The 72,089-nt window shown below is 44.1% G+C and overlaps 2 protein-coding genes across 2 annotated transcripts; both read right to left on the minus strand.

Moving 5' to 3' along the window:
* Positions 1-12,897: 12,897 nt before the first annotated feature.
* PIWIL4 (piwi like RNA-mediated gene silencing 4) lies at positions 12,898-51,141 on the minus strand. The gene is made up of 18 exons (XM_040977300.1): positions 50,853-51,141; positions 45,123-45,337; positions 40,635-40,756; positions 38,782-38,862; positions 37,230-37,427; positions 35,844-35,955; positions 31,167-31,290; positions 30,096-30,213; positions 28,680-28,791; positions 25,675-25,859; positions 23,353-23,425; positions 20,074-20,274; positions 18,854-18,957; positions 17,383-17,453; positions 15,924-16,077; positions 14,261-14,389; positions 14,007-14,154; positions 12,898-13,338 (listed from the first exon to the last, which is right to left on the minus strand). The coding sequence occupies exons 1-18, from the start codon at positions 51,010-51,012 to the stop codon at positions 13,222-13,224; spliced, it is 2,424 nt and encodes an 807-aa protein (XP_040833234.1). The 5' UTR covers positions 51,013-51,141; the 3' UTR covers positions 12,898-13,221.
* A 14,177-nt stretch (positions 51,142-65,318) lies between these two features.
* Positions 65,319-69,039, minus strand: FUT4 (fucosyltransferase 4; the record flags this gene model as incomplete). The annotated part of the gene is given in 1 exon segment (XM_040976747.1): positions 65,319-69,039. A coding segment is annotated over 1 exon segment (1,464 nt), but the record flags the coding sequence as incomplete, so codon positions are not given.
* Between the last annotated feature and the right edge of the window lie 3,050 nt (positions 69,040-72,089).

Below are 72,089 nucleotides of genomic sequence, written 5' to 3' on the forward strand. Positions count from 1 at the left end.
AAGTTACCTTTGTTCAATGCCACATTCCATATCCCCTCATCAGTTCCACAAGTTGGGGGGATGACCTCCATGTCTGTTTTTTTTTAATTGTTACTTACATATCAATATATACTGATGAACGTTTATTTTGGTTTCTTACAATTTTTATGCTCTTCATGTGATTCATTTGACGACATGTTTTGGACATAAATAAATGTTATTCTAGTCTTGGTAGATCTCATTCCTTTTAACTGATGAATAACACTCTGTTCTGTTCAGCCATTCTCCTGTTGATGGCATTTATGTTTCTGATAATCACTATTCAAACTGGGCTGTCACGAATGACATTTTCTCCTGGACTGTGGGGTTTGAACATTCATTGCACAACACATGATCTAATCACCCTCCATACTGGCTGAACTGGCTTACAACCTCACCAGCACCATACGACCATTCATGTTTCCCCACATTCTCATCAGCTCTTGGTGTTCCGTATGTTGATTTTTATAACAAGACAGGTGTGAAATGGTACCTTGCTGGTGGTATAATTTGCATTACCTGATCACTCGTGAAAGTGAACATCTTTTTCAGATATTTAGTGCCCACTTGGGTTATTGCTCTGGGAATTGCCTGGCTGTATCCTTAGCAGATGTTTTTGTTGAATCACTTATGTATTCCTTTCCGATTTGTTAGCCCTATCCATTCTTTGTGTGGAATGTGCTTTGTCATCTAAGACTCTGGGAGTTACCTCAGGGTGAGGCTTGATTGGCATCTGTATTGGGAATATGTATCAGGTTCAAACATCTGGAATGGAAGGGAAATGACTTACCAAAGACAAGGTGACATTTGTTCACATTTTTAAAGGAATGTCCCCCTATAATCCTGCAGATTAACAGATAAATCTATAAAATTCAAAGGGAATTGTTCTATTATTAAATCAGGGCATGCTATCTCTTTTCTGTGAAGCTGCTGTCCCCTGGCCCCAAATGAACGGCATCTTGTGGAATCACTGTCACTCTGTTTTCAGCATCAACTATTCCACCCTGCGTGATGGATGGCTGCTGTCAGGGAAGCAGATGTGTGCAGTATTCCAAGCCACTGCAGCATGTGAAGTAAACCTTTCAGTTCATCTCTCAGGAACAGCTGTGCAAAGACAGGCTCTTTCCATAAAAACATAAGTTCTGGCGACAAGTTTCAGTCTTTAGATTGCTACACCTCAGTTTAGAAAATATTTCTATAGGTGCTAGCATTGTGGTATAGCAGACAAAGCCAACACCAGTGACACTGATGTTCCGTATGGGTGCCAGCTCAAAGCTTGGCTGTTCTGTTTCTGATCCAACTCTGTGATAATATGCCCAGAAGGGTTAGAGAGGACTGCCCAAGTCAAGCGCTTAGGCCCCTGCACCCAATTGGGATCCCCAGAAGAAACTCCTGGCTTGGTCTGGCCTAGCTCTTGCCATTGCAGCTATTTGGACAGCAAAGCAGCAGATGGAAAAATCTCTTTTGTTTTCTCTCTTTCATCATCTTTCTCCTTCTATAACTCTGCCACTGGGAAGAGACTTTATAGAAGAGCTTGGAAAATTCTTTTCTCAGGATGCAGTCCTGCAGAGAAGCATAATAACTAAGGCTGGGAGTAGCCCAGATCAGGACAGGTTACAGTACCTGCCAGCATCCATGTGTGTTAGGTCTGGAGGTGGTGGGTCAGGCTGAGCCAGTTCATAATACCCACTGGCAGGTCTGAGAACCAGGACAGGGTGCAGAATGGGCTGGATCAAGCCACAGCATCAGCCAGTTCACACTAAGGTCAAGACAGGGGCTGGTTGAACCAGACTGGGCAGCAACACCTGGCAGCCCAAGCTGAACTAGGGGCAGACCAGGCTAGGCCAGGCTGTAGTTCCTGCTGGCAAGTGCTGAGGTGAGATGAGCCATGCCAGACTGGGCTGCAGGACCTGGTAGTGGGGCTGGTAGTGGGGCTACAGGGACTCCCTGGCTGGGCCACTGCTCCTGCTAGTGAGTGTGAGAGCTAAAACTGGGGTTAGACCCGGTTCGGCAGGACTACATCTGTTGGCTTACATGTCAACTGGGTTAGGGAAAAGCCAGGCTGGGCTAACCAACTATATTCACTGGTGCAGGCATAAGCCAGAGTAAGGGCAAGCTAGTTGGGCTTTGCCACAGGATCAACTGGCAAGTGCTAGGACTGTGGGCAAGTCCTATCCAGCTTGACTGCAGAAGCACCTAGACAGGGCAAGATCCTGGGCAAGAAGTGGGTCAAGTAGGGAAACTGGACAGCACCTCTCTGATAAGTTACAACTCCCACTGGCAAACATAAGAACCAGGGCTGGGGGCAGACCTGGTTATACAAGAGGTGGCACACATTGGAACATGAGTGTGGGCTGTAGGGTGGAGTCAGTTGGGTTGAGCTAGGCTTCAATGCCCATTAATGTGTATGAGAGCTGAATGTGATATGGGACAGACCAGACCAGTCCACTGCACATGCTGGCCAGCACAGAAACCAGGGCTGGAGACTGGCCCAGTGTAGGTTATTGAGAATTGCTCTGACTGGGCTACATCTCTCACTGGTGTATGTGAGGGCCAAATGTGTGGTGGGCAGTGTTGGACTGGGTCGCAGCATCCATTGGTTTACGTAAGAGATGGAGCTGCAGATAGATGTGACCTAGCAATTGCAAGTAAGAATGTGTATGTAGGCTGATGGTCACAGAACAAGCCAGACCCCATACAGGTAGGAGCACACAATAGTCAGATCTGAGATCACCTTATATGAGATTTCTCTGAGGATGTCCCCAACTAAACTGCTGGACTCAAGACTCCAACCATGGGAAGAGTGGCAGGACCTATGGTCTGACAGTGGAGTATATGTGTCAGACCTGGGCTTCCTCTGTGGCTTAGACGGAGTAGTGGACAATATACCCAGAAGCACATGGAGGATATGGCAGACCATGGGAGGCTGCAGAGGACATCTGGTACCGTAGCAGAGGAAGGACATTAGTCAACTATCCCAGTGAAACCTGACAGCAAATTTCTGGCCAGTGGACACTCTGAGGTGGACTGTGTCAGCCAATGGGCCTTGGATGGATATCCTCATCCCTGTATCCATAGCATTTCAGAGCTATCGATCCCACTTGAGCAGAACTCTCAGAGCATGCTCCACATTAGGGACCCTGGGATGGTATCAGGTGGGCATTCCCCATCCCCAGGCGCTGAGGTGGTTGGGAGGCTGGGTGTGGCTTTTTCCCCTTATCTTACCCCTTCCCCCAGACACAGGAAGAGGGAAAAGAAAACATGGAAACAATGGTTTCACCCATTTTCTCCTAATCCTCGACCCATCCCACCCTAAACAACTATGTAAACATTATCAAAAATAAAATAAGACAAAAAATTTTTTTAAAAGATTTATTTTTATTATTTTTTCATTGGAAAGGCGGATATACAGAGAGGAGAGACAGAGAGGAAGATCTTCCGTCCGATGATTCACTCCCCAAGTGAGCGCAACGGGCCGATACTATGCTGATCCGAAGCCAGGAGCCTCTTCCGGGTCTCCCACGCGGGTGCAGGGTCCCAAGGCTTTGGGCCGTCCTGGACTGCTTTCCCAGGCCACAGGCAGGGAGCTGGAAGGGAAGCGGGGCTGCTGGGATTAGAACCGGCACCCATATGGGATCCCGGGCGTGCAAGGCAAGGACCTTTAACCACTTGCGCCACTGCGCCGGGCCTGACAAAAAATTTTAAAAATAAAAATAAATACATGGAAGTGCCAACTAAGGTACTGTGAAGACTGGTGCACGGGGTGCTGTTGGATCAGAACAGGAGCAATGATCCGGCCAGCTTCTTCCACGTTACGTTGTGTGCTTCCCCTCTGTCTTCACTTTCCACATTAGGCTCCCTGTGCCTCACAAATTTAAAGCCAGGATTTCTCAACTTCAGCATGGGTGAAGTTTTGGACCTTATCAAAGATAATTTGATGGCAAAGAAGGGGAGCTCTGATGGCAAAGAAGGGGTGCTGCCTGTGAATCATAAATGTTTAGTAGCACCTCTGTCTTCTAGCTACCACCCCCACTCCTACCACCACACACATCCCAGTTACAACATCCCCTGACAACAACCAAACATACCTGCAGATTACAAAGGTTCCTGGGACAGCAAAATTATTCCGATTGAGGATCCGTGCTTTAAGTTTTGCAGAGCATAATCTACTTCATCTCTGAATTCCTGGTGTTCAGGACAAGCCTGGCCCTAAAAACTAAATACAACTTTGTCTAGAAGACTGAGGGAAGATCTTCCCTCTCTAAGAGAGACTATCTTGCTGGAGATTTAAGAAGAAAGAAGCTTAATTGATGTTCACACTTCTGCAAAGCTCTTTGTGATGGTAGAAATATTGTGTCTGAACTTTGCAATATAGAAGCCACTACCACTGCAGAAATGTGTGACCCTGAAACAAGATTTTTCATTTCATTTAACATCAATCATTTTAAGTTGAATCTGCCAAGGTTAAGTGTGACTACAGCCCACTGTTTGATTGCACAGCTTTAAGCACTGAACAGCCTGCAAACACCACTCATGAAACTGAGTCTGGATGGTTTCCAGAATATTCAAAAGTGTTTGCACATTTCTGGTTCTTTGACTGCAATTCAAGTCTAGACAACACACTTTGGAGTAATTGAGGATCTCCATAGTAAGGAGCTGATGAAGGGGTTGACTCCATTCTGTTCTATCCTAAGGGAATCAGGAATGCCATTATTGAGGACTTCTAAGTTAGACGTTGATTAAATTATTGAAATCACTCAATTGGTCTGTAATGCCAGCTTTGTTCAATGACAAGTGTACAATTACTTATTTCTGGCATTTCTAATCTGTTCAACTGATCTTCTGTTTATGGGGTAACCTAATCCCCAGTTTTACTTAGTGATTTTAATATCTAATAGAATAAGAAATCATTTCTTATGATTTCTTTTTCATACTTGTATCTCGGATTTTTGCACTTTCATTCTGCCACATGAGTTTTAGAATATATTCATACAGTTTTTGGAAGGCTGTTTGAGAAACTGAGCTGGACTTATTCCAGATGTGAGAGGAGAGGATTATCATCTTCACTCGCTGCGTTACTCTCCTAGTCACAAGCACAGCTGGTCTAGTTATTAAAGTCTCCTTATTTTATATTCCTCAATAAAGTTTTGAAGTTTTATAATTGAAAACAGTTTACAGACCTTTCATTTACTCATAAGCATATGGCTCTCTTTATTACTAAATGAGATCATTTCCATTTCTTTGTGTAAATGCTGGTTTGTAAGAATACTATTGGTTTCTAATGATAGTTTTATGTGGCTTATTTATTGAGTACTTTCATTGGTTCTGTAGGATCTGGTGGGTTTTATGAATAAGCAACTATGTTAAACTAATGGTAAGGTTGCCTCTACTTTCCTGATTCAGTGTATCTCCATTGTTTTATTGGTTAGAACTTACAGTACTAATAGTAATAATAGCTGCAACAGTTGATGTATACGTCCTGTTCCTGACTTTAATGGGAAAGTTTCTAACCACTTATTTAACGGTTTATGATGAAGTTTATCATATGATACAGATTTTTGTTGGATGTTTTTCTTTAAGCCAAAGAGATTCAAGTTTCCTTTCATGTATGCTTTGCTGGACAATGCATTTTACAAGTAAATACTAAACTTCCTTGATTTCTTAGTCTGTACTTATTTCAGTGGGCATAGGAATTATCTCTCACTATGCTATGAAGTCAATTAGATGGATACATTTCCTATCGTTAAACCTCTACACATTTCTATAACACACTATGTCGGGTCTCATTTTTAAAATGTATTCTTCTAGTGCTCACTTCGTCGGCACATATACGAAAATGTACTCTTCTATATTGCTAAATTGCATTTGTTAATGTCTTAGTTCATTTTTTATATTCATGTTTATAAATGAGATTGGTATGCAGTTTTCTTTTTTTATACCATTTTTGGCTGATTTTGGAATTACAGTGTCTCATAAACTAAGTTAAATGAGACTCTCTTTGTCTATTATCTGGTACTGTTGGTATAAAATGGGAATTATCTGTTCTTAGACTATAGTAAAACTTAGCTGCAAATCTTTCTTGCTCTATTTCCTTTGCAGGGAGGACATTTTTGGTTATTAATACAACTTGTTATTATTTTTTATGAATGTATTGGCAGTAGGAACACACTGTACCAGGCTCTTTCTAATCTAAGCGTTTTGTCAACATAGCAGTGTTAAGAGCTAAGTAAGATTGTTACTGTGGTTGTACAAAGAAAATGAGGTGAAGAGGGACTAGATAGGTTATCCAATCCCACAGGATGTAGCAGAGCCAAAACTGAACTTTGGGTGTCTGGATGCTGATTGCAGAGTCTGTGTTCAAGTCATAATAAATTTCTCTATTGTTTACTTGTATGAACTGTAAGTTACACACTGCTGGAAAATCCTAACTTTGTTTCGAATGTTCAAAATTACTGGCCTAAAGATATTATACTTGTCATATGATACATCCTTTAAAACCCTTAATGTTTTTATCCATGAGTATTTTTATCCAAGAGTAATTTACTCATGAGTATTGCTAAGACTCTGTTTATTAATTTTTACCCACCAAATATCAGGTTTTAGCCTTAAGGTGCCATCTTTAATTTTATAATTTTCATTCATTATCATGAAATGATGACTACATGAGTGACTGGGACAAGCTCGGATATAGTGTGATGACTGTGGAAGCAGAGAAGACATGGTCCGTTAGGACATGCTCTACATTTACTCACACTGGTAATTTACAAAATATAAACAAACAAAAGCAAATGAAAGAGAATGACTTGGACAAGCAGCAGGGCGAGAGAACAAAGCATGCTGCACCCAGCTCTCATTGCAACTCCTGGCCAGTGGGAGACACCATCTTGCTGGGAAAAGGTGAACAGAAAGATGCGAGATCCCTGCTATCTCCACAGACTGGCAGCCCCGACCACAGGGCAGCACCACAGTACTCACTTTCTACATATTCAGCCTAGAGAATTAACTGGGGTCTGAGCAGCCACTTTCTTCTATAAAACAAACCCATGATGGTTCCCTCCATCCTCAAAACCCCAGGGCCAAGATGCTGTGGTACAACCATTGCTCAACTCCATGTTGTCTTAGGGAACAGCCTTATTTCTACCAGCGTAAGACAGATGTGCACATCTGCCAATATACCACCCCAGCATAATCTGTATGCACCTCCACAGGACTGGAAAAAGGTCCCTTTCCTATCTCCTATTACTGAGACTAGCGCTTTGGGGATTATAATCCCAAAACTGGCCATATCCAATCATTATGACCTGGACAAGGTCACAGCCATAACATGCAGTTGCTGAGTGGTGGCTATTGGAATGGCAAGCTCTAGCTCACTCAGGCTTACCTAGCAGGACAAAGGGACAGTCCCATTTGTGCTACACAGTACCAGAAATATGGCTATAGTCAAGAAAATGTGAATGACACCCAGCACCTTGGGAAATAATACACACATTTTGGAAAGCCCAGTCTATTTCAAAGCCATACTATGATCTCCATGAACTATTGCAGACTTGTAACCATGACATTCACAGACCTGGTTGACATGGATTTTTGCCGAAGAAATCACCCACAGATTATATCTAGGGCTCATCTAGAATCAAAGTCAAACTACCCAACAGACACTCTACATTCCATCTAAACTAAAAATTCTTTTGCAATTAATCATTATGTACAGAAGATGTGTAGACATCAACTCAGGGGCACAGAAAACATGAAGAAGGAAGAAAGAAGGGCATCTCCAAAAGAATAGAACATTTCTCCCGGCAGCCCCGCTTCCCTTCCAGCTCCCTGCCTGTGGCCTGGGAGTTAAAATGCGCTTCGCATAGAACAGTATGTAGAAGCCTGGTAATATCCACAAAAATGTTAGAGCCAAACATTTATTTCATTGCAGAAGCTGGCATCCTACCGAAGGGATATGCCAGTTCAAGCCATGATTGCTCTGCTTCTAATGCAGCTTCCTGCTAATGCACCTGGGAAGGGAGAATGGCCTAAGTGCTCGAGTCCCTGCCGCTGATGCTGGAAACCAAGATGAAGTTCTTGGCTCGTGGCTTTGGCCTTGCCTTGCCTTGGCTGTTGTGGCCATTTAGGGAGCAAATCAATAGATGAAAGATCTCCCTTCTTCCTCTCCTCTCTCCTCCTCTATTCTGCCTTTCAAATAAATAAATGCTTAAAACACATATGAAACTTCTTATCTAGAAATGTAGAATTCAGAATCTAGCAGAGTATCTTGCAAATACTGCGTACCCATGAATATCTATTGACTAAATTGTCATTCTTTTTAAGATTTGTTTTATTTAAAAGTCAGAATTTTTAAAAAGAGAGAGAGAAAAATCATCCATCTGTCTCACTCCTCCAAATGAATGCAGTGGCCAGAGCTGACCTAGGCCAATGCTGGGAGCCAGGAGCTTCATCCTGGTCTCCTACACAGGTGGCCCACGCACTTGGCTATCATCCATTGCTTTTCCAATGCCTGTAGCAGAGAGAAGGATTGGAGGCACAGCAAATAGAACCTGAACCAAGGCACAAACTTGGTACCCATATAGGATGCCCAGGTCGCAGGCAGTGGCTGTGCCTGTTACCCCATAAGAAACAACCCAGTCACTCTTCCTTAAAGCCAGATACTTTAGATTTGACATTTGAAACCATTAACAACAGTTTGACAGTGTTGCCATTGTTAGTCTCCTTTCAAGATCCAAGATCACTCAGCATTGAGGCAGAGCTTGTGGGAGTCAAATCCAGTGCTGCCCAGAAAGCTGCCATGTTCTCCTTCTCCATTCTGTCCTTGGGAGTAAAAAACTAAATAACATAGGCAACAATTGTCAATCACATTAGGTGAGACCTGGAAGGAATCCTGATACTATGTAGACCAGTGGTCCTCCACCCTGGCTGAACATCAGAACTGCCTGGAAAGTGTTGAAAATATTCATTTGACTAAGCCATGGTGATAGAGTTACTCCATGTGGAAGTGGGCTCTGGGGAGTGTGTGTGTGTATGTGTGTGTGCACATGTGTCTGTACAGACATTTCCATGTGGCAGTTCCAATGTTTCTAAGCCTGAATCATTGCTCTCGTCTAACTCCTTACTTCAGGTAACTAGTTCCAGAGAGATGAAATTGCCACGTCCATCATCTAAACATGTTAGAATCAGAGTTTAAATGAAGACTTCTCATTTGACATTGCTTTCTGAGTTTGCTTGATGTTGATAATTTTTCTACTGTTGCACATGGCAGTGGGTTATTCGGCTTATGTGGCAGTCCTTGTGTGCCCCCTGGTGGTGTACAGTGGTAAGGAATCATTTCCTTGGGAAATACCAGGTAAGTCAAGTGGTAGAGGGCTCTATAGGCTTTTGCATTGACTAACCAAATGCTGCATGTAGGTTTGTACATTCCAGCTGGCTAGGTAACCAAAAAGTTAACATCAGCCCTGAACTCTGCAGAAAAAAGCAGCAAAATCATCAGCACAAAACAACCACTCCTTCTTCCAAAGACTTGCTGTATGAAGGGGTCTTCAAACAGTTTAAGTTAATGCATCTCAGCATCATATATATAATACATATCATATCATATCATATATCACATATGTATGTGTGTATAAACATGGATTCCAAAACTGTTTGCTGCACAATAAACTTACCTTTTAATCCAAATCATAGGAACATCCTCTCAGGGAAGAACTCTGGGGGAACTGTCACACTCAGAGCACCTTGCATTCAGGCAGTAGCAGTAGCATCTTGTAGTCACTTCCCAACTTTGCAAAAAATCTGAATATAGATTCTAGCTCCAACAGTTTATTAACCTCATAGACTTTGGTAAGCAAGCCATGTGGCATCTTTTTAAATTTAAATTTGTATTTTTTTAAACAGATACACAAATCTGCACATTTACGGGGTGGCAGGTGATGTTTCTCAATACATGTATGTACTGCGTAGTATTCAAGTCAATGTAATCCTATCTTTTTTCGTTTCTTGATATTGAAAACATTCAACTCTGTTTCTGGGGCCTTAAGACAAATGCACCATGTGTCACCACCTGCAGTCACCCTTAAGGCACTGAAACACCAGGACTGGCTTCTCTATACATGGTTTAGAGGCAACTCTCCTCAGCCTGTGGTGGCCCACTCTTCTCTCAACTTCCACTACCTTTTTTATATTCCACATGAGCGAGATTGTACGACACTCGACTTAATTCACTTGAAAATGACTTGCGGTTCCACCCATATTATTGCAAACGGCAGCTGTTACCCTTTGTATGACTGAATAGCATTCACTGTATTAGTATGCCCATCCTACCTGCTTCATGCTTGCACAGTCTTCATTTCTTGGTGTTTGTGAGTAGTGCTGCAGTAAACACAGGAGTGCAGATATCTGTGACGGACTGATTTCATTTCTCCTGGCCAGGCAGCCCGTGCTGGGCTGCTCACCCATAGGGTAGTTCTGTTTGTAATATTTTTAATATCTTGAGGAGCCTCCATAGATTATTATTGTGAAAGTTAGGGTTACAGAGAGAGGGAGACACAGATACACACACACACACACACACAAACAGAACACAGACAGTCGTCCATCTGCTAGGGTTATTCCCCAGATAACTCCAACTGCCAGGGCTGGAGTCAGCCAAAGCCAAGAGCAAAGAGCTTCACATAGGTCTCCCACATGGGTGGCAGGGGCCCAAATATGTGGCCCATCTTCTGCTGCTTTTCCCAGGCCATCAGACGCAGCTCACAGAGTAGCTGGGACACAAACTAGCACCCATCTGGGTATGTCAAAGGTATGTAGGCAGTAACTTAACCAGCTACGCCACAGACACAGCCATGATCGCTCATTTATCATTGGATTATCATTTTTTTCTATTAATTGAGTTCTTGATATGTTCCATGTATCAACCCATTTTTGGATATGTAACTTGCAAGTATTTTTTCCCATCTATAGTTTGCGTTGTTATTTAAACATTTATTTCTTCCTTCGCTATGCAGGAGTTTGTTAGCTTGAAGAAATTCCATTTGTCTGTTTCTGCTTTTATTTTCTGTGGCATTAAACTGGATTAATTTTAATCAACTCCCCCTTTCCAGCACCCTGAAATCTCTCCTCAGTGTTTTCTTCTAGCAGTTCTGTTTATTATACTTACGACTTACTCCACCTTTGGTTCAATTTTGTGTATCATAGGATAGGAATCTAGTTTATACTTCTGCATACAGATATCCAACTCTCAGCACCATTTACTGAAAAGATGGTCCTTTCACCAAAGCGTATTCATAACACTTAAGTCAATGGTGTCTACTGCATTCTGGTAGTGTAGGTTTCCTTAAATGATCTATGTATTTGCTTTTATGCCAATACTATGTTGTTTCAATTACTAAAGCTTCATAGTATATTTTAAAGCTAGACAATGTAACTGACATGGCAGCTGTAATCCTGTTTTATCTGTAACATGCTCACCATGAAAATTAGATACACATGTAAAATGCTTAATGTTATGTATGTTAAGGGTTATCATGATTGCAGGAACAGACTCTGGCTGGGTGCATTTCCATCACATCTGGACAAAATTCTCAAATAGAAAACAAGTGTTTTCAGGGCACTCTTTGTGCATTCTTCCATCTGTTGGCTCACTTCCTAAATAGCTATAACAGCCTGAGCTGTGTTGATCCAAGGCCAGGAGTCAGGAGCTTCTTTTGGGCCTCCTACATTGGTAGAGAGGTCCAAGGGCTTGCGTCATCTTCCACTGTTTTCCCAGGTCACAAGCAGGGAGCTGGACGGGAAGTGAAGCAGTCAGCACATGAAACAGTGCCCATATGGTATCCTGGCATTAGCAGGTGGAAGATTAGCCTGTTGAGCCACAGCACCACCCCCACTTCAGTGCACTTTATTCTCACCTATTCCCTCTGCGTTAGGTCCCTCCTGCAGTCTGCTTCTCCTTGTCCCTCAGCACCTACCGCTCTCCCCAACACACTTCACTGTAGCCTTCCACAGGACCTTTCCCCTTCAAGTAGGATTTAGAACTCTGAATTCTCTGCATGATAACACTCTTTACATATCACTGTACTCTCCTTCCTGGGACAGTTCAATGTGGAAAAGGAGGCTGGGAATGAGTGACCAACACCGTAGGAGAGAAACTAGGAGAATGTGTTATCCCAGAGGTCAAATAAATAGCATCTGAGGTGGAGAAAAATGGCAAAATGGTCAAATGTTGTGTTTAGCATGAGAAGCAGGAGTTGACTACTGGAATCAGCACAGCCGAGGTGATTGGTGCTCCCGAGTGAAGCAGTTTCAATGTGGTGGTTGAGGTCAAACTCTACTCAGAAGACATTAAGCACAGGCTTGTCTTTGGAGATGTTTTTTCTGGAAGAACAAATACACGGTGCTGATTCCAGAGAGGAAATCTGCAGATGTAACAAGAACCTGTGCAAGTTCATTCCTGATGGCTTCTCTGTCTCAGCGAGAAGCAAGCAAGGTTATCACTGAGAGTCAAGGTCAACAGAACAAGGTGTTACGGACAGTTTCAGAAACTAGAACATACTTCCAACAGTTCTTGAAAATTAGAAGTAAAATATGTGTCTTTGTGCCAAGGAATGCTGAAATCCATGTGTAACTTTCTCATGGTTCATTTTTCACGCACCTTTTGATGATCTGACTCGTGTACCTCAAAGACTGAGGGTGATGTGTGACTTGGTGAGTCTATGTTGAAAACAACATTGTTCACACGTAATATAAATGCAAATGCAAATAACACAAATGTGGTGTTCTGGCTTTTTTTTTAATTTTCCAACAAATAAACTATTTTACAAAATGCGCTATCATACTCTTTAAGCAAATCTCTTCAACAGGGTGGGAATTAAATTCTGTTTATCTTCTATCTAAACAGTGGGCATTCATTTTCCTAAAAGATACTCAACATTATGCAATGCTTTACAGGTGGTGGTAAAGTTTAATCCCATCTACCAAAAACAAGAATTTACTTCAACCATGCAACTACTTAACGTATGTTTCTGCTCACTTTGGCAGCACATACACTAAAGTAACATCCATTTCTCATGCTCCGCTTCAAGTTAAGCTTTTTGGACAACTCACTGCCTCTGCCCACGTACAGCCCCAGGTTTACAGCAGATTCATACAAAGCACACAGATCCACCCCTCGGATTCTCCATCAAATGATGCCCATGGCTCACATCATCACAGGTAGAAGAGAGAACTGGCTAATTCCAAATTGGGCTCTTTATGAATGCTTTGTGCCACCAGGAAGGTAAGTTTGTGTGCATACTGGCAAGGAGCTGGGATGCTGATTACGCCCTGAGGAGGAAGAAGTAATAATTGGTAATAATTATTGATAATACTTAAGAGGAAAATTTGCTCTTCAAAGTGGTTTTATACTGAGTTTTTTTTTTTTTTTTGGACTGGTTACATGGGCAATAGAATGATTTTAAGTAAGTAAAAACTAAAGCCAATCAGCAAAGACACTCCTCATCTAATGGGAACTCACTGGGCAGGATGGAGTGATGGTTAATCTGGCTCCTGGTGCTGAAAACTGGGGAGCCATCACACTGGGGTTAATCTAGGTTATCTGTGACCTTGTCTTCATTCCAGAGGCTCACAGCAAACCTTGGCCTTGGATTTGAGAGCAGCTCCTGGACTAATGTGTGTGCGGCACAAGAGCAGACTCAGGTCAGTTAACACTTCGCCAACATCCATATTGGCTCCAATGTCCTCGTCTGTAACATGGAACTAGAGCTCTAATTTTCTCCCAAGGTTCCCTAAAAGAATGTATATAATGAAGTCCTGCAGGAACTACAAAAATTGCCTATTAAATTCATTATCATTACTCCGTTTCTGTGTCAGAGTTCCTCCCACTGTGGAATTAGGGAGTCAGGTATTGTGCTGTGCACAAATTGAATTAGGTGACAACTCCCAGGTAGCAATCTTGAATATCATACTTGCATAAGGAAACAGCTTTGACTCACCTGCCAATTGTAGTAGAGGTGGCACATTTTGAATGTCAGTCTCTGCATGTGGTCAGGTTTCAAGCCGTTGTCATCATAGATGACATTGTAGTAGGTGGGATTAACAGTTCCTCGCCAGGCAGTCTGGCTGATCAAGTAAAAGTCATACCTGAGGGGCAAGTGGAATGCATGTGGCAGGGGAAAACCAACACAGTTAAACCCAAACCTAAACAGAGCACAATGACGGCAGGCCAGAATGGATTTCTAGTACTTGCCATTCAGGATGTGTTGCTTCTGAGTCCACAACAGTGCCCAGCGGGGGGTTCTGCAGAGTCCGGTTCATTTCTGTGAAGAAGCGTGGCATGCACCTCTTCCTGACCACGATCACCGACAGCCTGCAGCATTGGGCCAGAGCAACACACAATAACGAGGGAACTACAGCCGACCCAGGCCACTCTGTGGTTCTTTACTGCTGATGATTTTTTTTTTAAGATTTATTTTTTATTATGTTTTATTGGAAAGGCGGATATACAGAGAGGAGAGACAGAGAGGAAGCTCTTCCGTCTGATGATTCACTCCCCAAGTGAGCACAACGGCCGATGCTATGCCGGTCCGAAGCGAGGAGCCTCTTCTGGGGCTCCCACGTGGGTGCAGGGTCCCAAGGCTTTGGGGCATCCTCGACTGCTTTCCCGGGCCACAGGCAGGGGGCTAGAAGGGAAGCAGGGCTGCCGGGATAGAATCGGCGCCCATATGGGATCCCAGGCATGCAAGGCAAGGACCTTAAACACTGCACCACCACGCCGGGCCCCATTGCTGATGATTTTTAAAAAGAAATATTAACAGCCCATATTTTTGTAATCGTGAAAGATTAAAAACCACTGACAATTTCACCTTTGCTATTTTTTTTTAAAGTCAGTGACTGTCTTCACATGTTGCAAAACTGTGTGAAGCCAAGTCCTCTGTTTAGCTTTTATCATGTAAAGGGAGCAGAAGGAAATGATTAATAGACAATTAACTTCATTTCACACTTCTGAGGGATGAGTTTCCAAAGTAACTCATAAAGACATGTATTTTTTTGTTTGTTTGGTTGGTTGATTTTTTACCATTAGGAAAAATCACACTATTTTTCAGCTTTATTCTTCCTCTGGAAATTATTTCTGTGTAGCAAAAGAAGAACCATAAGTTCCTCTGACCTCTCAAATGATTTAAATTGGGAGAATCTAATACCTGAGTGGGTGGGCTGGTGGATGGACAGAAGGATGAATGGACACACAGACAGGTGGCTGGATCTAACACATTCTGGCCAAAGGGTGAATGACCAAGTGGTAACACAATGGTTGACTAAGAGAATGACCATGTAACTCTACAGACAGAGCTCTGTACTCAGAAATAAGATGTTTCCAAATATTTCAGGAAGCTAATATAAGATTACTATCCTCTCCATTTTTTTTCATACGTGCTTCTTTGCACAATTACTGGAGAAAATTTTGTACCGAAATGCCAGAATCTAAAAATCTAGCAGTTTGCGTGGGACTTCCCATGATCTGATTTCCATAGCAGCTCGGCTTTCAGGGTGCTCAGTTGCCTTTCGGCATCTCCTGCGGTCCCTCACACATCATAGTGCCTCCAACTGACAGGTGACAGCACTGTGTGTCTGAGACCCCAGTTGGAAGCCAGAGCCGGCTTTCTCATGGACTGTTAATACGTATAAAGCATCTTCATTTGCCAGCACTCCTACAGACTTTCTGCTCTCCAGGTTACCTGACTTCATCTGTGTCCCCACCCAGGGTCCTCAGCACTGCCAGCTCCCAAGCTATTTATGCTAGGCATTCTAACTACCTTTCGGTACAAAACTTAACTGCATACAAAATAGGCATTACAATTACAGGTAAATGTATCGTTACTGGGTGAGCAGCACATAGAATTGTAATTTAATACCTGGCGTTTGAGTTGGATTCTGTGAGCGTACTCAGCAGCTGTGGAACTTCATAGCCACTAACGGCTTTGAGCTGGCCATCTCCTACCCCATCACGGTACACAATTACCCGTGCTGGCAAGCTGTGGTTGCACTTGTACCACTTGTTGAGAGCGCCTGCAAAATGTTGTGTTAGTAAGAAAAGAGCAACTTGCTCAATGCCAACAGAAAATGACATTCCCATAGATGCCAGCGCCTAGATAACACTGCGATTTCAGGCCGTGATAACACAGAGTGATTCCTCATTTGGGTCATATTTGTGATAACACAAATAGGGATTACTTCTGGAAGCATTCCTTCATCACTGCTATTTAAGAACTCAGAATGGTTCCTGTGACATAAAATATTCATTTACTTTACCTCTCCAAGTATAATTTAATATTCAAAAAAGAAATTAAAATTTAATTTCAGCAACAGACACAAAATGCCTGAAATCAGATTATACTAATTAATTTTCCTCAAGTCTTTAAAATCCTCTCTAAATATAGTTTAGATAAAATTATGTCACTTTCTTCTCTAATGAGAATAAATACAAAAGCAAGAAAACAAGTCGGCTGTTCTTCTGCAAACGTTCCTTGATCCTTATTCATCCATTCAGACTCTAACTCCCCCCCGGCAACGTCAAGTCTGAAAACATTTCCACCCACTCCAACCAAAAACTGTCTAGGAGCAGAGACCACACAGCAACGCCCACCCGGCAGAGCCTTTTAATAACAACTGCTGCAAAAATGACAGGTTTTGCAGTGAAGGGAATCGGTAGGACACACAAAAAATCTATCTATTGCACAACTGCATTAGCAAGGTTGAATGTTGAGAAAATTCATTTCAGTCTGATAGAAAATAATCATACCTGTAAGACCATTACCAACACATCCTACTTCACTCACTCTTTCAGAAAGTAAAAATTACAACCTCCCAAAGTGTACAGATAAAAATACTTAACGGGAGATGGAGGAATTCATTGAAGCCACGCTGCTAGCAAAGAGGGAAGGCAGACCCAGGCCAGAGCAAGTGAGGGGGTAGACACTGGCTCCTTCTTCCCACTGCATTTGCCGCCCACATCTTCTCTCTGTCTTACATTCTCCACTCCAAAGTCTTTCTCTCATGCTGAGACTTAACACTGTTTTGTTACAACCCAGTTCCTCCAGGGTTGGTTTCTTGGTACTTTCAATGCTTGTCAGGACCACCAACTGTTGACTTTCTCTCCTCTTCCCTTTCTGTTTAACCCACACAGATGAACATAAATATTACACAGCCCATTCTCCCGAGCCACCACACAACACTGAGAATCTCCAACTGGGTAGAGTGGACGCAGGCATGCTCAGGAAGTTTGCTTTCACCTATCTGGACTACGACAAGCATGGGAACTTAAGTACAAAGGAACATCCTTGGAGCCCACCCATAGCACTTTATCTTTAGTACCAGTCATGAAAACTTTTAAGCAATCTGCAATATCGGTTGTTGTTCTCTGAAGGATGCAGCGCGAAAACCACCTAAAATAAGCAAAGGACAAAAGTAATCAAAAGCAGTATGATGTCACTGATATGTGGAATCTAACAATATCAGAACTCAACAGAAACCGAGCAGAAGGGTGGCTTCAGGGATCCGAGGATAGGGAAACGAGACACTGGTACACACTTCCAGTTGTAAGAGAATAAGTTCTGAACAGCTGATGTATGGCACATGTTGGCTATAATCAATTGCGATGTATTGTAAATTTCAAGTTTGCTAGATCAGATTTTTAATCCTTGTCACCACAAAAATCCTGTGTGAGTTAATGCATACATGTATCAAAACATCATGTTGCAAACTTTAAATATACAATTTTTGTCATTTACACTTCCATAGTGCTAGAGAAAAAAATTGGGAATTCCCCCTAAATGGCAATCACTTGGGAAAATTCTAAGACACATATCTACTCTCATTTCTCACATACAAATAAATTCTAGATGTATAAATGGGGGATGGGGCAGTCCTTTATCAAGCTGATTAATGAAGTGACACACACAGCAGGAATCCCATACAACCTGGGAGAACCTATAGGTATGCAAATCTGATACCACCTGTCGTGTCTCCCACACTCCCTCATGGTTGCCTGACCACAAATTTACCTGAGGACATCAAATAGCGTAAGCTAGCAGTTTCTACAGCTTCAAAACCCATCCGTTTGTTACGTCAGGGCTTTAAATTGATTGGGATGATATTCTGCCAGCTCTGCCTTCAGACCAGAGATGGTCTCCCCAAGAAACCGTTGAATTTATCTGGACAATAAGATGCTGGACTCTATGCTTGGTACACACTTGCAATGAAAGAATCTTGACTGAATTTGAAATGTAATACAGCAACAGCAACAAGGTGGAGGAATCCGCCACAGGGGGAGGGTATGGGGAGGGGTTGGGGGAATCCCAGAGCCTATGAAACTGTGTCACATAATGCAATGTAATTAATAAAAAAATATATATATACAAAAAAACCATCAGTTTGTTACAAATGCTAAAACAATTCTAAGAGCTACAATTTAAAGAAAATTGTCAGCCAATAAAGCATCATTCTTGAATAACAATTATATCACGTGACTACGAGTGTTAATAACAATAAGGAGCACGTATCAAACATTTATTTGTATCAAATGTGTCAAAAGTTCATTTAGGGAGTATGTCTGAATTCATAAGAAATATCTTGCCCTAGAAAAATTTTTGAAAATAAATATTTTTAATGATGCTACATTTTGCCTCAGTTTCTCAAATCACCTTTTCAAGTAGCAGCGTAATTTGTGATCAAACTTTGGGTGTTCAAAGTGAGTGAATAATACAGAATTATTCCTTGCTGTTAGGTCTTTTAGCTAAACATAAAAACCTGAGTAAAGACTAGGATGGGGTAGATGTGACAGTACCTGGTAATCTGAGGATTAACACTGGCCACAAATCCAACCACTGCCATGTTCTTGCTGAATGCGTCTTTACAGACATCGATACCGACCACCATCAAGGACTTCAACTACAAAATGAAATGTGCATGCTTTAACAGGTATGAAGAATCACTTCCCCCAAACAATCATTAGTATGTTTTTTGCAAAACTGCCTCCAGTTCCTAAATTAGTTAAACTTTGTGCCAGGGAGATCAAGATCCATCTGAGGCTGATTACTAAACCAGAGATGAGGGAGAGAGACATTTAAGAGATGGAGGAATACAGCCCCTCCTGTGCTTCAAGACACCTGTCTTCCCTCAAGAACTCTCGTTCACCACAGCATTCGCCCTACGTAGGTGAGCTAGGGACACCCGAGGCTATAGGGATTCTAGGGCAGTAGCCATCATGCACCCGTGTCTTGAGCGATCTGCAGAGGAATTCCACTCCAGGTTCTTCCTGTCCCCAAGGAAGGCTCCCTTGGCATGTCCAGGGGGCACAGTAGGGTAGCCATGCTCATCTTGGTTATAGAAAGGCGAGGAAACGGCAGCCTTCCCTCGTTCCTGGTTCTCCTCACTGCCTTTCCTAGTAGTCACCACTCAGAAAACAGAGAGGATTTGCTCAGCTCCCTTTACAGTTCTGATGTTGAATTCCACCAGTTTCCCCAGCTCTGGTGGAACCCCAGCCACGGGAGGTGGCTCTGAGAGGAAAACCAGTTAATGTAGAAGCCAAGGAACACAGGTCTTAAAACATATGCTGGGGTGGAGGTGGGGAACCAGCCTTGGCATGCAGTGGATTAAGCCACAGACTGTGGACACCCACATCTCCCACATGAGCACCAGTTTGAGTCCTGGCTGCTCCACTTCTGATCCAGTTTCCTACAAATGCACCTATGAGATCAGCAGCAGATGACCAAGTACTGTGAGCCAGCAGGCGGAAGAGCTCCCTGTCACTCTGCTTTTCAAATAAATCTGTGTGTGTGTGTGTATACATAGTAGTTGGAGCATCCATGGCTAACCAGACTGTCACGAAATGCTGGCAACCTAACTGAAGGCCTTGGAGGAGGCTAAGCCTCCCCTCCCTCTGGACACGGCAGCTTGTGTAATGCCGTCCCAGGCCACAGAATGCTGGGATCATCTGATACTGCCCCCTATTCGAACGTCACAGTCTGATTGATTACTCCAAGGAGAAAGAACTGGCGCTCTCACAGGTATCTCCACGGCCCACAGCTCTCCTCCGAGTTTACAGGTCATTTGCAGGGCAATCTTGGTGGCGATACTCATCATCATGCCTTGCTTATTCAAGGTCCGAACAAGCACACATTGGCTTGGGACAGGACAGTCTGTGTTCAAATATTTTTTAATGGAATCATAGAAGTTCTTCTGATTTGAAGGCAGGATGCACATTACCTAAGAGCAAAAAAAAAAAAAAAAAAAAATCAGAGGATAGAAGTTCATTTACTAATGCTTCCAAGTGGCCTTTTGAAAATCACAGGTACATGGATTCTCCAGATTTCTTCTGCCCTAACGTTTCTAAGAAGTAAATATTACCCCGAGTACGGTCCTCTGAAATGGCCTCCACACCCCTGGCAAATTCACAAGCACCACTTCTCCAGCCACTCTGCAAAGCCTCCCTCCAATCACACGTGTCTCCCTTGCCTCTGCTTCTTTCCCAGGTCACAGATTTCCTTCTGTTCACGCCCTCCCAATCCCTTCCCGCCAGCTCTTTCGCCAACCTCCCCCCACGCCCCGACACACACAGTCGCACAGATCCCTCCCCACCACTCCCAGATCAGCTAAGTGGAGAGTTACCTTAAGCTGCTATGCTTGTTCCAGCAGACACTATGATCATCAAAATGAAAGAGACTAACAAAAATGTTTTGTCTTTTACTGGTAGTTAAGATAAGGGATACAGGAGAAGGAAAAATAAGAATAAAGAAGGTCTGAGTCCTCTGCTATATTCAATTCCACCCCCTCTGCCACTTGCCCTACTTCTTGTCAAGTGTATCTCATACCAAAGGGCTTCTCCTGGCTTCCCTCCCATCTCCTTCTTGGATTTATCCTGTATCTTTAAACCCCCAAATCACAGAAACTGTAAGCATTGTCCTGATTAGAAGAAAATCAGGTTTGTTTTTTTAAAAGATTTATTTTATATTTTATTTCATTTCATTTCATTTTATTTTATTTTATTTTATTTTATTTTATTTTATTTTATTTTATTTTATTTTATTTTATTTTTATTGGAAAGGCGGATATACAGAGAGGAGAGACAGAGAGGAAGATCTTCCGTCCGATGATTCACTCCCCAAGTGAGCGCAACAGGTCGATACTATGCCGATCCAAAGCCAGGAGCCTCTTCCGGATCTCGTGTGTCGCGTGCAGGGTCCCAAAGCCTTGGCCGTCCTGGACTGCTTTCCCAGGCCACAGGCAGAGAGCTGGAAGGGAAGTGGGGCTGCCGGGATAGAACCGGCGCCCATATGGGATCCCGGGCGTGCAAGGTGAGGACCCTAACCACTGTGCCACCGCACCGGGCCCACAAAAAATCAGGTTTTCACCTCTCAAATTGTTTAGAATCCTAATGCCAAAGACTGAAATTATTTACAATTAATAATATAAGATGGGAAATAATTTTAAATTGTCAGCACAACTCTTACAGGTCTCCTTCCCTCTCTTCCTCCTTCTTCCCTCTTTCCCTCTCTCCTTCCTTCCCCCTTGCTCCCTCCCTTCCTTCCTTGCTCCCTTTCTTCTCTCCTTCCTTCCTTCTCTCCTTCCTTCCTTCTCTCCTTCCTTCCTTCCTCCTTCCTTCCTTCTTTCCTTCCTGTTTGGGTATAAACAAAGAAGGTGGTAGAACAGGGCCTGGGGAGATGGGATTTACAGATGATGATTTACAGATTTACAGATGGCTGGTTATATGCCAGGGAATGGAAAAGCAGGCAAGTGAATGAAAACTCCTGGAGCCATGTTTCTCACTACCAGACAAGGAAGACACAAAGAAGGAAAAAAATGCTCTTCTACAGTGATGGATCAAATATCTGTGTGTATACACATTTATATATATACATACATATATGTATATATATGCATACATATATATAGTTCATGTGTGCATACATAGTTTTAAAAATACACACCACACCTCACACAAGTGTTTCCTGCCTTTGCGCATGGGAAGACCCAAGAACAGCAACATCCACAGCAGCACACAGGAACACTGGGGCCCCTGTGTTGGTTTCCAAATGCTACCTGCTACCCAAAGGAAACAAGGCTCCTTGGAGAAATACCTGATATCAGGGATGGAAACTACAAGATGCCAGAAGATAAGGATGTGTTTCAAGAAAGATGAGGCCATCTGAAGAAGACACAGAGCCAGCCAGAATGGACTCTAACTGGCAAAAAAGAAAGAAAAAGAGGGAGAAGAGAGTCTTCCTATGGTCCCTAACAAATGAAGAAGGAATGACAGAATTAGGGGACCACCTCTCGGGCAACCATCACTGCAATGGGTTGGAGATGCTATGACCTGGGAGAACAGAAAAAATTAGAGGGAACACAAATGGTTGAGAGATTTTTTAAAAAAATTTTTCAGAACGGGGATATCTCTTACGTTGTAATGTGATATAACACACCCTGCCTCCAAGTGGTCTGCAAAATCAGTTACACACACATACACACACGCTGAAACACACACACACACCATGAAACTGCAAAATGGGGGCAGCGAAGTGTAGAAGTAGTGCTGATAAGGAATGAAACCCACAGAATGTGGGAAGAAGTCAGAGGAAGCAAGAACTGTGGCTATGGGTGACTGGCCAAAGCCTGAACCCTCTGAGAAGCCGCTGAAATGCCAGGAGAAGCGTGTGTGACCCAACACTTACGGGATGAGAGGAGAGTCAATTTTCCTAAGTTTTAAGTCAGAGATGACCCAAAAGAAGTTTGAAAACATGTGAGGGTAGAAACAAGTATTCTAGAAAACAATGTTAGCAATATGAAAGGGAAATAAAACAATGATTTAAAATCTGAGATTTGCATGGGTGCACAGCAATCTGCAAATATAACATGGGACAGCTTGCTCAGGCCTCTTGTTTTAAGACTGTAGGAGTCACAAAGCTAAAGAAAGAATTACACATCAAGGCCTGGCGCGGTGGCCTAGCAGCTAAAGTTCTCGCCTTGCATGCACCGGGATCCCATTTGGGTGACAGTTCGTGTCCCACTTCCCATCCAGCTTCCTGCTTGTGGCCTGGGAAAGTAGTCGACAACGGCCCAAAGCCTTGGGACCCTGCACCGTGTGGGAGACCTGGAAGAAACTCCGGGCTCCTGGCCTTGGATTGGCTCAGCTCCAGCCATTGCGCTCACTTGGGGAGTGAATCATCAGACGGAAGATCTTCTTTGTCTCTCCTTCTCTCTTTTATATCTGACTTTCCAATAAAAATAAAATAAGTCCTTTAAAAAAAAAGAATTACACATCAAATAACCAAAGTATTCCATACTTACCAGCTGAATATCGGGACCCATGTGTTGTTGTATCGCTCTCAGGAATGCAGCTGGATTTTCTTGTAGTTTTATGCTGCATAAAAAAAACATAAATTTTGAAGCTTTCTTAGTGGTACACAATCAAACCTCGTTACAGATACTAAAAGTTGATTTTAAGAGAACAAGTCCTTTTAGGAAAAAAAAAATCTTGAAGTAAAAACCTTCTGAGTCTAACACTGCTTCTCCTATTATAACACAAGCCAGAAAAAAATTCAATAATCGTATTTACTACTGTAACAGGTAGAAGGGTAGCAAGGCAAAGTTTCTCACTTGCGCAGATTCTTTGAACTTAATAACTCTGCTATTCAAAAAGGTCTTGATAAAGAACTTTGGAACTACAAATCATATAATATCTGGTCTGAAACAGGTTTCAAGATAAACTAGGACTGAGATGCATTGAATATTTAATCTCTTTGGAGATTTTAAAACAGACATTTCAGGAATTAGGTTAATGAGACTGAGACAGTCAATTAGTCCTCATGATTCAGACAAAAAGGTTTATGCTTTCCTTAGTGCATTGGCATGTTCAGCATCTGGAATTCCCATCCTTAATTCATCTGCCATTAATCAATCATTTAATCTATACTTATATTATGCTAGGGACCAGAGGCTGCAGAAGTAGCTTCTACACGCAAGAGTTTATAAGTAGTTTCTTTACCTAGAACTAGCCTTTTACATGTATTCCAAAGCTCATGGCCTTTAAAAATGTGCCCAGCAGGTGGCAGAACCACTAACAGCTAACCACTAACCACTCCACTGCATGGAGTTAACTTTACCAGTACAAATTTTTGCATGTGGATTCAAGCGCTCTAACTATCCATTTTTTCTAAGATCATCAGCCAATGTTTCAATTGAAAAAGATTATGCACATAAATCTAATAAGTAAATAGATACTTCACAGGAAATAAAAAGGATGGACTAAAATACAGGTTTTCTAATGAGGCCAAGGATAGAACACGGCACAGACTTTTTCAAAGCATTCATGTTGTACAGGCCTGAGACTTCCTACCCACGGTCTGAGCAAAGTGGCTTCTTCCATGATCTTTTCTTGCTTCCTTAGTTTATGGATTAAGAGATTAGAGCAGATGAAACTCAAGTCAGCTAACAGGTTTGATCTGCTAACAAATTTGGAAAGAGAATTCTCTGGTGTAAAATGAGACTCTGGGAAGAACCATGGTTCTCAACAATGATTATGAGGCAGATACAATTAATTAGTAACTATGTGTTTAAAGAATAACTTCTCACCTTCCCAATTAGGACATTTATACCTCCAATATAACAAAGAATACGTGTCTGTTCCTCTTTTCTACTCAAAGCAAGTTCAATAAATAAAGCATGCCTAAATTTATGATTTTTCTAAAGCAAAAGAGTGTTTGACTTTGAATGTGACTGTCTAGGTATGTATCCCTTACATTTCTAACGCTTCCAGCCACAGCACTGGTATAGTATCTAACACACATAGACAACAAGTGTTCAAATAAGCAAATGTTCTTAGTTTGATCAATTTTGTTCTGCAGTAATGGAGTCAGAAAAGCTTATTCCAGATCTGATTCTGAAATGTAAAATCTGTCAAATATTTCAGAGAATAAAATTTTTCTCTGCTTTCGCTTTTCTGCTTTTAAGTTTTATGTTAACTAATGTGAAAGGGAAAGTTGCGAAGGCAGTACTTGCACTCACTGTCTTACACCCCAACTAGTGTGACTACTGACTAAGAGAGACTGTGAAGACAATTAAAAAGACCTGCATAAAATATGCTTTCACTTTACAAAAAAATTAATCATTAGAAAACCTATCGATTTGTTTTTGTAACATTGATTTTATTTTTATCGGACAGTCAGATATGAAGAGAGGAGGAGAGACAGAGAGGAAGATCTTCTGTCTGTTGTTTCGCTTCCCACATGGCTGCAATGGCCGGAGCTGAGCCTATCTGAAGCTGGGAGCCAGGAGCTTCTTCTGGGTCTCCCACGCGGGTGCAAAGTCCTAAGGCTTTGCGCTGTCCTCTGCTTTCCCAGGCCACAGGCAGGGAGCTGGATGGGAAGTGGAGCTGCTGGGGTTAGAACCGGTGCCCATATGAAATCCCAGTGCATGCAAGGCGAGGACTTTAGTAGCTAGGCTACTACATCGGGCCCAAACACCTATCGCTTTGTACAGCTACTATTTTCTTAGCACTTTATACTAAGAAACAGTACTTGGTTAAAGCAGCTTTTGCCATTCTACCAGCCATTACTTCCCAGCTTGAACTAAAGTGCATTAATACATCCTTAGCAATCTGTGTGCTCTTACATTTTGGGGTAGCCCACACTGAATCCCATGGAACCTCCGACTCTTCTCAAGCAGCCCAGGAAGCTCTCGACCAGGTGCTCTGCCCTGCTGCCACACAACAGCAGCCACCTCTCCAAAGACTGTGCACTCAGAAGCTTACAGGTCCGCATGTCCTTGGACCAGTCGGCAGCAGACATGGGTTGACACTGGAAAATACAATCGTGAAAGGATGAACCAATTTATTCCGACAGCAATTGAACAGAGACAGTGTGCGAACAGCCAATATGTGTCACACGGGACTTAATACAGGTTGTTGTTCCCAGTCTTCCAGCACACAGGCACTGCTCGGATCACCAGAATCCACACGTTTTCTAGGAGCTGTGGCCCCTAAGCACCACCCAGGTCTGCCAGACGCCGGCTGCATAACCCCGGCTAAGATCTCATAACCTCCTCAGTGTGCAGAATGGTGTCTGATTCAAGGACTGCTTGGGTTTCCTTCTATCCTTAAACAATCTGTGACTTTTATTATGAATGGCTCAGCTGAGCAAGCTCTCCGATTTGATCTCTTCATTTCAGGCATCTAAGAGATGTCAAACAGGAAATGATCAATGATACTCTAGGTCATCACATAAAACCACACAGAGCTTCCAGGGTATGGGGACTAGTTGTTATGCTAGCACTGTCTAGGAGTAAAGATGAGGCCAGGACATAGAAGCCAAACTCTCAACTCAAATTAAAAAGGGGAAACTTAAGATTTCTCCCCCAGCTTTCTGCTCATTCCTAATTAGAATGAAATGTCTTTGGTGCAGGGGCCAGGAAGATCTGCTGCTAGGACTGTTAAGGGACCACAATGCAATTTAATGTCTCTTGCTTCTCAAACTGCTGTTTCGTAGGCCAACAGCAGGACCGTCTCTGGAGAGCCTGCTAGAAGTATAGAATCTGGAGTACATGTACTGAGCCAGGATCTGCAAATTAGGAAGGTCCCCAGGCAATTGCTATGCACATCATTACTGACTAAGCATCCCAGTTCCCTTGTTTCACTGTTGAGAAAGCTGTGGTTGACAGAAGTCCATGGGCCACGTGGTGGTGACGACAGGTTTACAGGGCTGGTCTCCCAACACCACACTGCCCAGGCTCCTTTCTGCCATGCACTCTGACTTGGGGTCCCAGTCATCTCCAGAACACTTGAAGCAGTCAGGCCAGGACTTGGCTCCAGCAGTGACCTTAGCCTGGGAGTGAAGGGGATGGCTGGCCCTCTGCACGTGGTTCTGTCTGAAAGCAAGGCTTGCTCATGTCCTTCTCAGCCAGTAAGAACAGTCCCCATGCACTCTCACAGAACATTTTTATCTGCTGTCATCTCACAGCAAGAAAGGAGAAGGGGCAGTGTACCCAGGAACATCTATGGCCTGTGAACACACCCCATTTTAGAACTGAGTTTCCAAAGGCTAAAACTGACCAAGAAGCCCATGACTTCCTACCACCCTCCAGGGGACACATTTCTCCCATTTCTCATTTTAATATTCCTTCTCCTATTGAGATTATGCCCTACCCAAAAAAGGAAATAAAATTTTACTTATAAAGTATGAGACAGATAATTTTAGTGGTTTTTTTTTTTTTTGGCACTTTGGTTCACGTGTGGATTTAAAACCGATCTTTTAAAATTTTTGTTTTGTTTAAAAAATATTTTTCCCTCAGCCTCACCAATAAAGGTTTTATAATTTGGATAAACTGTCAAAAATAAATGAGAGGGGCAGTTGTTGTTGTGACACATGCTTAGCACAGCCTCTTCCTGTATCAGGAGCGCCTGGAATCAGGTCCCGCTTCTACTTCCAATCTAACTTTCCACTAAGGCACACCTTGACAAGCAACGGGTGACTGCATAAGAGCTGAGTCCTTGCTGCCTACATGGAAGACCCAGCCCGGGTTCTGGGCTCCTGACTCAGCCTGATCCAGCCCCAGCTGCTGCAGGAATTTGAAGAATAAACCAACGAATGGAAGATCGCTGTGTTTCCATCTCTGCGTGTGTGTTTTGCACTGTGTATCTATCTGCCTCTCAAATAAAAATAAAAAATTTTTTAAAGATGTATTTATTTTTATTGGAAATTCAGATATACAGAAAACAGGAGAGAGAGAGAGAGAGAGGAAGATCTTCTGTCCGCTAATTCATTCCCCAAGTGGCAGGAACGGCCGGAGCTGAGCTGATCTGAAGCCAGAAGCCAGGAGCTTCTGCTATGTCTCCCATGTGGGTGCAGGGTCCCAAGGCTTTGGGCCATCCTTGACTACTTTCCAAGGCCACAACAGGAAGCTGGATGGGAAGTGAGCCACCAGGACACAAACTAGCACCTATGTAGGATCCCAGTGTGTGCAAGGAGAAGATTTTAGCCACTAGAATACTATGCTGGGCCCAAAAATAGATAATTCCTAAACAGGCAAGATGAAGTGACAAATATAAAGACACTGCACAGTTTTTGCATCGAGCAGGTTCATTTCTTCTGAAGTTCAGAAGTGAAAGTGATTTGCTGCTCCAGGTCTCAGACTGCCTCTCTCCCCAGGTGCCACGTCTGGAAACGGGTTCCGGGGGAAATGCTTCATCCTTTTGCTGACTCGCCAGCATTTTATCATGAAAGAGTAATAGACAGAGCTGACAACTCTACATCAGAAGCAGTCCATTACGTTCAACCTTTACCAGCTAGCAGAATTTCCTCATGTAACTGTTTTTGTTTCTGCCTTAAGCTACATCAGGAGTAGCACAACAGCTAGTAACAGGTGGGTATGTTTGATTGCAATGGTTTGAAATAGTTTTCTAAATAACCAAAATCGTGTTTCTGAGTACCACTCAGTTCACACAGTAAATCCAGATTGAAGAGAAAATCAGAAGGAACCTAAAGTCTTGGGATCAAGAAAACACAGAGACACGATCACAGAGAAACCAAATAAATATTGCAAAACCATCAGTCACTCTGGCAAATGATCAGACTTACACAAAAGCAAGTAAAGACTTTTCAAAGGAAAACCACAGCACTTACTATGTTGTCTTGCAGTAGTATTTTTTCTGAAGGTACAACTCGGCCAGTCAGGGACACCTGCCCCCCAAAATGCAGCCCCCAGGTCTCGAGCTCAAAACGTGCATCTTTGTTTCTGTGGACAGAGTTGTTTAAATCGTTAAGGTGCTTGTTTCCTAAATAACCAGTCATTTAAGATACAGCTTAATAAATTATTCATGAGTTGATTTTTAGTTTATTTCACATTCTTGGCTTCTACTTCTGGTTGCTTTGCTGCTCAAAGGAATTGGGAAACAATGATGCCCATTTGGGATATGCAGAGAAGGAAATGGCTTCCAGTGGGACATACTGATTAGACCAGGAAGACTGTGGGATTAATTCCAAATTCTGTATAACCTTGAACAAAGATTAAACAAATCCTTAAAATTGTTGGCTTCCTCAAAGGCAAACGTAGGAAAATGAAAGTATTTATTGCTAAGACGGATATAAAAATTACATGTAGGGCCTAGTACAATGACCTTGCATGCGACAGTATACCATGTGGGCATCGGTTTGTGTCCTGGTGGCCCAGCTACCCATCCAGCTCCCTGCCTGTGGCCTGGGAAAGCAATTGAGGACGGCCCAAAGACTTGGGACCCTGCACCCATGTGGGAGACCCAGAAGGAGCTCCGGGCTCCTGGTTCCTGGCTCCTGTTTCCTGCCTTTGGATTGGCTCGGCCCCAGCCATTGAGGTCACTTAGGGAGTGAATCAGAAGACAGAAGATCTTCCTCTCAGTCTCTCCTCCTCTCTGTCTAGCTGACTTTCAATAAAAAATAAGTAATTATTTAAAAGAAAAGAATCATCCCAATATTTGTCACTGGGTGTACTTTAAAGGCCCAGTAGGCCATGATTGAGATCAGTAGGGAGATCCAGGATAAAGCTCAATTTCTGCAGTGCATGATACAGCAAACTGTACCAAGGGAGGACAGAAAAAGCAGTCTGAGGGTCATGCTGATGCACAGCACACAAAGGTATTGCATGGTGAAAGAACAGATGGGCAAGATTTTCTGGAGCTCAGGCTGCAGAAGCCATTGTAATAAGATCCAAGCATTCTATACCCCAATTACGAGGGGCCTGGAATACAGTGGGCGGGTGGGTGGCTGGCTTGCTTGAGTGGCTTTTGTTTGTTTGTTTTTGTTTTTGTTTTTAATCAAGCCCTTCTCTTGCATTCAAAATGCAAGCACAACTGACTTACTGAGAGAGATGCTATTCCAACCAGCAGGACTATCCCTGACATCCCCCTCCACCAGCTCTGGACAGCACAATTCAAGAATGGTGCACTCAAAATCAACAAGAATGCAACATCTCTTCATTCAGGCCTAAGGCGCTATAGAACCACCCAATTCTGCACCGCCTGCCTCGGGCTAGGCACAGTTGGCTTCAGGAAGTCGGCCCAGTACCTCTGTATGTCGTCTGCGAGTCTGGCCAGGCGCTGCTGTCGGCTCAGAGGATTAAGGCGCGTCTCATCGGCCACAGCCTTCATCAGGTGGAAGTCAGAGGTTGCCTGGTCACTCAGGCCTAGGAAACAAAAACAACACAGGTAAAAGAACACGAGCGATGTGATCCCCAGCCCAGGTACAGGTCAAATGTTTCCATGTCAATGAATCAGCTTCACTATCTGGATAGTCCGAGAAAAATGGAAGTTATGGTATCATTTTAGGTTTTAAATTTTCTCATGGCTATGCTAAAAAATATAGATAAAATTATTTTGAGTAGTATAAATTATCTAATACAATACATCTAACATAGAATCAACATAAAAATTAATCAGGTAGTTTCTTGTTTTTAATGCTAAGCTTCTGGGATCAGGTCTTTATATGATCCTTCCAGCACACTCTGTTCTGCCTCTCAGTCAGGCTAGTCACGTGGCAAATATCCAACAGACTCATCTACTCACAACTGCCCACACTGGACTAGGTAGGGCTACGGTATCAGACATCACCAGGAACAGGCATCCGTCCCTTCCAGGATCATCCTACTAATTTTTCTAATGACCAAAATAAATATGCACATAATACTTATGAATGTGTAAGGTATAGAATCTCCTCTTGCTAGCCTGTCCCTGACAGTCAAATGACATTATTAAAGGCACTCAAGACAATTATTCAGATGCTATTATACAGCAAGGGTGATAGGCTGGAAGGTCTTCTGTAAAGAATCTATGGATCAGCTGGCATAATTTTTAATAATATACTTGAAAAAAATTACAGTCATATTGCTTCCAGTACTAGTGAAATTAAAAAAAAAATTTATCAGTTAGATTTAGGACAATATATGGTGACCTATTTTACATCAAAGCAATGAATGAACTATACAAGAAAAAAAAGTACCCCAAGGTCATCTACACTCCCACTTGTTTCTATGTTACTGAATCAATGTCTTACTGGGCCCATAGACGCCCTGGGAGAGCCTTGGCCTCACCACTCCATAGTGTGAGCAGAAGGCTGATATCCAAGAGACATAAACATTACCTGTCAGAAAGCAGAGCTCCGGGAGCAGGTGGACAACCCGAGCCTCGGCACTGTCATTTCTCTTGCTTTTCAGCAGGCTAACAAGCATCGGCTGATTTAGGTCAGATAAAGTAATATCATATTGCTTTAAAATGAAAGATTAACAGTGGAAAAGTTAATGTGGAAACACTGCAAGATGAACATCCTGGCTTAGAAGGGAATCCTAAAACGATTGTATCAGTCAAACTTCTCAATAGACTAAAAAAGAAAAAACTACCCAAGTTGTCTATTCGTTTTTACTTTCCTCCAACAATCTTACAAATCTGAGGGCTAGTTTTATTATTTTGGGTAAGTTTTTTATCTTTTATAACGTAATGCCATTTGATTCTCACCCTTCCCCCATCCTCCAAAAAAGTCTCTGCTCCCTGGGTTTCATGGTTCTCCAGCTGGTTCTACACACAGCTCAGCCGCCCCACAGGGGCTGACGCAGAGCAGGCATTCCCACTGCTGATGACTGAAGCAGACTGTCCCACACTTAACGAAGCATGGCCTAGCGGCTAAAGTCCTGGCCTTGAACGTGCAGGCATCCCATATGGGCACCGGTTCTAATCCTGGCAGCTCCACTTCCCATCCAGCTCCCTGCTTGTGGCCTGGGAAAGCAGTCGAGGACGGCCCAAAGCGTTGGGACCCTGCATCTGCGTGGGATACCCAGAAGAAGTTCCTGGATCCTGGCTTCGGATCGGCATAGCATTGGTTGTTGTGGCCAGTTGGGGAGTGAATCATTGGACGGAAGAGCTTCCTTTCTTTCTCTCCTCCTCTCTGTATATCTGACTTTCCAATCAATAAATAAATCTTTAAAAAAAAATGAGGACATCACACTAGGAACACAGTGGTATACCACACAAACCTCCAACATGGTGTCTATTTCCACAGAGGCCTAGTTAACTGTTAATTCATGCTCCACGTCTCCTCCTAAACTTGAATTTCAACATACTCCCCCTCGCCAAAAGTTCATTTCCAAAGACAAAATTTTCAGCTAACACTCCTGACTAGAATAATATATTTAACATCAATGACGCAGCCACTAGAATTATAATTTATAGAATTCCTGGGTACCATGTGATGTTATCTTCAACAATTAAAGAATATAAAATGTGACCATTCCTCCATTTCAACAAGGATTTTTAGTCATTAATAAAAAAAAAAATTTTTAAATGGTGGGTGTCACTAATGTTACAGTTGAAAAGCTGCGAAGGTGGTTATTTTGACTCATAACTTCATTAATTCACTTCCTATGGAGTGCTAACTATGTCCTATAAACTGCAGGGGAATGGAAGATGAACAGGCTAAGTACATCCCTTTATTCACAAGTTAAAGAAGAAAAACATAAATCATGACACACCACGCACTGATCTTCCCAGTCTTCCAACAACACACTGGAAGACACACACCATCGTCATCCCTTTCCTGGGAAGGAAAACTGTGGGAAAATAAACTCTCCCAAGAAATGAGCACAGCCAGATTCAATCCTTCAGGAAAGTTTGCTTGCTACACTACTCAGCATTGGGTTCCTGGGCTGGTAAATCAGAGCAGGCTTCATGAAGGAGGCAACGTCCAAGAAAGGGCTTGAAAGAAAACAAGAAACAGCTCAGGCAAGCTGGCCAGAATGGAGCATGGACAAGACCTCTTCCCACGCAGTGCCTGCCATGAGGTGAATTCCGGAGCTCCCTTGCCCCAAATACCGTAGCATTTTTTGACATATATTTCCTAGTAAAATAAAATAGAAAAATATAAAGTTCCATAGGAGTTGTCTTCTACTTTTGCAACTGACAACATAATCATTTAGTGTTTCTTTCTAGGACAGAGGCAAGAATATCTAAAAGCGGAAAGCATGTTCTTTCTTTCTCCCCTAATTACAGCATACACAAGGAGAAACCACAACTCACTACTAAAATTGGACTGGGATTTTTAACCACGATTCCCTTTTCAGAAAATCTCAAGTCTTTAAACACATCTGCTCAAATAAGAGCAAATTTAAACATGCAGGGGACAATCATTCTAAATGTTTAAGTGAGGGTTTCCTAAACACACACAGAGCACCTGTTATACACGAGCTGCTTTGCGAGACGAGGACGTTGTGCCTGTTCTACAAGGAACACATGTTCTGGAAACAGTGCGATACATGGTACACGTGCTCAGAGAACGGCCAGCTCTCGTGCATGGAGGACAGAAAGGCCTTCACACACCAATGGACATGACCCAGAAGCTAGGATCCAACATGGTGGTGGGTAAGATTGGTGCAGTGTGGCTCCGAGCACAAGTCTAGGGAACACACACGGAGACAGAGCAATGTTTTAGCGGCAAGCAACTGCCTGGGTATAATAAATGCATGGATGCATGGGTGAGGAAGCAGAGGAATCGGAGGCTAAAAGGTGGGATGAAGTCAAACTGTGGGATTTCAGAGAAGACTAAAAGAAGGGACAAGTCTCACCACGTGTAGACACTGAATGAATGGCTGTTAGCGTTTCTGCTGCTTACCCCACACGGTGAGGGTGGGCCCACTGTGAAGGTGGGCTGACACATTCCCTGTGCAGCAGACACTCATTCAGTGGTTTGCTGAGCTGCTCCAGCTGGATCCAGGAGCTGCTGACTCCAGAGCTCACGCTCTTAACCATGTTTCTGGCTGGTGCTTTGAGAAGCTGTCTGCTGGTTTAGGATGAGGAATGACAAGGAGGGGGGAGCTGGGCAAGAACCCCATAAAGGAGACTGCCCTGTCCCAGAAAGGCATCCCTGAGGAGTCCTGCATGACTTGCAGGGGAAGAGGAGGAGGAGCAGAAAGGGATGAGTCCCAGCAAGAAGTCAAGGACAAAGAGGCAGCAGGTATCCTGAGGACAGCAGGAGGAGGAAGTGAAGATGAAGAAGAGGAAGACAGCAAAGCAGAGGGGCAGAGCTCCCAGGGAGCATCTGGGTCAGGAAACACAAGGAACTCAGTTTGGATGAGGTCAGTGCAAAAAGCATGAAGGATATTCATGCAAATGTGTTCTGAGGGTGAAAGTGAATATGTAATTTGGGAACAAAGCCAAGGCAAAAATACGTAAACCGATACCAAAATACAAAGATCCCAGAGGAAGGAACCATGGTGAGGAACAGTTCCTTTTGCAGGAGGAGATAAACAACCTGAAACCCTTCTACCAAAGGAAGCTGTTACATGCACCCAGAAAGAGAGCAGAGGTCACAAGGACAGAACCCAGGAGTCAAGAAACGAAGAAGGCCATTCTGCAAGGTGTGCTCGCTCAGTGTCCAGTGTCACCCAAGCAGAGGAGCCCATTCTGTTACCCAGAGTCAGCGTTTGGTGGAAAGGAAGGTAGGAACACCTCCTCCTGTCTGACCCTGACCCCAGCTATCAGCCAACCCCTCCTGACCTGGCCTCAGGGGGCCACTGTGCTTCTCTCCACTGTCACCAGCTCAGTGTCTTCCGATCCCACATGTGAGTGGGACCACAGACCACAGGCCAGTTGTCTTTCTGTGCCTGGCTGATTTCACGTAACATTATGACTCCCAAGGCACAATGTACAAATAAACCAAAGCATCACACTATATCCCAAAAAGTAGCAAAATTGTCATCTGCCAGTAAAAACAATAATTATTGGAAAGGCGAGGAGGGAATGCCACCAAAAACTCCTTCAGGAACAGAAATTCAGTTTGACCTTTCTGGAGCTGTTTCTGTAACAGCAGCAGCAGGTCCCAGACCACTGTACTTTCAGGAAGGAGGAAGTGAAAAAGTGACTGGAGCTGCAGCACCTAACTTTCCAAAGTTAGCTAATGAAGAAGAGGTAGCTTTCTTGAGACCAAGAAAATTCTTTTGTTGGTTCTTTCTTAAAATACCTGTTGATATCGATTAATTATCTGTTAAGGAAAACTCCTCTGGAAGGACCTGAACATGCAAGGTGGGGGGATGGCAGTGATCCTTTTTATGAAATTAGAACTGAACTTCCAGAGAGAGCAGGAGATTTCATCAATCAGTGTTTCATGAACATCAGTTGCACCAACGGGGGAAAAAAAAAAACTGTGCTGACTCTGGAACCCAGAAGTAAAGCACTCAAGGCATACCTAGCTCCAGGAAGGGGTCAGCTCACTGTGTCCTTCCCTGACCCCGATGCAGCCAGGACTGGGGCAGGGAAGCCCTGGAAGAGCCACAGGCCACAGGACCCTGTAAGGGCTGCTGGCTGAGATGGGAAGGCTGCTGTCTGGCTGTGGAGGTGTATGTGCTAGGAGGAAGCAACATATGTGAAAATGCAAGAGGGGAAACTGAGTCAAGGAGGCACGAATGCAAAGAAGGAAACAGGAGTATTGACAGGTGGAGCTCGAAGGACAAGGAGTGGCCAGCCCAAAAGGGCCTGGGAAATGGGAAACTACTCGGGGCTTGTTCCATCTGCTCCTAAGGCAACAAGGAACTGTGGATACGTTCTAAACCTGCAAGTGCCTGATCGGAACCATTTTTAAGGAACATGATTCAAATTACAACAAAAGAGTAAGAGGAGACAGGATGATGGGCAGTGGAGACTGAGGCTAAAGGAGACTCAGGGACCCATGCGGGAAGACGACTCAGCAGGAGGACTGCGGACCCGCTGGGCTGGAAGGGAACAGGGAGACTTCTCTGAGCTGTGAACACGCAATAAGGATGAAAACAAATCCCACCTCCTTGTAGTAATCCACATAGGTGATCTCAGTGCCGTCCCGCTTCTGAAAGGTGTGTGTGGCCTTCACTGACCAGTCAATGTCATCAACACGATATGTTTTGTTATTGTATCTGGTAAATACAAGAGAGAAATCCAAATTGTCTCAGAGAAGAAACAACCTCATCCCATTTTCAAAGTATGAGATGTACTCCAGAACATCAGAAATTACGACAGCTAGGATGGTCACCTTTAAGAAAGGATCAGCTTTCATGTTAGCCAAGCTGTCAGGGCAAAGTCCCTGGCCCACAGCCTGCGTCACTCCCTGATGGACAGGCACTTTAACTTTGGCCAAATCACCCTTGAACATTCAAATGTCAACGCATGGCTCCAACTTCCCCATCAGTTCCTGGTATCGTTCCGATGCTTTGAGCCCCTAGGAAGTTTTTCTGACGAGGTGTACCTAGAAATGCTCACCCATCTGTCAACTGTGTTTCCTGCTTAACTTCCTATGTATAAAGCTGCAGAATAGGCCAGCTGAGATCACGCCAAGTTCTTTCTCCTCTCCTGCTCCAGCTTGTCTGTGGGGTCCTCTTCTGTGAGGTCCCCCAAGTGTGAAAGGGCCAACCCATTGAGAAAGAGTTAACCCACAGAGATCTTACAGAGATCTCAACAGGAAGCCAAAAAGGAAGCCAAAAAGGAAGCCTTCACTCTGTGGAACTCAACATTACCACCTATCTACTGCCTAACTCAGACACACAGCTTGATGCAGAAACCCCAAACCAGAACAGAAGGCTAACATGTCATCAGCAACAGATCGTGAGCTTCCTGGTACTCGGAAGTCATCTCTCCTCCGCCTGCGTTTACTTCAGTCCACTGTGCATGGCAGGCAAGTTACACACCAATGCAAACACATATAAAGAGGGCCTCAGTGGAAGAGACCACAGAGTCTTATAAAGGTGAGGAGGCATGGACCTTACTTCCAGTCCCGTAATACAGTACTGCAAAATAAAATGGCTATAGAGAGATAGTTTTTAGGAAAGTGCTAAGGAATCAGCCCCAGGTAGAAAAGTAATTCCAATTCTGCTGGGAAAGCAGAGGCAGCAGAAAATCAGTGTCAGCAGAGCTGGGCCTTGCAAAGCTGAAAGTTGAAAAAGCAGCCACAGGGGTGGGGAGTTTAGGCACAAGCACTCAAAGTAGCACATACAGTGCCAGGAGTGAGGTGAGCGGGGGGACATTGAGACTTCACTCGGGACTACGTTGGCTGTGGCCTTTCCAGAAGCCCAAAGGAGGAAGTCCAGCAGCTGAGGACAGCCAGGCATTCTGAACAGCTGTGCCCAGCCCCAGCCGCAGCACCGATGCTTCCAGAGCCCATCAGCAGTCCGTTCGCTAGAGAGCCGGCTTTTACCTTGTGAGGACAATGAGCCCAATCAGCTGTTTCTCACACATCTGGGTGAAGCCAGCTGCCCCAGCTTTGTGACAGAGGTCGGACATGAATTCCAGAACAGTCTCATTCCGGAGGACTTTAAAACTCACATCAGCACTAAACAGGAGCCTGCTCTCAAAGTATGACACAGACACGGCAAACCCAGGCCAGAGGGTCAGTCTGTAAATACAGATGAAAAATAACCATGAAAAGTTAATATGTAAAATGCCATACCAGAAAAACAATGGACATCTTTAAATGAGTCTTCCTTCTAGAGTCTTTAAGCTTTGTTTTAAAGAATTTTTCCCATTAGTCTGATTTCTTCTAGTTGCTGGCTCAAAAGTTGAGTTAGAGGGAATATTTTAAATATGTTGGACTAGGTATATTTCTATCGGCATTTTGGGCTGAAGAATTCTGTTCCGGGGGCTGTCTGGAGCACTGTGGGATATTAAGAAGCACCCTTGCCCTCTACCCTTTAGGTGCCATCAGCAGCCCTCCAGGAGCAACAACCACAAACGGCTTCAGGAAATGCCAATATCCCCTGGTAGGGATGGGAGGGAGACAAAAATATCCATGGATGAAAACCATGGCTCGGCAAGAAATACCCTCACAGCATGATCTGTCTCAACACAAAAACATCTGGGTTAGTAAAAACACACCAACTCCAAGGTGAAGGCTGCACGTGGGACAGAGTAGAGAACACCAAATACAGACACACAGCTTCAGCTCTTCTGCACGTAGACTAAAAAGTCTTGAATAACACATTGTTATAGGAGTGGCATGGCAGATGAGTAGTTTTTAAAAATCATTCCAGTTTTCACTGTGTAGACTTCATTTACTGCACTTCTAAGCCAGCCTTCCGTCACTTTGCCCAATACCCATGGGACTTTCTAATCCGGGAGGGGAGATACATGAGAGACAAACAGGATGCTTTGCAGAGACAACTGACGCATTAAGTCAATATGCAGAAACCCAGCCGTGCTTCTTCCAACCTGGCAGGAGCCGCGACACGCCACCCCTGCTCTCTCTCATGCGCATCTCCCTTTGTCTCTGGCTACACTGCATGTCTTCAGCTCAACCGCAGGATTCTGGAGCAGTGAATGTCAACCAGCTCAGACAAAGCTGGCAGCTCTTCCCACAGCTTAGGTGAAAACCGTACAAGTGTTCAGAATGGTTAGGTCTTTCACTTGGGTAGTTTGTTCCGTGATTCTGACCTCTGCTGACTCATCAACCACATTGTTTGGGTTAACTTGCTTTCCCCAAGAATGCAAAACTCTAGCGCATCCTGCTTTCAGTACTACCTGTTATACACAGAAAAGTCAGCTTCTCAATTCCTTCTGGCACTACAATTATATAAAATCACAGGCATCTAAATCCACATTCACACTTACCATTCTACTTTTTAAAACTCCAAGTTCTAAAATTGCATTACATTTCATATCTCAGAGTCTCTCACAGGAGGTGTAACATTACATCATAAATTATATTTCTCACGTTGTGACACTTTCAGACACAGAAATATAAATGAACATACTTGTGCTGGGGAATTTCCAGTGGCTCAGAAGGCTTATAGAAGTTCCGTCCAATTTGGTACATAGACAACTTTTTTAAGATCCTGCAAATATATTTTTTGAACTGTTGGTAAATATTAGTAAGAAAATAACTCTAAGCTTTTACCTATGTGGAACATAATAACAAAAATGAAAGTACAGAATTCTCCTTTGTTTAGCACTGGGAGGCTTAGATGCTAAGTATAGATATGAACATATGGTTAAGAACTACCACTTGTGCACGGTGAGGCTCACCGTGGGGTGAAGAAAGCCGTGTCTGAAGTCTCCTGTCTCTTCTCTATGCTGAGCTAAGGTGGCTGCTTCTAATGACACTGCTAAGGTCCCAGGTTCTGCCAAATAACCACAAAAGCCTCTTCAGGAACACAGCCTGATCACTTTTGAAATCTGACATCGCTGGCATGAGGATAATACAGAGCATTTTCCAGTCAGTAAATGGGATTCAATTCTGATTCTGGCCCCCACTGTCACTGAGCCCCAGGCCCCTCATCTGTGAAGTGGGGATGTTAATGTAACTGCCTTACGGTGCTCCTGTGAGACGCACGCAAGTCAGTCAAAACCCAAAGGAATGAGCTCAGCCACAGAAGCACCTTGCAAACAGCCTGAGCCACACTGGGGCATTAAGCGATGCAATACCGGATGAGACTGCTGACTCTAGTTAGAAACCAGTGTATCTGCTGAAAGGAAGTTCCTCTACATCCCCCACCACTGAGGCCTCTAGAGACTACTGCTGAGTGTAGGGCAAGCAGCAGAGCATTTCAATTTGAAAAGATTTATTTATATATTTTCAAAGTCAGAGTGAGAATCAGAGTAAGAATGAGAGTAAGGAGAGACAGGGAGAGTAAGAAAGAGATCAAGATCCATCTTGCATGGCCTGATTCACTCCCCAGATGACTGCTAACAGCCAGGACTGGGCCAGGCTGAAGCCAGAAGCCAAGAGTTTAAGCCAGGTCTCCCATGTGGTATGGCAAGGGCCGAAACATTAGGGTCATCTTCTGCTACTTTTCTCAGGCTCATTAACATGGAGCTGGACAGGGAGTAGTTGATAATGGTGCCCATATGGAATGAAGGCAGCAGCTTTAAATGCTATGCCTAAACACCAGCCCTGGCATCTAAGGCTTCAGAGCAAAGCATTGTTATGACCAGAGCATAGCATGCAAAGCTGATTCTCAAGCTTTGGTGTGCCCATGCATTACCTGAGATGCTGTCCAAAGCAGTGAATTTTCAGACCCACCCAAGCAACTGTTTGCCGGGCTTGAAAAGGAGCCAGGGAATCTGCATGTGACCATGTTCCATTCCACCCACAGGCGACTCTGAAAATGGGGCCCTTGGGTGGGGTCTGAAGAAGTCGGAAAGCCTTTGCTGTCACCTTGCTTCAGCCCCACATGCATTCACAAGGTCAGAAGGGGACCTGAGGGCTGCAGCCAGGCAAGAAGGCAGTCAGTGACAACCTTTAGACCCAGAATCAGCTGGGAGATAAACAAAGCCTTCTCTTTACTAAGTCACACACTGTAAACTCTCAGTAGGGGCTGAGAGGGGAAGGAAAAGGAGAAATAGAAAAGGAGCACGCTGCACACAGCCAGTGATTCTGTCAATGACCTTGGCTTTCTGCTCTGAACTTGGTAATCCTGGCTGACAATGGTTTGTGCCAGTAAGAGTCTGAAAAATCGTGTTGCACATTATCACAAGAGAGCACATGAAAAACTGTCCCCCAAGCAGCACATCTGCTGACACGCAACCTACAAGAGGTCTGACTGTGTTTACACCCTGGTTTTGTGCATCGTTAGCCCACATCACATTTGCATTCAAGGCATCTTACTTTTTGAAGATGATATTGAAGACCTGAATGCTCACAGGGGAGCTTGGCGGCAGCTTCCTGGTCAGAGTGATAGTCATCTTTACAGTCTCGCCTCTTTGAGTTTCACTTGTTAATTCTGTGACCTGGGAAAATAAGCACTGGATATACATACTGTCCGACTTAGCCCTGAGTATGCAAAATTTTAACTGTTCTAAAGTCATCATATTTATTGTGCATTAACACAAATAAAATTGCAGCTGTTAGTATATGAATAATGATCGAATCACCACAGGTTTTGAGTGCTGTTCCCCTGCCCCCAACCCCTGCAGCTTGCTAATCCTAAAAGGGCAACATACCTCTTTAAATTCTTAAGTGAGAAACAGATCTAACTCGTGGCTCAAAAATCTGACCCCAAAAGAAATTCAGGGCAGTGGTTCCTAACATTTGTGTTTTTTTAGTTTTTTTGACCTGAGCAAGAAATAGGAGGAAGATGGTTCACAAATTACCTTGAAAGGTTAACAGAAATTAAAGATAGTCTCGCAAGAAAACTTCACATATGTGGGTCACAGCCCAGTGCAGTGCAGCAATTTTCAGAAGGTTCATAGTGTTCCTGAAGCTGGCTAGTGAAGTATTCTGCCCTACTCAAGTACATATCCCAGAACAAAGTCTCTAAAAAGTTTATTCCAAAAGCACAAAAATGGAGAACAGAAAAGGAAAGACAGATACAAGGGCAAAGAAAGACAAGGGAAGAAGGTAGGACGTGGTGGAAGTGACAGACAAGAAACATGTTTGCGGGCTCGAGAGAAATCTGCAGGAATCTAGCACTCATCACGATGGTCTAGCTGCAATGTTTCCACTACAGCTCCCCTATATTCAAAAGCTTCTTGGACCAGACAGGATTCAGGACAGGTTTCTGAAATTAAAGCATATACAAAATCAGTCAATAAGGACCAATCAGTGATCCAGGGTCTTCCAAAAGGGTAATGAATTTTAAAGGCCAACTCACTGGCAAGTATTTATATACCTCAGATGTTACATGGAAAGTCTGAGAAAGTGGGCCTTTCACAGGACATGGAAACATTCTCTAAAATCGCTTCTTGCTGCAGATAAAACTGTATACAAGCCAGAGGCAGTGGCCAGGTTAGGGCCCATCAACATGGAGCAAGCCTGGCAGGCAGGAGGGGTGCACAGCTCTCAAACTGCTACAGATTCAGCACACTGAATTGAACTCAGACGGGTGACAGTGGATGGGCTCAGGAAGTGCATTTCCAACAGTCACTCAGCTGGCCCCACATGGTCCCACCAACACCAGCTCCTCAGATGTTTCCCACCATCTGCTCTTGGACAACCTCTTCCCCTTCCAGGACCCAGGCTCCTAAGCCACAGTCAGCTTTCACTCCTACCCTTCACTGCATCATCTAATGTGCTGGCAAGTGTTGGTCCTGCCACTCCATGCAGTGTCTCTACTCTGTTTTAATTGTTCCAGTATTAGTTACCACGGGGCTTAAGAGCACACGATGTGGAACTGAGCAGACTGGCCCTCTGTGTCTTCCCTGAGTCCAAGCTAGGAACCAAGTATTAAGATCTTCTGCTGTCTCGACAGTGGAACTAAGCCCAGTTTAAGTCAAGAGTTGTGAAGATTAAATGAGATAATGCATTAATTATATCCTCATTTACAGTACATGCTCTAAGGAAAGTTTAAGGAACAGCAGCACTTCTGTGTCTCTGTTCAAGGCCATCTGACATCCTACCAGGTTACTCATGTGGCATTATATTCATTTTCCTACATCTTTGGGCAAACCACTTAGCAAGACATGATCAAAGTCACTGTAATTCAACACGGCTCTGCGCAAACTCACTTGTAAGTCTAGAGTGGTCTACAGAGGACAAGCTCTGATCTTCAGCAGGACATTTAATGTTCTGCCTATCATTGGGGCCACAATTTTCATATCTTCCTGGATGAATCTGAATAACTAAATTTTCCAAAATATATCCCATGTTTCCAATCACTTATGTTTCCTCCTTCTGCTTAGAAACTCCCAATCCTCCATCGTCCATTTCACTGATCAAAATTCCACTCAAAAAACTAATTATCAGTCTCTCAGAGAGTGTCTTGCTATCTTAATTGTCTTTTATCAAGATCTGCACGATGACTTGGAGCAGGGTATTTAACCTCTCAAAATTTCCATGGGCGGTGGGAGGATTCAGTGAAGTCATGCTATAAGGAGCGTATCAGAGGGGCTGGTGTGACAGCTTTCAGGCTAATCCTCTGCCTACAGCATCAGCATCCCACTGGGTGCTGGTCTGTGTTCCAGCTGCTCCACTTCCCATCCAGCTCCCTGTCTGCGACCTGGAAAAGCAGCAGAGGATGCCTCAAGTCCTTGGGCCCCTGCCCCCAAATAAGAGACCCAGAAGAAACTCCTGGCTCCCAGCTTTGGATCAGCCCAACCCTGGCCAATACAGCCATCTGGGTGGTGAACCAGAGGATGGAAAACTTCTTTCTAGCTCTCTTTCTCTATATACAATCTAACTTTCAAATTAAAATAAATAATCTTTTTTGCAAAAAAGATTCCAACAATAAGAGATTGATGATGGTAATCAAGAGCTGCTAATCTGAAGGGCAGGTGCTGGAGCTAACCAGAGAAAATAACCCAAGCACTGTACTTAACACCCAGAGAGTGCTCAGTATTTTCTGGCATAATGAAAACACTACTAGTTACTAAGACGTTTACTCATTCTAACTTAAACTGTGCATATTTGTAAAAAAATTTGGTACAAAATTGAAAACTTTTTTCAGAAGAGAACCTCTTTCATTTCTCCACATTTCCTCCATGATGGCAACACCCCACTGAGTATGCACAGGGTTCTTTATAGCGTGACAGTGTAAACAGACGTGAACAGGGCTAGCAGCTGCAGGTGCACAGATGGGGGTCTGGAGATTAGTGGAAGGCGGAGAAGTAGCTGAATAGAACTTCTAGAAGCAAACTATTGGGGGGGAGTGCAATGGATGAATTAGTGGAGGAGCTCTTTCAATCAGAATAAGTGCTGTGGGACTGACAAGGTGAGGCTTGAGCCTTGGTATCTGTTGAGAACCATATCAAAAGGTGAGAACAGCAGGCCACTCTGTTTCTCACTGTAACTGGATGGCAGGTCACCTGTTGATAAGGAACAAAACAATACTCCTCTGTTTAAGCCTAGCATGAAATCAGCTGACCTGATTTACCCCACAATGGTTTCTACAGAGTATATTCTCACTAGTCTCCTTGTAAGATTCTGTTCTCAGCAACAAAAAGGTGTTTGACACATATTACATGCTCATTTTGAAAGAGGAATGAATAGTATTAGCTTGTTCTACCATCTGTAGAGTAAAATTTCTCATTCGGTTAAGCACAACTGAAGTAACCTGAACCATTCAAGGATGACGTAAAATAATTTCTAGCACATCCAAGCTTCTAAGCTATCAGTACAGATGGATCTACACAAACAAGATGATCTTTGATGCTAACTGTACCCCCAAGACACATCATTTAAGAGTGAGGATGCCACACTGGCATGCAATCAAAACCTGCTTCCCGAAGTGCTGAAGGAACACAGATGCAGATTTTCTAAGCCATTCCACTGCACCACATGGTATAATTTTAAAGTTCCTTATCCAGATAAAATAATCACTTAAGCAGCTTTTATAAACCTCAAGGATCATAAAAGAATAAAAGCCCTGAGAGCTCAGAAATGCATTTCTTAAGAAAACTGAGTTACGTGTAGTCTAGAAGTTTGAATCTATGCTACTGGTGTCACACAGTTTGAAAGGCTGGAGTAAGAACTTAACTTTCTGTGGGGGAGGCCAAACGTTTTAATCCAATGATCTAATTCAAATTTTTAACCTGTTTTTCATGTAATAATTTTTATGCTGTTTTAGAATGAAGCATATGACAAAAGCATCAAAACCAGAACCTTCATTTTAAGACTGAAAATAGTAAAGTATAAAAACTATCGTTAAAGACGTATAAGACATTCAATTTGCATTTCCAATTATTAGATTTTAAAAATGCCCTTAAAACAGATCTCAGTAACTCCGATTTCATATGATGTCATGAAACTAATGACAGTTTCAGAACCAAAGATGAGTGTGTCATCATTGGGATGCACTGCAACATTCAATGCAGAAGCAAATGAAGCAGAAAGTTAAAGTTCTGAAGCCACAGACTACATGGTGTTTTCTTAAGTCTTGCCTATTGGGGGAGAAGTTTTAAAAAGATGCTTGTGTAAAGATCACTTCAGCTCTTATTTTTAAATGTCAGACTCTTCGGTTCTTAATTAAGAAGTCAATTACAGGTGAAGCCTACATTAGGATGCCTTTTAGCTCCTAAGCAGGGAACAAGAAAGAGGAATTCCAAGTGAAGTACATCTTCCGCTTATCAGAAAAATAATGTTCTAAATTTTTATGTAAATGTGGGTATGCACATATATTTGCACAACACATATATAAACAGAAAGTCAGCCACACTGTACCTTTTCTTGTAGCCTTTGTGAGAGAAAAAGAATAGTGCCATCAAATGCTTTCGCTTTCCTGGAAAGCTCACGATGACCATAAAGCAGAGCAATTCTCAGCCTTCTAGACGCTAACTCTGGAGTGTATGTCACATGGTACTGGTATAGCTGCCAGTCCTGGGGCAAATCTAAACCAAAGAGATTTGTAACCAGTTTCACAGGAATTCCACTGGAACCTGAAGAAGACACATAAAAAAGTATATTTTTTTAGGAAAAAAATCAGAATGTGTCAGTATTAGCCACATCACTTCAACTCTATCTGCATATGCACCGTTGTGTATAAAACAAAGAGTTTTGTTTCAGATTAACCCTGAAACAGGCGGTTAGATAACACTGATGGGAGTTGAAATGGATCCATGTTTAAAGCTGTCCTCACAGGAGAAAAAAACCCAAATAGCATCATTTTTGCCATTGGGAGAAGGGGAGCATCTGAACTTAACTCCCCTTCCAAGCCTGCCTTTTAGCTTCCATCCTCTGCAGTTCAAATCCACTCAAGCAATGTTTGCAGTTACTGCTCTGAAACTACACTGCTCTCAGTTTATCAAGGAACTGTCCAGTTATTAGGTGAATGCAGCCCCAAGCTCTTGAAGATCCAGATAATCAAGAATTAACCATGTTGTGAAAAATCTGAAAATGACTAGGCAGCGACTGGACCACAAACATGGAGGGGAGGGCTGCAGGGAGAGACAGGAAGGGTATTTTTCCTGTGTGAAAATAGGTTTCCGGGCTTCTAGTTTGTAACAGCACATGGAAGCCACAGGTGCTTCCAGGAGTTCCTCTTTTCCACAGAAACTTATTCATATCTTCAAAGTCTTCAGGAAAAAATCAGAGAGAGCCAGGACATAGTATGTCAGAGCCCAGGATAACATAAGCTTCCCCAGGACAGAAGCACAAAGTATGGGGGGAGAAGGAAGGAAGACAGGTGGGTGTTTCCAGCCCTCCTTACATAGAATCATCCAGGTTTTGGCTTACAGAAAAGAATATGGAATAGATTTTATTTCACTTGCATTACAGATGACATGGGGACATGTGTCCCTAAGGCAGAGGGGAAGAAAACCTATATGTAAGCATTCACCTTGTCAGCTCCACCCAGTGCTATTTAAAGAAAGGCTTTCTTTGTTCTCCCAAATGCTGAGGAAATGGCAACATATTCTAGCTGTTCATCTAAATGGACAGAGGATTGAAGACAGAGCTGGCAAGGCCCTCTGAGGTCACCTGTGCAGCAACAGGCCCCTTGGTGTGGCAAGGGAAAGCAAGTGAGATGAACAGCACATTTAATGAAAGGATCAGGAACAAAACAGAAAGTGTGGCTGGCTGGCTAAGACTAGCACAAAGCATTGTTCCAGGAACTTCTTGAAACCCCACTTCCCTGCCCCCAAATACCTATTTTTAACTTTACTGTCATTTCAAAAGAAAAAGTTAAAAGCAATGACGTGGGGCTGGTGTTGGAGTGTAGAGGTTGAGCTGCCATCCACAACACCAGCATCCAATAGGAGTGCCAATCTGAGTCATGCCTTCCAGACAACTGATCCAGCTCCCTATTCATGAGCCTGAGAAAACAGAAGATGGCCTAGTGCTTGGTACCCTGTCACCCCCATGGGATATCCAGATGGAGTAACAGGCTTTGGCCTGGTCCAGACCCAACTATTGCAGCCATGTGGGGAGTGGAGTGGCAAATGGAAGATCTCTCTTTCATCTCTCCTTCTCTTGCAAGGAAAGGAAGGAGGGAGAAAAAGAAAGACCACTATAATTCAGTGAATCTTAATCTTGGGGAGGGAGCCACATGGCATCTTGGGAATCCAGTGGAAACTACACCTGCTTCTCAGAAAATACGGGTCCCCACAATAGGCCACATCTTTCTTTGTACAGCTGAAAGTCCAAAAACGTTGCTGTTCTTGATAAAGGACAAAAGTTCGGAAAGCCAAGCACCATCATTTAGCCTCTTCAACAAGGTGTATAAAGAAAATCTTTTCTGGCGCTTTGCAGCAGCACCAAGGCAGGTGCCTTTGTGCTGGTGGGCCTGCAGGGAGCCTGGAGTATGACGTGGGTAGGGGTATGCGGGAACCTAGGGATTCATGTCCAGGCAGGCAGAACCAGCCTGGGGATTTCCCCCATGTGCTTAGTCCCAGGCTGGGTAGGAGAAGGAGAAGGGAAAGCCCTAGGTTAGCATGCTGGTCTAGTGTGCTGGTGGACTGGGCTTGGGTAACTTTGAACAGGCTTGGATTCTGGGAGAGCAGAGGGGTAAGGTCCCAGGTCAGCACATGTGTCAGGAGCTTGGGACGCTAGTGGAAGGGCAGAGTTCCAGGCTAGCACACCACACTACCAGAAGACTGGGCTTAGGAAGGCTGAGCTGAGGAACTCATCCACTCCTGAGTGCAGAGACTGTGGATTGGTCAGGGAAATGGGTAAGAGGATGTGTGGGAACAAAGACCACTGAGGGAGTATATTGCAGGTAGGGAGTGACTTTTGAGGGACTCCATTGACAAGGCCACTATACCTGTAAGTAAGTGAGGGAGCTGAAACCCAACAATTTAGAGGGGGGAACCTAGAAGACATTTATGGATCAGACTGATGCACCAGCCCACGTGGGAGACTTGAGCTGGGCTAGCTAGCATGGATCACTGCTGACTACCACTCATGGACACACACTATAGCTAGGGCTGGGGATCTACCTGACAGGGCTTAATCACAGTACCTGCCAATGACAGTCAGAACAGGGGACTGGTAATGTTAGGCTGGGACATGACACCAACCAGCACACAAGGGAACCAGGATGGGGGCAGATTCTGAGGGGGATATGTGGACCCATATCTATGGAACTGCACTTTTTCCTGGTTTGTTTATGAGTTGGGGGTGGTAACATGCTGAGCAAGGCATGACCATGGAACTATCTGACACTCATGGGTGCTGGGGTTAGGAACAGGCCTGGTTGGTCCAGGCTTCAGCACCTGTAGGTGCACCCAAGAATGGGGTGTGGGGCAGGCCGGGCTACAACATTCATCAGCTCATACAAAGTCATGGTAGGGGACAGACTATGCCAAGTAAAGGCTTAGCACCTACTGGCACATGTGAGATCTGGGACTGGGAGTGGGCCTGGTGGGGGAGCTTGGAAAACTCCCCTGCTGTGCTGTAGCTCCTGCTGCTAAGCGTGTGATTCAGGCCAGAGTGTTGGGCAGGCCAGGCAAGGTAGTTCTACCAGTCATTAAGTGTGTGGGTTGGTTCTGGAATGGAGCTGACCAGGCAAGAATGGGGCAAGTTTAACCCACTGGCATGTGCAGGGTCCAGGCTGGAGTGTAGGTCATGTTGGGCTAGGCTACCAATTAGAATGAGCTAGAGATGGGAGCAGACTGGGCAGGGTTGTGCTACAGCACCTGATAGCAAGAGTTGGGACTAATGGAAGGTCAGTACAGGCGTCAGCATCTGATGGCAAAAGCCAAGACGAGGGATAGGTTATGCCAAGCTGGGACAGAGGAACTACTGGCATGCATAAGACCTGTGGCTGGGAACAGGCCTGGATAGGGAGCTAAGAGGATGTCATGGCTAGGTTGTGGTTCCTAACGATGTGCATGAGAGCAATAAGAGCAATCCAGGCTGGATGAGGCTGCAGTGTCCCTCAGCATGGGTGTAGACTGGAACTGGGGTTTGCTGGACTGCGACAGACTCCAGCACCCGCTGGTGATTATGAGAGCCAGGTAGGGTGTAAAATGGGCTGGGCTAGGCCTTAGGCTCCACTAAGTCATGTGAGAGCTGTGTCTGGGCATGGACCAGGTATGGTTGGGCTGTAGTACGCAACAGTAAGAACGGGAATGTGGGCTGGTTGGCTAAAGCCACTGTTCCTGCCAGGACATGAGGTGGATTAAGGACCCATTGGTGTACAGGAGATCTGCCACTGGGAGGAGACCTGACAGTAGAGCTTGGGGAATTGCTTTGTTGGGTCACAGCCCCTACAGGTGAGTGCAAGAACCAAGGCAAAGAATAGTCCAGACCAGACCAGGTTATGGTACCTGTTAGCACACATTTGAATTAGGTCTGGACGCAGACCAGGCTGGACCAATTCATAACACCCACTGGCAGATCTGAGAATCAGGACAGGGTGCAGCACAGGACTAGTCAGGCCACAACACCAGCCATTTCACATAAAGGCTGAAGTGGGGGCTGGCTGACTCTGGTTGGGCAACTGCACCCACCAGCATGAGGAGGAATAGGGTGCAGACTGGACCGAGCCAGACTACAGCACTTGCCAGCAAATGCCGAGTTGAAAGAGGCTATGCCAAACTTGCTTCAGCACCCACCAGCACATGTGAGACCTGGTGTGGGGAAGTGCAAACCCAGTAGGGGAACTGCAGGGGGCTCTCCTCCAGGGGCACCACACCTACTGGTGAGTGTGAGAACTGGAACTGGGGGTAGACCAGGCTGTGCAGGGCTACAATGTAATCTGCTGGCTTGCATGTGAGCTGGGTTAGGGGGAAAGCCAGGCTGGGTTGACCAACTGTATCCACTGATGCATGCATGAGCCAGAATAAGTGTAGACTGGTTGGGCTTTGCCTCAGCATGCAAGGCCTGTCAAGCTAGACTGCAGAGCCACCTGGGTTGTGCAAGCTCCAGTATAGGGAGTGGGCCCACTAGGGAAACTGTGGGCACCTCTCTGATGGGTTACAACTCCCACTGATGAGCATGAGAACCAGGGCTGGGGGCGGGCCTGGCTAGAAAGGTGCTGTCACCTGACAGCCTGGCAGGGGGTAATATGGGTTGCTCTGCTGGGCTGTAGCTCCTGCTGATGTATGTGATGGCTGAGTTGCGGTGGACAGGATGGCAAGCACACACAAGAGTCAGGTCTGGGAACATCTCAGAAGAGGTTTCTTAGGGGATCATTCCAACTAAAGCTATGGACTCAGAACTCCAACCATGGGGAGAATTTTAGGATCTGTGGTCTAACCATGGAGTGCTCATGTCAGAACTGGGCTTCCTCAGTGGCTAAGATGGAGCAGTGGACAGCATACCCAGATGCACAAAAAGAATACAGCCATCCATTGGGGCCTGCACAGGACATCTGGTATCATAGCAGAAGGAGGAGGACAGAACAAATTGGTCAACCACTCCAGTAAAGTTTAACAGTAAATTTCTCAGTGAATGGAGATTCTAAGCTGTACAGGTCAGCCAATGGATCTTGGAAGGATTTTCTCATCCTTGGATGGGTGAGATGGACAAGCATTTCAGAACTATCGAAACCGCTTGAGCAGAATCTTGTAGCATGCTCCACATCAGGGATCCTGGGATGACATCAGGTGGCCAGTCTCCAAGCCCCAGTACTGAAGTGGTTGGGAGGCGGGGTGCAGCTTCTTCCCTTATCTCTCCCTTTACCCCAGATACAGGAAAAAGAAAAAGAATGTGTACAAACAATGATCACCCCCAGTTGCCCCTAGCCCTTGACTTTTCCCATTCTAATCAACTACGTGAACATCATCCAAAACAATTTTTAAAAATCTCTTCCACAACTAAGTTGCAGTTCAGGGGAATATGTATTACTTCTAGTAATAAAAAGAGAGAATCAGAGATAACAAGACCAGTATCTGCACAGTGTGCTGAACACAGACGTTCTGTACACAGCTGCTAAGCATGAGACCCAAAACACGAAATCTCTGAAACAAGTCTGGTCACATCATGAAAAAACGAGGAACCTGAAGTTGGTACCTGTTTTACACTCTCGCACATGTGCCAGTTTTTCTCTGGTACAGATTTCCAAATCCACGAAGTCCCGTCTGATCCTCACGCTTCTTTCCACATCCCCAGAAGGTGTAGCTCCGGTGTCTGTCAAAGTGTGAGGAGAACCCAATGATGCCTCAGACTTCATTCCAGTGATGCTGTTTATAACTGGTGTCCCCCAAACTCCCCCCGTCTACAGCCAAGAACGGGGTTCTCGTGGTGTTTAATCAAATATACCCACGCTGCTGAAAATACCCACGACTGCACTGAAGTCTTCAATCTAGAAACAGAAAACTGTGAGGAAAACACAGAATGTCTGGCTGGAAGTTAACAGACCTGGAGGGAGACCGAGCTCTTCCCAGCATGAGGAGGAAGTCCTATCTTAGCTCCACGCGTGTGACTGGGGCAGCTCTTGCTCCTTTAGCTCTAGGGTGACACCAGAAGAGTTAGACGAGGACTGTGCACATCAGCCTCTGCACAGAGGGGGCCGAGTCTCTCGCCTTCCCCAGTGAAAAGGGAAGCTGCCCCTGACACAGCCATGAGTTTGGATGCCAGATCATTTCCCACAAGAACAAAAGCTGGTATCTCACTGTGGAGCTTATTATTTACTGCTAGTTCACAGAAAACACGTACATTGAAATTCGTTTCCAAATTAGTATTTTCTGTTTAAAAACAAACAGAAAACGCTGGCTTCTTGGGATACAACTTTGACACCTTGAAAATAACTTTAAGATATAAAAATAAGGACTACGACTGCAAAGTAAAATGACTAATAGTTTGATGGCTCTTGCACTCTGATTTTTCCACTGAGCTTTAATCAGTCACAATATGAAACTGCCCCAAATGGCACTGCCACCTCTCAAAACTGTTATCTAGGCACCTGATACTAGAATCTGGATCTTCCAGAAAAACTCATAAAAGTTTTTGTTTGTTTGTTTGTTTGTTCAAAACATTCTGTTACTTTCACTTTACTGTCCATATCATTCTCTAATCTTACCTTGAAAAAAACCATCATCCTTGGTTTCAAAAAACATTGAGCAATTTCTAAAAATTCAAGCTACCATAGAACAGTGGCTTCCAGTGACTTGATGGGAAGAAGTATTTTTTTTCATTAATACAGGGTTATTCACAAGTTAATAAAAAAAATGTAGAGATGGATGGGGATGACAGCTGTCCAACAATATTAATATACACAGGCTATACCTTTAAAATTGTCAAATCACATATTTATGTCTATATTTTACCACAATCTAATTAAGTAAACATTCAATCTTTCCTAAAGGGTGGGGATTTTCATTACTTGCTACTCGCAAGACTGTGCAGCAGAGCTGGAAAGACATTCCTTAAACTGGAATAATGCTTGAATGATGGTGACAGAGCTGGCCTGGACTCCATTGCTTCTTAGAACTGAGCTCCTGTGCTGACACACAGCAAACACATGTGCATGACTTCAAACTACAGGGGCTACGTGGACAGGGCTGGAAAGCCAACACAAGGAACATGTGGCAGAATCTAAGTGTTTATCCCTACACATTCATCAAAAACCAATCCATTCATCTCATGGTCAGGACAAAATACTGCTAACAGGTTTCATCCTGGGTCAGGAGCAGCCCTGGGCCCCTCGAGAATTCTGTTAAAATTTTATTAACATCCAATATTTCAGAGTGTGGCTATACCCAGAGGCAGGGCCCTTCAAGAGGTGACTAAGTTAAAGTGGCCTCACGAAGGTGGTCCAACATGACTGACGTCACAAGTTAACAAATGAGGACTCAGAAACACACTGAAGACAGATCAGGTTAACGCAAGAAGACAGTCAACTACACCCAGGAGTAGCCCTAGGAGAAACCAACCCTGCTGTCATGTTCATCTCAGACTGCGAGCCCTCAGAACTCAGATGAGCCAGCTCCTCTGTGTCTGTTATAGTGCTATGGCAACTTGAACAAACTAAGGCAGTCAGCTCTCAGGATCCCAAGGGTTCCACATTTAGAGACTCAACCAACTGCAGCCCTGAATGGTAAATACTTGGGAGGAAAAAAACTGTGCCCTTGCTAAACCTGGAAATGCTTTTTCGTTTTTGTTATCATCCCTAAACACAGTACATACAACTATTTACACACCATTTACTCAGTATTAGGTCAGGTATGTATTCCAGAGATGATTTGCCGCCTGATTCACACACACATGCTCCACCATACGATGCAAGGGACGTGAACATTTCCAGATGTGAGCATCCCTTGGGAGTCCTGGAGCCATGCAGCTCAACGAGCAATGAGAGACAAATGTACATGGATTGGAAGTGCCAACTGGAACGGCACACCAGCGGTTACTGGGAACAGTGCGGACAAGTAGCTCTGGCTGGGCAGGGAAGACAGCTACCAGCAAATGGTGATGATATCTACTCCAGGGGGGGAAAGGCCATGAGAACACGAGAGCATACTGTCCGTTTGCTCCCATCCCTGCAAGGAAACAGCACTGCATGTGTATGCAATGAAGATCTCTGAAATATTTTAAATTTTTCCCAAGGGATGGAAACAATCAGAAACCTGGCTTCCTGATGACTGTGGATTCCCATCCACCAAGCGGCTGACCGGTCTTAGTCCCAGAGGAACACAGTAAAGAAGGATCCTACAGGAAAGCAAATACAGATGCCAAGGCAGTGAGCCGGCTCCTGCAGGGTCCCAGAGTATCACTCCCATTCCATTCAACTGATCCGGCACTAAATGAAACAGCCAGAGCTACACTTACAGTGCTGTGAAACCTGGCTTGTTCCCACAGGGCTGTCGCTGGAGGGTGCTTCATTCTCACTAAGATCAACAGCTGGAGGCTAAAGTAAACAAAAATGTTCAAGATAGTAAGTCACACATCAAAAAGTTCTCAGCAGGTAACAACTGTATCTTGACTTTAGATAGTTATGAGCTAGGAAAAGGAAGCGCTGATGGGCAAAACCCTTGGGCAATAACAAAGCACTGCTTCCAGGATAAAATATAAGAACAGGCAAGGGTTTTCCTCACTCATCTCACTTGGACTTCAGTAGTGACGCTCAGATGTGGCATTAAACTTGGAAGTACAAAAAGGCAGCGATATGGTCCCTGTGCCCAGGAGCCAACAAAGGAGACACAGCAAAGACGCTTTTATGGCCATGGAAATAAACCAAGCTGCCAGCTCAGAGGGTGACACTTCTTGGATGTTCTGGACCAGGACTGGTCACATAATCGCTGGAGGGAACAACGAATTAAGTGTTCACTCCTTCCACAGTAACTACTTTTCTTTGTCCAAGAATTTAACTATGTTTGCCTGCCAAGCAATGAAGCAAATCAAGACAGCTTCAAGTGGATAAAGGCACACTAACTGCCTGCTACTATTTATTTGAGGGATTTCTGGCCTAAGGGCTTGCTCCAAATTCTCAGAGTACATATCTGTAACATCACTCAAACAATGGCTTGTTTGGGTCGATTTCACCCAGCAGCCTAAATCCAGCAAGAAGCCCTACCAGTAATGGTGGCTCCTGACACACAGAATTAAACAAGTCCCAGTGGTTGTTAGACAAGCAATGAAGGCACAACCAACTGTCCTAGACAATTAAAAGCCAAATCAAGAAAGTAGGAGGAAATAACACATAGGGCTCCCCACCTTTCTGTCTTCACTGGCTAGTTCGCTGTATTCTCTTTCTCAACTAAGACAGCAGAGGGGAGAAGTGAGAACACCTCAGGCCGAGCCCAGCGGCAGGAGGGAACGAAACAGGACCAGGGAGCTCTCCACCTACCTGCAGCGAGGCCTGCATGCGCCCCACTCCCGCGGCATCCGGGCTGCGGGCGACGCCTCGCGCCCTCGCACGTGCCCGTCCGCGCACGTTCTCCATGGGCCCGGAGCGACCTGCTGGACTGCGAAGTCGGGGTGCCCTTCCCTCACCGTGCAGATGGCGAAGTGGTCTCTCCCGGTGTGTGGAGGGGCCGGAAGCGCAGCTGCGGCAGACGCAGACGTGTGCGGAGGGGCGGTGCCAGGCCCCAGATAGGGGGGTGCTCAAGCACGTGGTCCAGGTGGAGGCGGGGCCACACAACCCTCCCCCCATTTTCTGCCCACATGTGGCATGTTCCAGCTTGCAGATTTTTGCCAGTCTTGCATGTCAGGGAGCGTCACAGTTCGAATTTTCTGCTGGCTCAAGTGAGAAAGCACTCCTTTATAAAGGGGTAATTTTGCGTTTTCCATTCTATGAATACCTGTTTCCTAGTGATAAGATCGGGTTTCTCACCTTTTAATTTGTGCTTTTGAAGATACCTTACACTTCTTGACTATTGAAGCTGTCCACTTACAATCTCTCATCATTTTTAAAAACAAGAGGCTCTAAATAACCAAAAGTCTGACTTTTTACGTAGTCAGAACCAACATTTTTTCTTATTTTATGAGTTAAGCTCAATGGGTCTTTTTTACAAGGAAGTATTTCCTGCTGTAAGTTTCCAAGAACCTTAAGTGACAGTTTCTTGGTTAATTTTGTAAGTTGGGTGTTGCCATTAAATAATCTTGTGTCCGTAGGAATTTACATGAAAACACGAATGTGCCTGCTGTCAGTGTGAGGGAGGAATCAAATTTTTCCTGTATGGGAATTTTTCTTATCTCTCAAACATTCTATACTTCCTCTAATGATTTGCGGAGCCAGTGCCACCCAATGACTAATTGTTTCAGATATGTAGGTTTGACCTCTGCTTTCTGTTTCTATTTTGCTTATATTTGTTTATTCTGTGTCAGAGTTTCACAGCTTTCTATTAAATTCTTCATCTTGGTCATAAAATCTAGTACAACAAGTAGCTCTTTTGGCTCTTTTGTCTTTTTTCCTGTTTATTTACTCACAAATCATATTCTTCAATATAAATATTGAGATGGTTTGTCAGATTTCTGTAAAAATTCAGCACTCATTACTTGACTAAATATTTGTTAAATGCCGGAGGATAAATGAAGGTGATGAGAAGACTCCCTTAACTTTCTGGTTTGTGTTGTCCTATCTGTGCCTTCCATTGAAGCCTTTATTCCTGCTCTTTAATCATGTATGCCAAATGATATAATAATTTTGGCAATTATAGGAGCAAAATACTAGTGAGAAGAAGACGGAAGTGTGTAAATCTTACCTGTTTAGTGCAACTTGCTTGCTGCCTAGAGTCCATATGCAATACATAAATTGAGTGAGATAATATATTCAAAACTCTCAGTACAAATAGAATTTTTTAAAAATATGTGTCTTACTTGAAACATCCACAGAGAGGAGAGAGAGAGAGAGAGAGAGAGAGAGAGAGAGAGAGAGAGAAACATAGCCCAAGCCTTCATCTGCTGGTCCACTCCCAAATGCCCACAGTAGCAAGAGCTGGACAGGTCTGAAGCTGGATGCCATGAGTTCCCTCTGGGTCTCCCATGTGGGTTCAGGGGTCCAAGGCCCTGGGCCATCCTCCATCACCCCATAGGCCACCAGCAGGGAGTTAGATTAGAAGTAGAGCAGGCAGTACAGAAACCAGAGTCCATATGGGATGTCGATGCCCAGGCTGTGCCACAGGGCTGGCTCCAAAATGGAACGTTTTAACACCAGGGTTGCCAAAGTTATTATCTAAGTGATGGTGGTTAATTATATACAGTAAGATTTTCAGAATTATTGGACAGTAAAGAAATTTGATAAATCTTTAAGGAAAGGACCTAGTATGCCTAATCTCCAAATGTGTTACACGACATTTTAGATAATTTTCCTTATAAAATAGTGAAAAATGTGCCAAAACTTTAGTCGTACTAGTAGAATGTTGGCAAAACAAACTACTGCCAAATGCAGCAAAGTAAGTAAAGATGTTATAGGGAAAGATGTTCATTTCTTATGGCTTCAACGAGAGTGTTAAGACTAGTATAAAGAAAAAAAGAAAAGAAAACCAATTAGGCCAATAGCAAGGAGCTGAGCCGCAAGTGGAGCAGCTAGGATGCAAACCAGTGTTCATTTAGGGCATTGGCGTCATAGGAGATGACTTTATGTGTTACTTGAGTTAATTACCAATTACCAATTAGATTTTACACTAGGCATGCAAGCTGGACTGACATTTGACAATATAATTTACTGTTTCAACAAAATAGGAAAAGCTTATGAACATCTCTAATATGATGTCTAGCAGTCAAGCATTTGACAAAATGCAGCAAATGTTCATGATAAAAGCTGTTTTAGCTAATGAGGCACAGAAAGGAACTCCCTTGCTCTAATAAAAAGGAATCTACAGGAAACTCAGATAGGATCATCCTTAAAACAGTAGAAACTCAGATACTCCATTCTAAGATACAGAACAAGGCAAGTGTTCCCCATCCTAATCAGTATGATAGTGGAAGTCCTGCGATGAAGAAAGAATTTAAAAGCCCAGGACTTTAAGGTCAGAAATAAATCTAGCTGTATTTGTAAATAATTTGACTGCCTATGCAGAAATGCTAAAAAACCAAAAAAATTCCAAGGGCCCAGTGTGGTAACCTAGTGGCTGGAGTCCTTGCCTTGCATGCACCAGCATCCCATGTGGGCACCGGTTCATGTCCTGGCTGCTCCTCTTCCTGACTGGATCCATACTTGTGGCCTAGCAGAGCAGAGGAGGACAGCCCAAAGCCTTGCGACCCTGCACCCTTATGGGAGACCTAGAGGAAGCTCCTGCCTCATGGCTTCAGATGGGCTCAGCTCCGACCATTGTGACTGCTTAGGGAGTGGGCCAACAAATAGAGGAGCTTTCTCTCTTTCTCTGTGTGAATCTGGCTTTCCAATAAAAATAAATAAATCTTTAGGAAAAAAATGCTGTAAGAACCATTAAGTGAGGTTAGCAGCGTTACAGGATGCAAGGTTTATGTGAAGTTCATTGTATTTTGACAAATAGGCAATCTTCAAAAAGTTCATAAAAAGTATATAGTATGAGAAAGCAAAGCATGGATTTAAAAATCTTTTTCAGAAAAATAAACTTGCCATTTCATCTAATTTTCTCATGAACTTTTTAAAGTACTGTTTTGTACCTGCATTGAACACTGGACATGAAAATTTAGGACTGCTTGCTATTCATGATAGTAACAAAGGCCAGAAAATAGATATAAATCTGACAAAGTATGCACGGAATCTATACATTAAAAACTGCAAAGTATGATGAAATAAATCAAAGAAAACCAATGGACATGCATATATTGTGTTCACAAACTGGGAGGCCAAAATGGCAGATGTTCTTTCTCCTCAAACTAAACCTGTCAAGTCAGTAGAAAACCAATCAAAACCAACAGCAAGCGTTTCTGCAAATATTGACAAGTTGATGCTATATGAAAAGGCAAAGAACTAAAACAATCAGTGCTGACAAATACAAACATTGAAAGGGTCACACACTACCTGATTCAAGACTTACTGTGTAGAAAGCCAGCGTGTCCACCACAGTGTGATGTTGGCAAAAATACAAACACATAAGCCAGCAGACTAGAAGAGAATAGGAAGCCCGGAGCTATACCTAAACCTATATGGCCATCTAATTGTTAACAAAGGTGCCTAGACAATTCACTGAAGAAAGGGTAATATACATGGGGACTTTAAAAAGTTTCTGAAGGTCCCAGTGCAATAGCCTGGAAGCTAAACTCCTCAACTTGCACATGCTAGGATCCTGTATGGGTGCCAGTTCTTGTCTCAGCTGCCTTGCTTCCCATCCAGCTTCCTGCCTGTGGCCTGGGAAAGCAGTAGAGGACGACCCAAAGCCTTGGGACCCTGCACCCACATGGAACCCCCAGAAGAAGCTCCCACCTCCTGGCTTTGAATCAACTCAGCTCTGGCCATTGTAGCCATTTGGAGAGCAACTTTCCAATAAAAATAAATTTTTAAAATCTTTAAAAAATAAAGTTCATGGAAAATTCAATGAAAAGGTAAGTTTTTTTGGTACACATGTTTTTTACATCCAGCATGACACTGATTTTTACTAAATGTATTTTCATTAACTTTTGGAAGACCCTTCATATATCTTATACCAAAAAATGAAGCTCATGTCATATATAAAAATTAACTGAAATGTATAGCATCATTTTTGAGTTTAAGTTTAAAATCTAAACCACAATTTCCAGCATAAAATTCTTACTGACTTTTGGTCAAAGTAAGGGATTCTTGGTTATAATACTGGATGCATGAACTGTAAAGGAAAAGCCTTGATAAACTGGACTTTATTGAAAAGAAGGCAATGAGAATGAAAATATCTCAGTGAAAGTCCGCATGATATTGGGACTGGAGATGACTTTTAGACATAACTCCAAAAGCATTATCCATGAAATCAGATATTGATAAACTTCCACAAAACTAAAAACTGTTGCTCCACCAAAGACATTGTCATAAAAATGAAAAGGCAAAATATATAATGGGTAAAATACTTATAAAATATGTATCTGATTAAAAACTTGGGTGTATAAAACATATAAAGAACTAGTGAATTTTACTGTTCTGTGTAAAAAAAAAAAACTGCTGCTACATGCAATAATATGGAAATGTATCACTGCATTATGTCAAGCGAAAGAAGCCAGATAGACAAGTCTCATGCTGCTTGATATTGTTTATATACTATTCTAAAGAAAGTCTCAAAAATAGAAAACAGATGAGTGGCTGTCAGAGCTGCAGTGGTAGGACAAGCAGTGTCCGAAGATCATGAGAAAAATGTGGGGAACGATGGAGCTGGATCATGAGCCCTATTTCCCAGATTCTGGAGTGAGCATGGTGGAGTTACAGCCCGCGTCGCTGAAGTGAGTTAATTGAACTAAGCACACTTCATGCAACATAAAACTATCTGCTCTCAAACCAGCCCACACACAGGAAGCACTAGCAAGCTCTCTCTCCTCTTCCATATTCATCCTAGGCAATCAAATGGGATCTTTCACTCTCATTTTTGGGGGAAAGAAATTCAATGTTCTTAGCCTCCCTTATATTGTTTTTATCATCACATCCTGATTTTCCCTCCAGGATCACCTTATGCGTTTTTGCCTCCCATTCCCACGCTTGTCTGTTCTTCTTTGTTAGTCCAGAGTTAAGAATTCCTCTCACACTAATGGACTATTTCTCACGTGAATTATGCCTCAAAACACATTTATTATCCTCACCTCTAAAGCACGATTGCTCAATTGACCTACCTTCCCCTCACAAGCATTGGCATCCCATTTGGGTCAGTTCATGTCCTGACTGCTCCGCTTCCCTTTCAACTCCTTGTCTATGGCCTGGGAAAGCAGCAGAGGATGGGTCAAAGCCTTGGGACCCTGCACCTGTGTGGGAGATCCAGAAGCAGCTCCTGACTTCTGGCTTCAGATCAGCTTAGTTCCAGCCATTGAGGCCATATGGGGAGCGAGCCAGCAGATGGAAAATCTCTCTTTTCATCTGTGTAAAATCTGTCTTTCCAATAGAAATAAGTCTTTAAAGTAGATTGGAAATTCCCCTTTCTACTTAAAGATCCACTCAGACTTCTCCAGGTCAGGGAGACCTTGCTGATTTCCATTGACTCTTAATATCTGGACTGAGCTAGATACACTATGCTTTCGTATGCTACAGGCATTTCTCCACCGTAACTCTTCTGAAGCCATTTGAAGATTGTTGCCACACTTGTGTCTACTTCTAAATTATGATCCCATTAAGGGCAAAGATCATCTTTTTCTCCTCTGTACCTCCAGAGTCCAGCATATTACCTATCATGCAGAATCACAAAAGACCGGATCGATTCTTGGATAAAGGTGGATGAGTGGGTGGATAATCAACATCTGTAAGACAGGTGTGTCTGAGAAGTACAGATACATTGCAGCATGCAATTCTACTCCTGAATCAAAGATGGAATCCCCATGAGACTGTTAACTATATTTTGACAATAGGATGCTGAACTTTATCATTGCCTATACCTACAATGTCATGACACACTTAAGTAGCAGAATAACTGACTTAGGCTGAAGGACTACACTATTGTAATAATATAGGGGAAACAGTGGGGCAGGGTTGGGGAGAGGAAAGGGTAGAAAGGGAAATCCCTGAGCCAATGGGACTGTATCAGGAAAAATTTAAAAACAAAAAAGGTATACGAGAAATTTGGAAAATGCAAGTTTTTGATCTGTGTTTGTTGTGCACCAATTAATTTTACTACTTAAATGACTATTACTGTATTTTTAGTTATCCACTACCACTTCCTGTTTCTAAATTCATTGGTCAGATTTTTGTGATTCCAACTACCTAATACTTATGTTATCCCAGCTACATAACTTACTTCTGAAGGAAGAAGGCTTATTTTAGTTCGTGGTTCTGGAGGTTCACACACCAAGATCTTTTAGCCCCATTGTTCACATGACAAACCGTGAAGCAGGAGAGAGCAGCACACTCACACTGTGCTTGGGTGCTCTCTCTTAAAGCAGCCATGACTCAATTATGGAGTTCCACTCTAAAGGCCTAGCCAATCTAATCACTCCCGGGCCCAGCACACTAGCCTAGTTATTAAAGTCCTCGCCTTGGATGCGCCAGGATCCTGAATGGGTGCCAGTTCTAATCCGGGCAGCCCCACTTCCCTTCCAGCTCCCTGCTTGTGGCCTGGGAAAGCAGTCAAGGATGGCCCAAAGCTTTGGGACTCTGCACCCGCGTGGGAGACCTGGAGGAAGCTCCTGGCCACTTGGGGAGTTAATCAATGGACAGAAGATCTTCCTGTCTGTCTTTCCTCCTCTCTGAATATATGACTTTCCAATAAAAATAAATAAATCTTTAAAGTTGTAATAAATAATAAAAATAAACATGACCCAAAGTCACTTATGGAAAACTCCTATGACTCTCTACATAGAGCCGGCTCCATCCATGAGGTCAGTCATCTCCCAGGTCCCTCAGTAAGAGGACTGGAGCTCCATGAGAGGATTAGCCTCCTATGCCATGGCACCAGCCCTTAGAATAGTCACTTTTTGAAAGCAGAATTCTTGCCTTACTTTTATTTCTAGTCCAACATCCTAATACAAAGCTTGCACATAGGGGTGATTCAAGAAATGTTTGGTAAATGTTTGTGAAGTTCCTTTTCTCCTTTTAAAAATAATTGGAGAAAGATTCCCATGTACTGGGTTCTTCTCACTACTTAACAAAGCCTGGAGCAGGACCAAGCTAAGTCAGGAGCCAAGGACTCAGCCTAGATCTCCCAAGTGGGTAGCCGAGACCCAGTGCCATCACTTGCTGCCTTTGGGATTCTGCATCAGTAGCAATCTGGAATGCGGAATGCATCTTGGATTTGAACCCAGGCACTGTGATGTGGGGCACACCTGGCATTTTAACTACCAGGCCACATGTCTTCACCTACCTTTTAAAAATAATTTAGATGAGGATGCTTAGCATTCCTAGACAAACAGGACAATGTTTTTTAGTATACAGGGTGAGATTTAGTAACTTTAGAAAACATGAATTCAAAGATCTCAAACTGGATGTCATAAACTCACTAGAAATGATTTTATAATAAGTTTCTACAGGAAATCAGCAAGTGCTTCAAACATATGGAGTCCTTTAAATGCTTCTATCTCTTGCTTTTCCTTAAAAGAATGAATTGGTGATTATGGCTTTATATAAAAAAGATATAAAATCTGTTATTGGACAAAGAACAAGTATGCAGACAAGTAGTAAAAAAAACATGGCAATGAATGTGATTTTTCCCGATGAAAAAAAGAAGCATTCATAAGAGTTCAAGAATCTGTTGTAATGAATCAAAGGATTCTTTTCTATGTCGCTGGACACTAGTTTATTCCTTAAGCTCCTGCTTTACCCCGGCAGTGAGTTCAGACTTCTAGACGTCACTGCCTGTTTGTTGACAGGATGCTGTATTTCAACCTGAAAGCAAACTGAATGGGACAAAAGGAGCATTGAACTGGGGTTTTAAAGCAGCCACTTCTTCTCTGGGCAGATGTTCCTCTTTGTCCTTCCTCCTTTGTTGCACGATAGCCCTTACGGTCCTTCCACTTTTCTCGTGTCTCCTCTCCCTGATCTGATCTTACTTTCTCTTCAGCCACTTTGTATTCACTGCAGTGTTTTCCATTTTTCTCTCCTGACTTCCCATTCACCCTCACCACCTGCTCTACTTTATAATGTAATCTTCTGTTTACACATTCATTACTGAATCCTTTCTTCCTGCCCATCCTGCACCCTCAGCTGGCCATAGTCATTTCTTCAAAGTCTATTCCTAAATCAGCATGTCAGCATGTGTGTGTTGGAGGAGGGCAGGTAGGAAAGAAGAGAAACCATGAGAAACTACTCAGCGTCCTCTAACTTTGCTATTATCCAGCATTAGTTGTTGCAAAGAAACCTTGCTGACCCTGCCCAGCATCAGGTGCCCAGGCTTAATTCTACCTCTTTGAGAAGTGGCAGTACTTAGTTCAGCATCAGGAGCCAGAGGCTGTACACAGAGGGCATTAGAGCACAAAGGAAAATAAACGGGACTTAGAAAAGTATATGTTAAGTATGGCCTTGGGGATGGATGGATCACCAGATAAAAGTAAAAAAAAAAAAAAAAAAAGGCCAGGTGGTACAGAACATCAGAAAAAGCCAAACTACACTTAGTGCAATTCAGAAGGGACAAGGTCATCACATTCTAGTTAGCAGCCTACTTACCACTTTAGAAGCAATAAACTTACAAAAACCTGTCCTAAGAAATATCCCAAGTGTCCTGGGACATGGTTAAACATATTAGTGTATGGTGGTGATATGTTTTCCATTTCATTACTCTAATCATTTTGTCATAATATGAACATATATACACACTTGATTTAAAACATATGGCATGAAAGTTCATGAGATTCACATCGTATTCAATGCAGTTATTTGTCACACTGATTACCATGAATTTGGCTCATTTCTCTGATATCTGCATATGCAATGCTTTAAGCATTTATATATTTAAAGTTAAATCAGATCCACACTCTCTAATACCCAGTTTTCTACCAATTTACTACTCCTGCACACTAAGTCACTGCCAGACTATAAAAAAGGCACATGGGGAGGTGAATTAGTTCTTTAAGCTCCAGAGAACCAGTTAGTAGAATTATACCAAATGGAACTTGAAGAGCCAAAGAGGTTATTTCGTCCAACCCTCTTATTTCACAGTTCAAGTGACAGAGGCTCCAAGACAGGCTCCTCCATTACTACTACAACCTAAGGCAAATCCTTCAATGGCTCTGGGTCTTGATTATTTCCTCTGTGAAATGGACTGCTAATCCCAAGTAATGTTGTTCTGATTCTTGTTATGTTCCAGGCACTATATTTAGTACTCTAAGCATCTTATCTAACCTTCTCAATGTCTCCACAAAGTATATGATTACCTTCAAATACAACTGAGAGCATCAACACAGAGAAGCTAAATAAGTTGCCCCAAATCACCCAATTGTGGAATGTTGCAAAGCAGGTGGAAGAGCCCAGGAATAGTTGCCTAAAGAATTCTACCTTAAGTCCCTTCTAAGAATGCCCATCAGGTTATATTAAGTAAACATGGCTAGTTTCCCAAATTCCTTCTAGCTCCGAAAGGCTAGAGAGGGCTGTACTCTATGGCCCCTGGGCTCTAGATCATCTGCTTATGATCCCTGGCTGCCTTTGTACTGCAGCAACAGAGTGTAGCAGCTGACCATGTGGCCATGTGGCCCCAGAGGCAGGAGCTATTCACTGTGATTTTGTTACAGAACAATTGTACTGATCCCTGAGACAGAGCCTGGAAACTTTATAGAGTACCCTGTAATTATGTAGCACTTCGCCTTGTACTCAGCACCTCGGCATACATCATCACACTTAATCCTTGTTTTGTAGAGGCATTCATGCATTATAAAGGAGGAAAGCGAAAACAGTTAAATAACTTTTGTAATCAAGGCCACAGGAACACAAAAAGTGGCAGAGTCACATACCCAGGTTCTGACTCCAAACTTCAAGCTCTTTTCATGAAATCCCTTGGCTCCCCTTAGTGCCAAGAAATATGACTTGGAATCTGACTACTGAAGGCAAGTCAGGCTTTCTTCTGTTGCAAATACCATTATAGGTGCACTTGTGGCATTAGCCAACAAGTACAAGACATACTAAATTTGTAATACATTTGAAAGAAGAGAAAGCATGACAATAAGAGGAAATATATTTTGAAATATACATATGAATTCTTATGTGCTTTTGCTTAGAATAACAAATAACATAATAAGCAGTTGCTAATTTTTTTTTCTTGTTCTGTGAAGAAATTAGCCTAAAAATGTACTCCAGGCTGAAAACCTTCATGTGAATACTTATGCTAATTAATCAGCAGGTAATTCATTCCCAATAGACTTAATACTAACAGAGCACCGGTGAAATAATAGTGTAACCACATAGCTTTGCCAAAACAATCAGAAAAAATTAAGCATAGGTGTAAGCATATGCTTAATCTAAATGATAATATTGGGTCCTGAAATAAAGCTTAGCTTTACATTCATTTGAAATACACAAGAGGAGACATTTTAAATTTCAGATTTATTTTGTAACGTCCTTCAGATTTCATTTTAGACACACGTATAAATGACTCAAGAGCATCCTGAAATCACTGCAAGGAAAGAAGGAAAAAACGTAAAGTCAACTTGTGCCCACTAAGTGTTGGGCACCCTTCACTCATTTCCTGAAATGCTCACAATGAGCTGTGAAGGTCTTGCCTCCCTTATTTGACAGATGAAGCAGCTAAGGCTCAGGGTTATTACCACTTGGCCCAATGTCACTCAACTGGAATTCAAATCTAAATCAGATTACCTTCAAAACCTAAATTTTCTCCCACTGCCCCATGTAGATTCCCAGAAACACCCAGATCATTGGCCATTATCTCATAAATATTTATTTTAAAATAGAATTTGTCATTATCTCTGCTGGCTGATTGGTAGTTTGCAAATCTGTCTACATAATAGTTGAATGAAGCCATATTTCTCATGGGTATTAATTTCTTCTGAGGAACAGAGGAAAGCAAAGCAACCAGATTCAGTAGGCTTTCCAAGCATGCCAGCAACAAATGCCCACAGATATAGCTGGTTCACATCTCAGATAACCGTTCTAATCAAATATAAAACCACTATTAAAAGACTTCTTATAAAACTAACCTTGGGCCCTCCTCACAATAGCCACTGGAAGTCTTACAGTATAATAAAGTAAGGAGGAAATCCATTATCTCAAGTTTTAAATCCACTGGATTTAAGATTTATGGCCAACACCACTATTTTACATGTAAAATATATTAGTCTATATTATAGAGACTATGGTCTATATAACTTTTTATTGATGTTTGGCCTATATCAACAGAAATGTCACTTTACTCAGACTGGTTCTACCAGTTGTTTTAACAATCATTTTTCACTTTTTTGGCAATGGTAGACAATTACAGACCTAACTTGTATACTTTTTTCTTCTCTTCCCTGGGGTGCCAAGTCCAGTGTTTGGCATCAAGTAGGCACATAGAGACACCTGTTGAATATGCAGCTCATTCAACAACCTGCAACGTCAATGCCTGTGTTGTTAAGGCAGATCCCATAGCACAGTTTCAACTGCACTGGAAATGGGAAGATTTTCTGTAATATGTAGAGTAGGAGAGCAATCTGTTGGCACAGGGAGCACAGCAGATTTAACAGAATAATTGTAGGCACTAACTTAGTTCCATTCCCAAGGATCTAAACATTCAATCAAAAACTCAATAAAAACTATCACTAACAGACACTATGATACTTTCTTTTTTCCATTTGCACAATTCTGTTATGCAGTACAACCTGCTGTGCTGTTCTGCGCATAGGCAAGGCCAGCACCCTGGAATGATTGGCCTTCCTGCCTAAAATTCAAGTTCAGTGAAGGCAGGACATAAATAATTTTGTGGAAAGTGACATTGTGGCTTCTTTTCTTCTGTTTGTAAACATAGGCTGTTTGGGGGAAGAGAAGAAAGTTGCCTCTGCTTGAGCTTTACTTGTGTAACATCAATATGCTTAAAAAAAAAATCCAACCACAAGAAAAACATGACAGAGGAAATAAATTAGGAGACAATCATTCACATTATAAAGGGATTCTCCAGAGAGCTCCATTAAATACTGAGCTCTCCCAGGGTCCTGCTTTTCACACCTGACTTAAATGCAGATTTTTCCAGGACACATTCTTGTGTTAAGGAAGTACAACCATATATTTCATCTTCAGTCTCCTCCAAGGACAATCCAGCATCTTGTTCCCATTCACAGGGCAGAAAAAGCAGTATTTGTTAAGGAAGTCAATAGCTCCTTTAAGCACCGTCCTCACCTGTCCCAGGAGCCCTGGTTGAAGAACTCCAACAGAGAGAGCCCTGCTGATGACCAGTCATCCACTGTGCCACCCCAAGGCCCTTTCTGAAGCCAGCAGTTTGCTTCCTGTTGCTTTAGGGCATTGTGAATAGGGCCACCAAGGTAGAAATACAGTAGAAATGGCCTTGGTGCCTTTTGGCTAAGCCATTTCTGCACCTCTGCATCAGTTACAACCTGAGCTTGGGTGTCCTCCGTTAGCCCTGAACAAGGGACCATCAACAGCATATGGAACCCAACGGCTAGTGGTGCATCAAACAGGATCACATGGGACCTTTCCCACTCCATCTTGTTGTTGAATAATGTTAATTGGCAAATCACACCTTCCCAATAAAGAAAAAAAAAAAGATGTTGATTCCGCAGTCAAGAAGCTGACAACTTGGTTAACCTGGGTCGCTTGCAAGGGGTGCGGGCTTCACCGCTCAAACCAGTGCGCCAAGTTGCCTATGCTCTTGGGCTGTTCCCCAGCTGTCTGCACAGCCTGGCAAGCCCGGCACCACGGTTCGTCCCAGAAGGAGGTGATATGCACAGCGTAGCTGCGGCGCCAGTGGAAGTAGCGGCGGTAGGCAGCTGGATTGCGGTCGAGGAAGAGCAGGTAGGTGGCTAAGGCAGAGGCACTGGGGAAATCTTCCACGTGAATGAAGGCACCACGGGGCACGAAGCGCTCGTAGTTGGCCCGGTCTGGGCCCAACACCACTGGCACCGCCCCAGCCAGCAGCGCATTACGCCACAGCTTCTCAGTGATATAATCCAGGTGCTGCGAGTTCTCGAATGCCAGGTAGAACTTGTAGCGGGCCACCGTGTGCAGGAGCCCGCTGTCGGGCACCGGCCGGCCATGCCCTCCCTGGCCGAAAACGTCCACAGGCACGTGCTGGCTCAATTGATGATAGTAACGGACCCGGGCCTGGCGCTCGTCCCAGTGGCTCACCACCCAAGCCACCAACCCCCGTTTCCGAGCCAGCGGCGGGGCCAGGCCCGGAGGTTGGTCACTCGGGTGGTTCCTGGGGTAGAGGTAGCCATAGGGAACGAAGACGTCCGAGTCGGCCCGGTAAGAAAGCGTCCAGTTGAACAGGTTACCTGCCAGACTTCGCAGCCCGGGTGAGTGAGAGGGTGACTCGAAGTTCATCCACACCCAGCGCTGGCCAGGGGGCCTGGAGCCTGAGGTCGCCAGGGCCGCCTGCTCCAGGACATCCTCGACGGCGTCCCCGCGCGCGCTCCAGGGCGGCGGCCAGTCGGAGGATCCCCTGGCCAGGTCGCGGTGGTGGAAGAGCACCGCCTGAGCCTCGCCGTAGGCCGCGCGGTCGGTGAGCAGGCGGCAGCCGCTGATGTTGAAGCGCAGGCGGCAGTCGGGGGGCGGCCTCTCGTCGGCGCCGCGTCCCCTAAAGGGCTCCCACCACAGCAGCACGCTCACCGGCTGCTGCGGAGCTGGGGACGTCCAGGGCAGCGGCGGCAGCTGCTCCCAGCACACGTAGGCGGCCAGCGCGGTGCACATCAGGCCGGCGGCCACCAGCGCCGAGGCGCTCTCCAGCTGCCCCCGGCCTCGGCGCCGCCGGCGCCGCCCGCCAGCCTCCGGGCCCCACGGCGGCCCCATGGCGCGCGCTGGCAGGGCCGCCGCCGCTCGCCGCGCGTCCGCAGGCCTGGAGGAGCGGCGCCGGCTCTCATGCTGCCGCCGGGGCTCCGGCTGTCGCAGCAGCCTCTAACCGCCGGCCAGGACGCGGGAGGGGGCGGTCCCCGAAGCCAGAGGCCTCGGGTCCGACTCCCTCCTACTCCTCCCCAGTCCCGGGCAGAGAGCCAGAGCGAGGTGAGCGGGCTGGGCAGCCCAGCTGGGCGCCGCCCTGTCCTTCTCTGCTACATTGTTCCCAGCCCGGCCGGCCAGGCCAGGTTCTCAGAGTTTCCTGCCGGCTTCCGCCCTCTCTCCTGCCCTACCGCTGCTCCCAGGCCACTAGAGCACGCTTTGCAGGCGCCCTATTCCCTACTCTGGATCCAGTCTCCAGGGGTCCCAGGGTTCCTTGGGCAAGCTCACCGCCCCAGGTCCAGGTCCAGGTCCCGGTCCCGCTCTCGGTGGCCTGAACCCTCCTCACTCAGACCCTCCTTGGGCTGTTGAGAGCACTCTGGCCGGAGACAGAGGCCGACCGCGGGCAGGACGCAGTCCGCTAGCTTCCGCTCTCTGCCACTCGCACGCGTCGCCCGCGCGATGGAGGAGGGGGTACCCCGGGGCGCAGGGCCAAGGAGACAGGCACCACCCGCCCGTCGGCGGGGGTAATCCGCGGAGAGTGGAGAGCGGTGGCGTCGGCCAGCCGCTCTGGGCTTCCTGGGGTTGCTCATTTTGTGAATTCGGCTGTTGCCCCAACAGAGGGTGGAGAAGAACGAAAAGTTGAGTAACCCAGGCGCAGTTTCCTCTCTCCCTTTTGACGGCAGGTCAGTGACTATGCCGGGGGTGGTAGTGGCACTCGGGGCGCTTGTCATTAAGGAATTGAATACCCGGTCAGGGGGATGAATGGATGGAACGTCACTGTTAATTTTATGAGGCACTTAAACAATTTTTGAGCGAGTGAAGGGTCTATGCAAATTGTTTTGGGCTACACGATGGTGACTACGGTAAATAACGTCAATTTGGGGTTGACTGGCTGAGGGTCGCTTCAGGTGAAGCAACTATCCGTTGAGGAATTTTCGCCCTGCGGCTTTGACTTTCCTGATTTTCACTCCTTGTTGAGGCTCTTGAGCGCTAGAAGCGGGTCTCCAGAGAGGGCTTAGCTGGCACGTGCGGATGAATGGCGGCTGCTGGAGTGGCGGGTGTGGGGGACGGGATAAAGGGCCAGGGAGGGAGGTGTGAGCTGAGTGCGACGTCGTTACCCGCGGCCGTGGAGGAAAACGTTGCTGGGAGTGGGACCGACCTGCCGAGAAGTGTTTTGCTGTTCTCTAGCCTGCAGAACAGTTTAGGATTATTGAGAGTAGCTGCATTCAAGCTGCAGGATGGAGTGCAAAGTGGTTTCAGGTGGCCCTGTCTGCAGGCTCTCAGCAGCACTAGGGAGAGAAGGGGGGAGGAGAGTTCAGCGCTCTGGCTATGCGCCCCTTCCCCCCAACCTTCTGAAAATTCTCCCTAAGCATTACAACCTTTCCTAAGCTTTCCACGTGCTTTACATTAAAAAAAAACTTCGTGTTTAAATTAGAAATTGCAACGATTTTCCTCTATTGTAATTAAAAGTAAAAGCTCTAAATGAACCATTGTGGTTTGCTTCAATCACATAAAGGAAAAAATGTCTTAGTTTTCCTTTTTGTGAGACATTTAAAATCCATTCACATAGGCACATCCCAATGGTTCTTGTTTGTAAAGTCAAGAGAATAGGGGGAGGTTAGAGAGGGAAGGGAATTTGGGTCCAATAACAAAGCTGACTATTTTCATGTATTCATTTAACAAATTGGCAAGGTGAGACGAAAAACACCCTTTCTACCTTTAAACATCATGAGAGAGACAGGCAGAGGGGAGCAGAGGGCTCACGCCTGACTGACAACTGTGCCTGCTGGAATAACTAGGAGTCATTAGAGTGGGGAGGAGGCATAGGACACAAGTCCAAACAGTGGAGCAACACTGCACGGAGCCTAGGAAGGACCAGGACAGTAGGTGGGGTTACCAACAGGTTGGGAGTTTCCTCCTGAAGCTTGTGGAGCGTTGTGGGAGGTTAACAAAGCGAGGGAGCCATGTGCTGGGATTGGTAGGGATTTTGTTCTGTTTGCTTTTAAAGATTCATTTATTCAAAAGGTGGAGTTATAAAGAAAAGCGGTGGAGAAGAGGCAGAGAGAAGGATTTACTATCCGCTGGTTTATTCTCCAAATTGCCACCGTGGCAAGGACTTGGCCAAAATGAAGCCAGGAGCTTCATTCAGGCCTCCCATGTGAGTTTTTCTGAGTTTCTCTGTAACTCTTTCAGATAAAGAAATCCTCACATTCTATAATGCTTTGAAATCTAGCAACAATAAACTCTTAAATCTGTATATTTAAAGGCCTGTAAGTATCCACACAAAATATTGCACAGGAAGGCCTGACTTTCAAGTGCAAACATGAAGACAACAGCCAGGTCAGACATGAAGCAGGTTTTGGACCCTGAGAGTTGCTAGAGTGATGTATAAGAATGCTACAATAATTCATATCTCAATTTATCATGCTGAACGGGCAATCAATTCACATTGTGCCAAGGGTGAGCTACTCAGTCCTAAAATGTTATAAAGGACAGAATTTCTTGGAGAACCAGGGGAAAGTGTGGTTCCTGAAATTTGAGCTTGTTCTTCCTTGTGGGACCCACTTCATTTTTTTGCCTTCCCTGATGTACTCACCAGGGAGGGATTTGAACTGGCCCACATTCCAACCCTAACTGAGCTGTCAGCATGAGCTCCCCGAGAACCAGGTTACCTTTAAGTGGCTCGTTATTTCCGGTTGGATCTGAGGCTTCTGTGAACATTGATCTGCAAAGCATATTATCAGCCTTTTTCTTGGAGAAAAGGGCAATAAAACCCTATCTGCCCTGCCTCCCCAAGACTGTGCACTTACTGGGCAACGGTGAGGGGCCTGTGAGCAGGTATGGTCGAAGAGACTAATCTCTGTACAAACAGTTTATTTCCTTTGTCAGGTGCAATTTTGTGACTTTGCTTAACTGCACACGTATGGAAAGGACTGTTGGTTAAAAATTATTAGGAACCGTGTTAGATCAACAGCAATTCATCATTTAGTGTTCATTGCCCTGCTAAATCCTTGACACAAAATTAAACCTAGCACACACTCACAAGCTCTTTTCTTTTTGTCCAAGTGCAAAAACTTACTGCGAGTAAGAGAAATTGTGAGAATTTATTATATTTACTTAAGAACTTTATTCTTTGTGCTTGCCAGTTCCTCCTGTACATGTACTCATACTTGACTGAACAAATAAAACAGTTT

This window comes from Ochotona curzoniae, unplaced genomic scaffold (assembly GCF_017591425.1).
Source record: "Ochotona curzoniae isolate NIBS_2020 unplaced genomic scaffold, NIBS_Ocur_1.0 contig_2723, whole genome shotgun sequence".
NCBI classification, from domain to species: Eukaryota; Metazoa; Chordata; class Mammalia; order Lagomorpha; family Ochotonidae; genus Ochotona; species Ochotona curzoniae.

What these genes read in the sequence shown, in the direction of transcription:
- PIWIL4 (XM_040977300.1), bottom strand. Translation starts at nt 51,012, where the DNA reads ATGAAGTCTGAGGCATCATTGGGTTCTCCTCACACTTTGACAGACACC. An exon ending in AGTGTGGGCTACCCCAAAAT is followed by an intron (nt 23,426 to 25,674) that starts GTAAGAGCACAC and finishes TTTTTTATGCAG; the next exon opens with CATAAAACTACAAGAAAATC. An exon ending in ACCTCTACTACAATTGGCAG is followed by an intron (nt 13,339 to 14,006) that starts GTGAGTCAAAGC and finishes CTTCCTCCTCAG; the next exon opens with GGCGTAATCAGCATCCCAGC.